This window comes from Oncorhynchus kisutch, linkage group LG22 (assembly GCF_002021735.2).
Source record: "Oncorhynchus kisutch isolate 150728-3 linkage group LG22, Okis_V2, whole genome shotgun sequence".
In the NCBI taxonomy this organism is placed as follows: Eukaryota; Metazoa; Chordata; class Actinopteri; order Salmoniformes; family Salmonidae; genus Oncorhynchus; species Oncorhynchus kisutch.
In genome coordinates this window covers 48,107,654-48,168,972 of record NC_034195.2, presented here as the reverse complement: position 1 = coordinate 48,168,972, position 61,319 = coordinate 48,107,654, and the positions used below count along the sequence as shown (strand labels likewise).

General features: G+C 43.6%; 1 protein-coding gene across 1 annotated transcript; it reads left to right on the top strand.

Annotated features, from left to right (window-relative positions):
- Positions 1 to 825: 825 nt before the first annotated feature.
- On the top strand, positions 826 to 42,595 carry LOC109867038 (PDZ domain-containing RING finger protein 4-like). Its single transcript, XM_031801449.1, has 8 exons — positions 826 to 846; positions 8,565 to 8,824; positions 12,357 to 12,456; positions 24,898 to 24,996; positions 34,576 to 34,638; positions 37,300 to 37,401; positions 39,984 to 40,097; positions 40,356 to 42,595. Exons 1-8 carry the CDS (start codon positions 826 to 828, stop codon positions 41,931 to 41,933), a joined length of 2,337 nt encoding a protein of 778 aa, XP_031657309.1. The 3' UTR covers positions 41,934 to 42,595.
- Positions 42,596 to 61,319: the final 18,724 nt, after the last annotated feature.

Here is a 61,319-nt window from a genome sequence, read left to right as displayed (position 1 = left end):
GCACTACTTTTGACCAGAATGGCACCCTATTCCCTATATAGTGCACTACTTTTGACCACGGCTGCTGGGCCCTGGTCAAAAATAGTACTCATAGGCAATAGGGTAGCACTTGGGAGGCAGCCAAGAGCCCAGGCAGGACAGACTTTACCAAAGACCAGAGGGAGATCGTGTTGGTTGGTAATATGATCATATCTTTCCAGGGCTGTCATACGCCATCGGCAGCCATCTTTATCTGGTCCCAGTCCTTTGTTTCCTTTCTGCAGGCAGAACAGAGCCTCTGTTTTGTTCCAGGATTAGTTAGCTAGCCTCCTGTGAGTGAGTGAGTGAGTGAGTGAGTGAGTGAGTGAGTGAGTGAGTGAGTGAGTGAGTGAGCGACCGACCGACCGAGAGAGCGAGCTGGTTCAGACCAAAATGGGCTAGCCTAGTTATTCAGATAGTTCTAGATTTGCAGCACAATGCTGAGGTCTGTAGCAGTGTAAAGCAAGATGGAGGGAAGGAGAATGAGGAGAGAGGTAGACTCCTGTGGTCTTCTCCAGTTGCGGTTCTGCTCAACATGAGCTCTGCCGGTGTGTTGACACAGTTTGTCTCTCAGGTGATTAATGCAACATCACTTCACACGAAGGTCACTCCAGATACCAGAGAAACATAACGTTATATTAGTCGCCTAATGTTGTGCCTGGAAAGAAGGTGTGTGTTTATAGGCCATTCTTTGATTAGAAGACCTGCTAATGGATGGAATGTGGATGCTTCCTCAGATACACCTGTCCTTAGCGATGAGGAGCATGATGTACTGTGGTGCTGTGGGGCTCAGTTGATAAGGGCATGATGTACTGTGGTGCTCAGATGGTAAGAGCATGATGTACTGTGGTGCTCAGATGGTAAGAGCATGATGTACTGTGGGGCTCAGTTGGTAAGAGCATGATGTACTGTGGTGCTGTGGGGCTCAGTTGGTTGGAGCATGATGTACTATGGTGCTGTGGGGCTCAGTTGGTTGGAGCATGATGTACTATGGTGCTGTGGGGCTCAGTTGGTTGGAGCATGATGTACTGTGGAGCTGTGGTGCTCATTTGGTTGGAGCATGATGTACTGTGGTACTGTGGGGCTCAGTTGGTAAGAGCATGATGTACTGTGGTGCTGTGGGGCTCAGTTGGTAAGAGCATGATGTACTGTGGGGCTCAGTTGGTAAGAGCATGATGTACTGTGGTGCTGTGGGGCTCAGTTGGTTGGAGCATGATGTACGGTGGTGCTGTGGGGCTCAGTTGGTTGGAGCATGATGTACTATGGTGCTGTGGGGCTCAGTTGGTTGGAGCATGATGTACTGTGGAGCTGTGGTGCTCATTTGGTTGGAGCATGATGTACTGTGGAGCTGTGGGGCTCAGTTGGTAAGAGCATGATGTACTGTTGAGCTGTGGGGCTCAATTGGTAAGAGCATGATGTACTGTGGAGCTGTGGGGCTCAGTTGGTTGGAGCATGATGTACTGTGGAGCTGTGGGGCTCAGTTGGTAAGAGCATGATGTACTGTGGAGCTGTGGGGCTCAGTTGGTTGGAGCATGATGTACTGTGGAGCTGTGGGGCTCAGTTGGTTGGAGCATGATGTACTGTGGAGCTGTGGGGCTCAGTTGGTTGGAGCATGATGTACTGTGGAGCTGTGGGGCTCAGTTGGTAAGAGCATGATGTACTGTTGAGCTGTGGGGCTCAGTTGGTTGGAGCATGATGTACTGTGGAGCTGTGGGGCTCAGTTGGTTGGAGCATGATGTACTGTGGAGCTGTGGGGCTCAGTTGGTTGGAGCATGATGTACTGTGGAGCTGTGGGGCTCAGTTGGTAAGAGCATGATGTACTGTGGAGCTGTGGGGCTCAGTTGGTTGGAGCATGATGTACTGTTGAGCTGTGGGGCTCAGTTGGTTGGAGCATGATGTACTGTGGAGCTGTGGGGCTCAGTTGGTAAGAGCATGATGTACTGTTGAGCTGTGGGGCTCAGTTGGTAAGAGCATGATGTACTGTGGAGCTGTGGGGCTCAGTTGGTTGGAGCATGATGTACTGTTGAGCTGTGGGGCTCAGTTGGTAAGAGCATGATGTACTGTGGAGCTGTGGGGCTCAGTTGGTAAGAGCATGATGTACTGTGGAGCTGTGGGGCTCAGTTGGTTGGAGCATGATGTACTGTTGAGCTGTGGGGCTCAGTTGGTTGGAGCATGATGTACTGTGGAGCTGTGGGGCTCAGTTGGTTGGAGCATGATGTACTGTGGAGCTGTGGGGCTCAGTTGGTTGGAGCATGATGTACTGTTGAGCTGTGGGGCTCAGTTGGTTGGAGCATGATGTACTGTTGAGCTGTGGGGCTCAGTTGGTTGGAGCATGATGTACTGTTGAGCTGTGGGGCTCAGTTGGTTGGAGCATGATGTACTGTGGAGCTGTGGGGCTCAGTTGGTTGGAGCATGATGTACTGTTGAGCTGTGGGGCTCAGTTGGTAAGAGCATGATGTACTGTTGAGCTGTGGGGCTCAGTTGGTTGGAGCATGATGTACTGTTGAGCTGTGGGGCTCAGTTGGTTGGAGCATGATGTACTGTTGAGCTGTGGGGCTCAGTTGGTTGGAGCATGATGTACTGTTGAGCTGTGGGGCTCAGTTGGTTGGAGCATGATGTACTGTGGAGCTGTGGGGCTCAGTTGGTTGGAGCATGATGTACTGTGGAGCTGTGGGGCTCAGTTGGTTGGAGCATGATGTACTGTGGAGCTGTGGGGCTCAGTTGGTTGGAGCATGATGTACTGTTGAGCTGTGGGGCTCAGTTGGTTGGAGCATGATGTACTGTTGAGCTGTGGGGCTCAGTTGGTTGGAGCATGATGTACTGTGGAGCTGTGGGGCTCAGTTGGTTGGAGCATGATGTACTGTGGAGCTGTGGGGCTCAGTTGGTTGGAGCATGATGTACTGTGGAGCTGTGGGGCTCAGTTGGTTGGAGCATGATGTACTGTTGAGCTGTGGGGCTCAGTTGGTTGGAGCATGATGTACTGTGGAGCTGTGGGGCTCAGTTGGTTGGAGCATGATGTACTGTGGAGCTGTGGGGCTCAGTTGGTTGGAGCATGATGTACTGTGGAGCTGTGGGGCTCAGTTGGTTGGAGCATGATGTACTGTTGAGCTGTGGGGCTCAGTTGGTTGGAGCATGATGTACTGTTGAGCTGTGGGGCTCAGTTGGTTGGAGCATGATGTACTGTTGAGCTGTGGGGCTCAGTTGGTTGGAGCATGATGTACTGTTGAGCTGTGGGGCTCAGTTGGTTGGAGCATGATGTACTGTTGAGCTGTGGGGCTCAGTTGGTTGGAGCATGATGTACTGTTGAGCTGTGGGGCTCAGTTGGTTGGAGCATGATGTACTGTGGAGCTGTGGGGCTCAGTTGGTTGGAGCATGATGTACTGTTGAGCTGTGGGGCTCAGTTGGTTGGAGCATGATGTACTGTGGAGCTGTGGGGCTCAGTTGGTTGGAGCATGATGTACTGTTGAGCTGTGGGGCTCAGTTGGTTGGAGCATGATGTACTGTGGAGCTGTGGGGCTCAGTTGGTTGGAGCATGATGTACTGTTGAGCTGTGGGGCTCAGTTGGTTGGAGCATGATGTACTGTTGAGCTGTGGGGCTCAGTTGGTTGGAGCATGATGTACTGTGGAGCTGTGGGGCTCAGTTGGTTGGAGCATGATGTACTGTTGAGCTGTGGGGCTCAGTTGGTTGGAGCATGATGTACTGTGGAGCTGTGGGGCTCAGTTGGTAAGAGCATGATGTACTGTGGAGCTGTGGGGCTCAGTTGGTTGGAGCATGATGTACTGTTGAGCTGTGGGGCTCAGTTGGTTGGAGCATGATGTACTGTGGTACTGTGGGGCTCAGTTGGTTGGAGCATGATGTACTGTGGTACTGTGGGGCTCAGTTGGTTGGAGCATGATGTACTGTTGAGCTGTGGGGCTCAGTTGGTAAGAGCATGATGTACTGTTGAGCTGTGGGGCTCAGTTGGTTGGAGCATGATGTACTGTGGAGCTGTGGGGCTCAGTTGGTTGGAGCATGATGTACTGTGGAGCTGTGGGGCTCAGTTGGTAAGAGCATGATGTACTGTTGAGCTGTGGGGCTCAGTTGGTTGGAGCATGATGTACTGTGGAGCTGTGGGGCTCAGTTGGTTGGAGCATGATGTACTGTGGAGCTGTGGGGCTCAGTTGGTAAGAGCATGATGTACTGTTGAGCTGTGGGGCTCAGTTGGTTGGAGCATGATGTACTGTGGAGCTGTGGGGCTCAGTTGGTTGGAGCATGATGTACTGTGGAGCTGTGGGGCTCAGTTGGTTGGAGCATGATGTACTGTGGAGCTGTGGGGCTCAGTTGGTTGGAGCATGATGTACTGTGGAGCTGTGGGGCTCAGTTGGTTGGAGCATGATGTACTGTGGAGCTGTGGGGCTCAGTTGGTAAGAGCATGATGTACTGTGGAGCTGTGGGGCTCAGTTGGTTGGAGCATGATGTACTGTGGAGCTGTGGGGCTCAGTTGGTTGGAGCATGATGTACTGTGGAGCTGTGGGGCTCAGTTGGTTGGAGCATGATGTACTGTGGAGCTGTGGGGCTCAGTTGGTAAGAGCATGATGTACTGTTGAGCTGTGGGGCTCAGTTGGTTGGAGCATGATGTACTGTTGAGCTGTGGGGCTCAGTTGGTTGGAGCATGATGTACTGTGGAGCTGTGGGGCTCAGTTGGTAAGAGCATGATGTACTGTTGAGCTGTGGGGCTCAGTTGGTTGGAGCATGATGTACTGTTGAGCTGTGGGGCTCAGTTGGTTGGAGCATGATGTACTGTTGAGCTGTGGGGCTCAGTTGGTTGGAGCATGATGTACTGTTGAGCTGTGGGGCTCAGTTGGTTGGAGCATGATGTACTGTTGAGCTGTGGGGCTCAGTTGGTTGGAGCATGATGTACTGTGGAGCTGTGGGGCTCAGTTGGTTGGAGCATGATGTACTGTTGAGCTGTGGGGCTCAGTTGGTTGGAGCATGATGTACTGTTGAGCTGTGGGGCTCAGTTGGTTGGAGCATGATGTACTGTTGAGCTGTGGGGCTCAGTTGGTTGGAGCATGATGTACTGTGGAGCTGTGGGGCTCAGTTGGTTGGAGCATGATGTACTGTGGAGCTGTGGGGCTCAGTTGGTTGGAGCATGATGTACTGTTGAGCTGTGGGGCTCAGTTGGTTGGAGCATGATGTACTGTGGAGCTGTGGGGCTCAGTTGGTTGGAGCATGATGTACTGTGGAGCTGTGGGGCTCAGTTGGTTGGAGCATGATGTACTGTGGAGCTGTGGGGCTCAGTTGGTTGGAGCATGATGTACTGTTGAGCTGTGGGGCTCAGTTGGTTGGAGCATGATGTACTGTTGAGCTGTGGGGCTCAGTTGGTTGGAGCATGATGTACTGTTGAGCTGTGGGGCTCAGTTGGTTGGAGCATGATGTACTGTGGAGCTGTGGGGCTCAGTTGGTTGGAGCATGATGTACTGTGGAGCTGTGGGGCTCAGTTGGTTGGAGCATGATGTACTGTGGAGCTGTGGGGCTCAGTTGGTTGGAGCATGATGTACTGTTGAGCTGTGGGGCTCAGTTGGTTGGAGCATGATGTACTGTGGAGCTGTGGGGCTCAGTTGGTTGGAGCATGATGTACTGTTGAGCTGTGGGGCTCAGTTGGTAAGAGCATGATGTACTGTGGAGCTGTGGGGCTCAGTTGGTTGGAGCATGATGTACTGTGGAGCTGTGGGGCTCAGTTGGTAAGAGCATGATGTACTGTGGAGCTGTGGGGCTCAGTTGGTAAGAGCATGATGTACTGTGGAGCTGTGGGGCTCAGTTGGTTGGAGCATGATGTACTGTTGAGCTGTGGGGCTCAGTTGGTAAGAGCATGATGTACTGTGGAGCTGTGGGGCTCAGTTGGTTGGAGCATGATGTACTGTTGAGCTGTGGGGCTCAGTTGGTAAGAGCATGATGTACTGTTGAGCTGTGGGGCTCAGTTGGTTGGAGCATGATGTACTGTGGAGCTGTGGGGCTCAGTTGGTTGGAGCATGATGTACTGTGGAGCTGTGGGGCTCAGTTGGTAAGAGCATGATGTACTGTGGAGCTGTGGGGCTCAGTTGGTAAGAGCATGATGTACTGTGGAGCTGTGGGGCTCAGTTGGTAAGAGCATGATGTACTGTGGAGCTGTGGGGCTCAGTTGGTTGGAGCATGATGTACTGTGGGGCTCAGTTGGTAAGAGCATGATGTACTGTGGGGCTCAGTTGGTAAGAGCATGATGTACTGTGGGGCTCAGTTGGTAAGAGCATGATGTACTGTGGAGCTGTGGGGCTCAGTTGGTTGGAGCATGATGTACTGTGGGGCTCAGTTGGTTGGAGCATGATGTACTGTGGAGCTGTGGGGCTCAGTTGGTAAGAGCATGATGTACTGTGGAGCTGTGGGGCTCAGTTGGTTGGAGCATGATGTACTGTGGGGCTCAGTTGGTTGGAGCATGATGTACTGTGGAGCTGTGGGGCTCAGTTGGTAAGAGCATGATGTACTGTGGAGCTGTGGGGCTCAGTTGGTTGGAGCATGATGTACTGTGGTACTGTGGGGCTCAGTTGGTTGGAGCATGATGTACTGTGGAGCTGTGGGGCTCAGTTGGTAAGAGCATGATGTACTGTGGAGCTGTGGGGCTCAGTTGGTTGGAGCATGATGTACTGTTGAGCTGTGGGGCTCAGTTGGTAAGAGCATGATGTACTGTGGAGCTGTGGGGCTCAGTTGGTAAGAGCATGATGTACTGTGGAGCTGTGGGGCTCAGTTGGTTGGAGCATGATGTACTGTGGAGCTGTGGGGCTCAGTTGGTAAGAGCATGATGTACTGTGGAGCTGTGGGGCTCAGTTGGTTGGAGCATGATGTACTGTGGAGCTGTGGGGCTCAGTTGGTTGGAGCATGACGCTTTATAATGCAAATGTTGTGGGTTTAATTATCCGCAGCGGTTGTAGTCACTTTTGATTAAAGTGTCTGCTATTAAAGTGGCATACATACACTATCAAGATAAACCATACACTATCAAGATAAACCATACATTATCAAGATAAACCATACCTAAACTATCAAGATAAACCATACCTAAACTATCAAGATAAACCATACCTAAACTATCAAGATAAACCATACCTAAACTATCAAGATAAACCATACATTATCAAGATAAACCATACATACACTATCAAGATAAACCATACACTATCAAGATAAACCATACCTAAACTATCAAGGTAAACCATACACTATCAAGATAAACCATTCATACACTATCAAGATAAACCATACATTATCAAGATAAACCATACACTATCAAGATAAACCATACATTATCAAGATAAACCATACACTATCAAGATACACCATACATACACTATCAAGATAAACCAATAGTAGCGAGCCTGGTGGGTGTTCTTGTGTTTTCTACTGACTTTCAATGCAAAGATAATAAAGTTTCTACTTTGTACTTTTCCACTTCATCCTTTCATTCCAACTTATTCCATGAACAGTTGTGCACCGCAAGCAAAACACTAAAAACTGAAAGCTGTCATTTGAATACAACTGCAAGAGAATTGTGCTGCGTTTACCTTTTTCTGAGAGACTATCTAAATTACAATCTCTGTTTTCAGCATTATACCAAGCACATTCTCTGAGGTATTTCAAACCCACTGTTACTTTTTCCAGTCCAATGAATGGACTAAATGAAGCAATGATTTTCCCTCTGATAGAAAACTGTTCTGTGTGTTCAGTACTGTCTGACTCTTATGATGATGCATAGAGTCAGTGATGTAGAACTGCATCGCTGTGTAGAACCGAGGATTTTACTTAAACACTTGTTTCTCAAAGTGTTTTCTTGACTGATGTCATCTGTTTATCATATTGTTTTAGTTGATCAAGAATCATCCAGATGTCTGTAGGTGTGGTGATTAGCTTATTAGTCATATCTAAAATGGTCTCCACAACGTTCCGGAGTAAAGTTTTTCCTAGGGACATATCTAGGATCAGCTTCCCCTCCCCCAATCCTAACGTTAACCACTAGTGAGGGAAATGCGAAACTGACCCAAGAACAGCGTCTTGGGGCAACTTCACCCTACACCTCAGCACCACAGGAATATTATATTATCTATCGTATATCTAGGAACATGACATCATACATTTTCGGTGACTCGGGAAGTGGTCATGGGGTACCCAGGTGCGACCAGAACATACTTACAAAACCCCCAATTCCCAACAACTCCCAAAAGAACTCCCAACTCCCAACAACTCCCAAAAGAACCCCCAACTCCCAACAACTCCCAAAAGAACCCCCAACTCCCAACAACTCCCAAAAGATCCCCCAACTCCCAACAACTCCCAAAAGAACCCCCAACTCCCAACAACTCCCAAAAGAATCCCCAACTCCCAAAAGAACCCCCAACGATTATCGTCAATTTCCAGCAACTCAGTTTCGAGACCTTACATAGTCTAGGTAGGCAGTCCATTAAAGCACTATATCAATAGCTGTATCTTTACAGTAAGTGTAGTTATAACTGTAATCTCTCCCCTCTCCACATTACAGGTGAATGGGAAGGACCTCTCCAAGGCCAGTCATGACGAGGCAGTGGAGGCGATCCGCTCTGCTAAGGACCCTATTGTGGTGCAGGTGCTCAGGAGGAACCCTGTTAGCCGCGGAGGACATGTTGGCTCCACTCAGGAAGTGCACGTGGTGGACGTTTGCACGCAGACAGACATCACCTTCGAACACATCATGGCCCTGGCCAAGCTCCGAGCCACCACCCCTCCCGTGCCTGACATCTGCCCTTTCCTGCTGTCTGACAGGTAAGATCTGATTTGGGCCCGTATTAAAAAAGCCGCTCAAAGTAAGAATTCTGATCTAGGATCAGGTCCCACATGTCCATGTGATTGTATTCATTGTGATCTGAAGGCAAAACTGATATCTGGTATATGTCCCTTCCTGTTGTCTGACGAGTAGGCTCTGATCTGAGTTATTCAAACACACACCACTGTCTGGGATGTCAGGGACAGTTTTCCCAAAGCCTTGAAAGCTAAAGTAGTACATTATTTGCCTTGCCAACCCAGAATCAAACCACTCAAAGAACAGCAAAGTACAGTACTCCCTCTCGCTGGATTGTGGAGAGAAATAATGTACTGCTTTAGCTATGAAAACATTGACTGAATACTTTAGCTATGAAGATCTGAGAATGAGTTGGATTGTTTATGCGCACAATACAATACCATTTCAAGGCTTGAAACGTGAATGCAATGCCAAAAGGACCCATCTCTTATGGTGTGTCAAATAAATCAAGGCGTACAACATCTGAGATTCTTGAGGTAGACCCTTATAATTTAGACTGGGGTTTCCTCGAAGACAACACAAGAAAACGTGTTCATTATTTTCTCTTTCGGTTCGTTTTTTGTTCATATTGTATTAATCTCTAAGGGGAAGCATACTGTGAAGAAGATAACGTCTGGCGTGAGAATATCTGGGTTCTCCTCTATGGAGTGAAAGATTAGCTGTGCCGGGGGCTTCTCTCTACACAAGGGGTATATTAAGTTGATCATTCATTCCAGCAACATCCCATGGATGATTGTCTTAGATTCTTCAAGTATCCAATATCAGTTAGTTACATTAAATAAATCAAGTATCCAATATCAGTTAGTTACATTAAATAAATCAAGTATCCAATATCAGTTAGTTACATTAAATAAATCAAGTATCCAATATCAGTTAGTTACATTAAATAAATCAAGTATCCAATATCAGTTAGTTACATTAAATAAATCAAGTATCCAATATCAGTTAGTTACATTAAATAAATCAAGTATCCAATATCAGTTAGTTACATTAAATAAATCAAGTATTGAGTTGGAGTCACATTCAGCGCCAAGTCTTGTCATTTCATTCAGAGATCAGATTTGTTTTATACAGTAAGTCTGTTATAATACTGTCACAGAAGAAAAAACGACCTGTGTCAAATTGAGACTAACCATGTTAAGCTATGACCAACCTTCACGTGTCACCCACACCCAACCCCTTTAATCCTGACCAACCTTCACGTGTCACCCACACCCAACCCCTTTAATCCTGACCAATCTTCACGTGTCACCCACACCCAACCCCTTTAATCCTGACCAACCTTCACGTGTCACCCACACCCAACCCCTTTAATCCTGACCAACCTTCACGTGTCACCCACACCCAACCCCTTTAATCCTGACCAACCTTCACGTGTCACCCACACCCAACCCCTTTAATCCTGACCAACCTTCACGTGTCACCCACACCCAACCCCTTTAATCCTGACCAACCTTCACGTGTCACCCACACCCAACCCCTTTTTATTTTATATTACCTTTATTTAACCAGGCAAGTCAGTTAAGAACAAATTCTTATTTTCAATGACGGCCTAGGAACAGTGGGTTAACTGCCTGTTCAGGGGCAGAAGGACAGATTTGTACCTTGTCAGCTCGAGGATTTGAACTTGCAACCTTTCGGTTACTAGTCCAACACTCTAACCACTAGGCTACCCTGCCGCCCTTTAATCCTGACCAGACCCTTTAAACCTGACCAGACCCTTTAAACCTGACCAGACCCTTTAAACCTGACCAGACCCTTTAAACCTGACCAGACCCTTTAAACCTGACCAGACCCTTTAAACCTGACTAGGCCCTTTAAACCTGACCAGACCTTTTAAACCTGACCAGACCCTTTAAACCTGACCAGACCCTTTAAACCTGACCAGACCCTTTAAACCTGACCAGACCCTTTAAACCTGACCAGACCCTTTAAACCTGACTAGGCCCTTTAAACCTGACCAGACCCTTTAAACCTGACCAGACCCTTTAAACCTGACCAGACCCTTTAAACCTGACCAGACCCTTTAAACCTGACCAGACCCTTTAAACCTGACCAGACCCTTTAAACCTGACCAGACCCATTAAACCTGACCAGACCCTTTAAACCTGACCAGACCCTTTAAACCTGACCAGACCTTTTTAAACCTGACCAGACCTTTTTAAACCTGACCAGACCCTTTAAACCTGACCAGACCTTTTTAAACCTGACCAGACCCTTTAAACCTGACCAACCCCTTTAAACCTGACCAGACCCTTTAAACCTGACCAGACCTTTTTAAACTTGACCAGACCCAACCCTTTGTTAGGTCATAATATAAGATCTTTCCACCAGTATATCACCACTACCCACACGGCCTGCTTGTAATAATTGGTGCTGTTTGGCATAGCCATTTGGTTTCATGGAAGGTTTACAAGGTGATTAAAGCGAATGGGATAATTAAAACCTTGAAACAGTGCAACATTCATTCACAGCCCAGTTGCAGCCCCGGGCTGGGCTCTTAAATGTAATCAATTTGATCAATAAAAAGTAAATATACTCCTCTTCATCTGCGATCAGGTGCACAGACCAAGGTTGTGGTAGATTTTATAGACACAACAAATGTTTGTTTCCCCCCCGTGTTTCAACTTGGCAGTAAAGCTGTGAAATTGTGTTACAGACACACGCACGCACGCACACACACACACACACACACACACGCGCACGCACGCACGCACGCACGCATGCACGCACGCACGCACGGGCACACACACACACACACACGTAGGCAAAGACACACACTCGGCCAACAATGTTACGATGTGCTGCAATGTTGTGGGAGCGCCAGAGGATATAACATTCTGACATTTACCATCCCAATCTTGTCACCAGAAGATTGTTTTGGGACAGAATAACACGTGGTAGTGTATACTTGCAGATACTATGCATTTCTGATGGGAATAAAGATACATTGCTCAATATGTTCAACAGTTTGCCGGAGTGAATATTGCAAGCCAAGAATAATATGTGTGACATTTGTTTCAACACTTTTTTTTGTTGCTGAAATTGCACCATAAACCATAAACAAAGCTCTGTAAAATTTGCTTTCTGAAGACAATGTGTAAAAATCATGGGACTTTGTCCAAAATCTACTCAAGGACAGGGATAGTGGGAGATAAGAGATTAAGTATGTGTGGAGTAATTTAATTGAACTCTCCTGGTATGCAGTGATTAATGAGAGGCAATGCTTTTATCCCCCAGCATGCAACATCATCCTAGACAGCACTGACACATCCTTTCTTCCTCTCCTTGTAGCTGTCCCATGCAGGGAAAATACAAAGAGAAGTCTGTCACTTACAGTCAGTGTATGTAAGAGAGAGATTATGTGAAATATAAACTCCCTCTAAATGTCCTTCTCTGTCTCTCTCTCTACTTCCCTCTCCTTCTCTCATCTCCCTTTCCCTCTGCATTTTCTCTCTCTACCTCCGTCCCTCCCTCCCCCATCTCTCCTGACAGTTGTCACTCTCTCCACACTATGGAACAGGAGTTCTATGAGGGGACAGACTACCTCTCCACCCTCCCAGACCAACAGAGGACAGAGGAGTTTGAGTACGAGGTAAGACTTGATTATGCCTCCCTACCGGCAAGGTTGTTAATAACGTTTGACAAACACAAACACACACACAGACACACTATATCTCATAATGGGGCTTTACCAATAAAGATTGTTTAGTTATAATTGACTCCACAGGCCTGTCCCTGGGGGGGATGTGGTAACAAATAGATTATAGGTCACATTATATCCAAACCACAGACAGCTCAGGATATCCACAGGACCTTTATAAATCAAATTGTATTTGTCACATGCTTCGTAAACAACAGGTTTAAACTAACAGTGAAATTCTTCCCAACATTGTAGAGAGAAAAATGGAAAAATGTATAGAAAAAACATACACGAGGAAAAAATAAATACACAATGAGTAACAATAACTTAGCTATATACACAGGTACCAGTACTGAGTCCATATGCGTTGATACTAGGTAATTGAGGTATATATAGGATGTACATATAGGTGATATGACTAGGTACAGTTAGTGCAAAAAGGGTCAATGCAGATAGTCCGGGTAGTTATTTGGTTAACTATTTAGCAATCTTTTGGCTTGGCTTGGTAGAATCTGTTCAGGGTCGTGTTGGTTCCAGACTTGGTGCATCAGTACTGCTTGCCGTGCGGTAGTAGAGTGAACAGTCTATGACTTGGGGACTGTAGTCTTTGACAATTTTTAGGGCCTCCCTCTGACACCTCCTGGTATCTGGATGGCAGGAATCTCGGTGCCAGTGATATAATGGGCCGTATGCACTACCCTCTGTAGTGCCTTGCGGTCAGATGCCGAGCCGTTGCCATACCAAGGAGTGATGCAGCCAGCTTTCAATGGTGCAGCCGTAGACCTTTTGAGGATCTGAGGGCCCATGCTAAATATTTTCAGCCTCCTGAGCAAGAAGAGGCTTTGTCGTGCCTTTTTCACAACTTTGGTGGTGTGTCGACCAGGTTAATTCCTTAGTGATTTGGACACAGAGGAACTTGAAGCTCTCCACCCGCTTCTCTACGGCCCTGTTGATGTGGATTGGGGCGTGCTCGGCCCTCCGTTTCCTGTCATCGACGATCAGCTCCTTTGTCTTGCTGATGTTGAGGGATAGGTTGTTGTCCTGGCACCAGAAGGGGAGTAAGCACTCACCCCTGAGGGGCCCCCGTGTTGAGGGTCAGCATGGTGGCCCATCAGGAAGTCTAGGATCCAGTTACAGAAGGAAGTGTTCAGTTCCAGGGTCCTGAGCTTAGTGATGAGCTTGGAGGGCACTATGGTGTTGAATGCTTAGCTGTAGTTAATGAACAGCATTCTCACATAGGTGTTCATCTAAGGCAGTGTGGAGTGCAATAACGAGATATGTTGGGGTGGTAGGCAAATTGGAATGGGTCCAGGGTGTCTGGGATGAGTTTGTTAATGATGACCAGCATTTCAAAGTATTTCATGGCAACAGATGTGAGTGCTACAGGGCAATAGTCCTTTAGACAAGTTACCTTGGTGTTCTTGTGCACAGGGGCTATGGTGGTCTGCTTGAAACATGTAGGTATTACAGACTGGGTCAGGGAGAGTTTGAAAATGCCAGTGAAGACACTTGCCAGCTGGTCAGAACATGCACTGAGCACTCGTTCTGGTAATCCGTGAATGTCAACCTGTTTAAAGGTCTTACTCACATCGGCTCCAGAGAGTGTGATCACACAGTCATCCGGGAACAGCTGGTTCTCTCATGCATGTTCAGTGTTGCTTGCCGAGAAATTAGCATAGAAGGCATTTCGCTCGTCTGGTAGGCTCGCGTCACTGGGAAGTTCATGGCTGGGTTTCCCTTTGTAATCCATGATATTTTGCAAGCTCTGTCAAATTCGATGCATAGATTTTAGTCTTGTATTGGCGCGTTGCCTGTTTAATGGCTCATCGAAGTTTGTAGCGGGATTTCTTATAAGCATCTTATTAGTGTCCCGCAGCTCTAGCCTTTAGCCCAGTGTGTTTGTTGCCTGTAATCCATTGCTTCTGGTTGAGATACTGTATGTACGTACGGTCAATGTGTGGACGACGTCGTTGATGCACTTATTAATGAAGTTGGTGACTGATGTAGTAAGCTCCTAAATGTTATTGGATGAACATATTCCAGGAAAATGGATTTCCGTTTCCTTGTATTAAAATCACCACGAGAAGCGCCGCCTCTGGAAGTGTATTTTCTTGTTTGCTTTTGGCCCTATACAGCTCGTTGAGTGTGGTCTTAGTGCCAGCATCGGTTGGTAAGTACAGCTACGAAAAATATAGATAAAAACTCTCTTGGGAAATAGTATGGTCTACAGCTTATAATGAGGTATTCTAACTCAGGCAAGCAAAAACACGAGACTTAATATTGTTAACAAAGAGACACACCCCTCCCCCTTCATCTACCCTGGCTACCGTCCGGTCTAAACGATGCAAGATGTACACTCACCGGACAGTTTATTAGGTACATCCACGTATTACGCCCAACAGCCTGAATTCTTCGGGGCATAGATTCTACAAGTCGGAAATGTTCCACAGGGATGTTGGTCCATGCTGACCCGATGGCATCACACAGTTGCTGCAGATTCGACGGCAGTACACCACCGGTACCAGCCTGTACCTTTGACAGCAGGAAGGATGGGTCCATATGGACTCATGCTGCTTACGCAAAATCCTGACTCTGCCATCAATATGACATAACAGGAACCAGGATTCGTCGGACCAGGCAATGTTTTTCCACTCCTCAAATGTCCAGTGTTGGTGATCGCGTGCCCACTGGAGCCGATTCTTCTTGTTTTTAGCTGATGGGATTGGAACCCGGTGTTGATCGGTGTGGTCGTCTGCTGCAATAACCCATCTGTGACAAGGATCGGCGGAGACAAAAGTTAAGATCAGCATTATACACCACAGCTACTGCCAATAGTGATGTTGTTCATGTACTTAATACTATGAGACCTTCATGAGGGAATATTCGTACATTGGTAATAACTCATTTGAAGTGAAGCAACCTCACACCCTTAAGTCCTGTCTTATTTGACCTGTCTGAGAAGGTGCGTGGTAAAGAAAAGGTGTCTGTTCTGCAAGTAACAAACAAGTATCAGGTGTTCCTTCCATAAATATGGTGTCTGTTCTGGTGTCTGTGTCTGGTGTCTGGTTCTGGTTCTGGTTCTGGTTCTGGTGTCTGGTGTCTGGTGTCTGTTCTGCAAGTAACAAACAAGTATCAGGTGTTCCTTCCATAAATATAAACCGTGTCCCCAAGTCAAACCATTTCTCTGCTTCCATCTGGATCTTCTACTTGATGTAAATGCAGATTAGACAGGAGGGGATGATATCCTGGCCTCATGTCGACACTTGGCTGTCTCAATCCAAAGCACTCCTCCTTTCATCATTCTGGACCACAGGGGGCTGCTGAGGGAAGGATGGCTCATCATAATGTCTGGAATGGAGTCAAATGAATGGTATGAAACACCTGGGAACCGAGAGGTTGATGTATTCGATACCATTCCATGAATTCCATTCCGGTCATTAGTATGAGCCCGTCCCCAGTGAAGGTAGCACTGTCCACCTGTGTCCTGGACTAATGTTCTTTTCACATGGTTGAGGACCAGACAAACTGTGCAACCAGCCTGGCTTTACTTTGAGTGATGTATGATGATTACATTTCCCCTCTTTTGTTTCATTTGAATTTGTTTGAATGCCTCGCTCCTTCCAGCCACTGAGCTTGAGTTATTCCACACCGTTCTTCTCTAAAGAGATTTGCTTATCCACTTCGTCGCCTCTGCCTCGGCATTAGAGTCAACGCAAATATAATATATTAAGCCTTTCTTCTTTATGCCTCATTTCTATTATCAAATCCTATTAGGAATGTGTGTTTGCAGCCTGCCTGCTTCTGTTTTTATTACATGCTTGGTAACGTATCGTATATTCCTTCACTTACCGTATGTCAATAGAATGTGTTCTAAGAAGAAGACAGTTTGGTGCTGAATGCCTCTATTTCAGAATGAGGTTTTGTTCATTCATTCATCTCAGCGAGAGGTTTCTGATATGACCTCAGTCTGAGAAATCACAATATGGGGTGTTGGATGGAGACATGTTGGGCTGGGGGGGAATGGGATAGGGTGCTCTTTTTGGGGAAAAAAGCAAATAAAAACATAATGAAAAAAATAAAAAAATAAATCACAATGTGAGCATCCTGCCATTACATCATAGAAGTCTAAAATAGGCCAAATGTTTCAATCAGCAAAGACCATTGAGGATTTCCTTTCACCTCACTGGCTTCAACAAATGTATGACCATCTGGTTCCTTTAGCCTCAATGCATATGTTTCTATTTCTGTAAACCGCATGCCCAGCAACCCAAGATGAGCATGACATTACGTCCAGTTATTGGGTCTATAACCGCCCAAAGACTGGACTAGACCTTCTGGATTAGTCTGGGGAACCGGTGATGTAGCCTTGTTGTTAGACATTTCATTATGGAGAAGATCATTCCTAGATGACCTGTACCTTAACAGAGACACTCTAGAGAGGAACATTAGATATCTCTTTCTCCCCGAGGAGAGGAGCCCCTTCCCTCTCTTTCTCCCTGAGGAGAGGAGCCCCTTCCCTCTCTTTCTCCCCGAGGAGAGGAGCCCCTTCCCTCTCTTTCTCCCCGAGGAGAGGAGCCCCTTCCCTCTCTTTCTCCCCGAGGAGAGGAGCCCCTTCCCTCTCTTTCTCCCCGAGGAGAGGAGCCCCTTCCCTCTCTTTCTCCCCGAGGAGAGGAGCCCCTTCCCTCTCTTTCTCCCCGAGGAGAGGAGCCCCTTCCCTCTGGCAGCCATCCACAGACACGTTTGTGACTGCTTTTTCAATTACTGGTAATCAAAGGCAGCGAATATTATGACAGCATCCAACACAGCCTGGCTGTGGGCGGCAGCCCCCTACCCCCACCCCCCAATCACGCCATCATAGTCATTAATTTACTGTCAGCCTGCCGCCACCATCCCCGCTCTGCCTCGCCGCCACACCGCAATCTCCCGGCTGAGAGCTCGCCCCGGGAAAATGAAGTAGAGGAAAAGGGAAGAGAGAAAGGGACCTCCGAGAGGGTGTGTGTGTGTGTGATGGATCAAGAGAAGGGGCCCGTTGCCTTATCAAGGATTTAGACACCAGTGTGTGTGTGGGAGGAGGGGGGGGAGGGATGTGTGTGTGTGTGGATGCATGTTTGTGTGTCTGGAATTGGAAGAGGTTGTCTGTGTGCACACACTGGCGTTTCATCCAACTTGTACTAATCACATCTATCTGTTTTGCCTGCTAATTTTGCCACAGGTAATCTCTACTTTACCACCACATAGTCATTAATTAGGCACTAACTTCAGGTCTTTTCCACTCAAGGAGATGGGGAAGACATTACACTTCACACACTTTCACTCGCCTTCGGGATCATTTGTTAATTAGCGAGATCATTCCCACAGTTATGGCACGTTCATTGACGTCATCTACATTCACACCACACACTTTCATGGTATCGGTGGCTAAGTTGTGTGCTACATTTTTGGCTAGATGTCTTCGAGACATTCCCATCTAACATTTACAGATATTTTAAACATTCCTATTGCATGTGTACTCCCGTAATCTACATCGACACCACCTACTGCTTCCTGTCTTTCGTATTGCATCATGAATCCATCAGTAGTTATAATATCTCTGGTTGGATGACGACAAAACAATACCCCATTAGTAGTAGTTATAATATCTCTGGTTGGATGATGACGACAATACCCCATTAGTAGTAGTTATAATATCTCTGGTTGGATGATGACAACAATACCCCATTAGTAGTAGTTATAATATCTCTGGTTGGATGATGACAACAATACCCCATTAGTAGTAGTTATAATATCTCTGGTTGGATGATGACAACAATACCCCATTAGTAGTAGTTATAATATCTCTGGTTGGATTATGTTTTTATTTGCCTTATTTGATATCTATTCAGCCGTAAATCCTTTCATCCCATTTTCTTTCATATCCCCTTTCATATCAGTGAGGGGGAAGGTGTTATAGCTCTGAATTACCTATATAGTTCTCTATGTTTGAGGGTGTCATATCTCTCTATTCCCTATATAGTTCTCTATGTTTGAGGGTGTCATATCTCTCTATTCCCTATATAGTTCTCTATGTTTGAGGGTGTCATATCTCTCTATTCCCTATATAGTTCTCTATGTTTGAGGGTGTCATATCTCTCTATTCCCTATATAGTTCTCTATGTTTGAGGGTGTCATATCTCTCTATTCCCTATATAGTTCTCTATGTTTGAGGGTGTCATAGCTCTTAATTCCCTATATAGTTCTCTATGTTTGAGGGTGTCATAGCTCTCTATTCCCTATATATTTATCTACGTTTGAGGGTGTCATAGCTCTCTATTCCCTATATAGTTCTCTATGTTTGAGGGTGTCATATCTCTCTATTCCCTATATATTTATCTACGTTTGAGGGTGTCATATCTCTCTATTCCCTATATATTTATCTACGTTTGAGGGTGTCATAGCTCTCTATTCCCTATATAGTTCTCTATGTTTGAGGGTGTCATATCTCTCTATTCCCTATATATTTATCTACGTTTGAGGGTGTCATAGCTCTCTATTCCCTATATAGTTCTCTATGTTTGAGGGTGTCATATCTCTCTATTCCCTATATAGTTCTCTATGTTTGAGGGTGTCATATCTCTCTATTCCCTATATATTTATCTACTTTTGATAGTGTCATAGCTCTCTATTCCCTATATAGTCCTCTATGTTTGAGGGTGTCATATCTCTCTATTCCCTATATAGTCCTCTATGTTTGAGGGTGCCATTTGGGGTACATTCCTAGTTTCAGAGACAGTGGATTTAAAGATCTGAGGTGTTGTCTGGTGGTGTCTTCCAGCCTTTGGTCTGTGATCCCCCTCTTGCCCCTTCCTTCCAAAGCGGGTGATATGACTGACAGGTGGAACCAGCCAACCCACAGATATCACAGAGGGAATGAAACCTTTATTTCTTCTCCCCTCCCACCCGCTATCCTCCACCCTGCAGACCCTTCTTATCCATACACACACACACATATATACACATACACACAAACACATTTACACACATACACACACACACACACACACACACACACATATATACACATACACACAAACACATTTGCACACACACACACACACACACACACACACACACACACACACACACACACACACACACACACACACACATATATACACATACACACAAACACACATACACACACACACACACACACACAAACATATATACACATACACATATACACACAAACACTTTTACACACATACACACACACACACACACACAAACACATTTACACACATACACACACACACACACAAACATATATACACATACACACAAACACATTTACACACATACACACACACACACACACAAACATATATACACATGCACATATACACACAAACACATTTACACACACACACACAAACATATATACACATGCACATATACACACAAACACATTTACACACACACACACACACAAACATATATACACATACACACAGCCACACAAACATATATACACATACACATATACACACAAACACATTTACACACATACACACACACACAAACATTTACACACACACACACAAACATATATACACATACACACAAACACATTTACACACATACACACACACACACACACACAAACATATATACACACACACACAAACAAACATATATACACATACACACACATACACACAAAAACATTTACGGACATACACTGTCGTGTCTTTAGCGGATTAAGTGATATGACATGCTATTCTATAATTTCTCCGTAATTAATATCACCTGATTGAGCTAATCATGTAAATGTAATTAACTAGAGAGTCGGGGCACCACGAAATAATATTTATAGTGTCACGTTCTGACCATAGTTCTTGTGTGTTTTCCCTTGTTTTAGTGTTGGTCAGGACGTGAGCTGGGTGTGCATTCTATGTTGTATGTCTAGTTTGTCTATTTCTATGTTTGGCCTGATATGGTTCTCAATCAGAGGCAGGTGTTAGTCATTGATTGGGAACCATATTTAGGCAGCCGGTTTTTGTGTTGGTTTTTGTGGGTGGTTGTTTCCTGTCTTTGTGTTCTCTGCACCAGATAGGACTGTTTCGGTTTTGCCACATTTGTTATTTTGTATTTGTGTTCATGTTTAGTTTTTCTTATTAAAAAACCATGAACTCTAACCACGCAGCATTTTGGTCCTCCTCTCCTTCGACGGAAGAAAGCCGTTACATATAGAGCTGTTATCTTCCGAATAAACTCTTAAAGACCTAGTAATATTTTACATCAATAGCAGTCAATATCAATCGTCATCTTAATTCAGTCTCATCTGAAAGTTTTAAATTCTTGGTTATCTGCAATAACCCTGGCTAACAATTTGAATCAGCAATACAAAATTGGGTTTAATTATTTATTTACTAAATATCTAACTAATCAGACCGAATTACACATACACATAATTAAATCATAACTTGATTACAAATTACGTCATAAAGGAAAATTTCCCTGGCGGGCGGGAACAGATATGACAGCTTGTTACACAAAGGAAAAGGGCTGGGTTTGAGTGAAAGAGTGGGAAGACTGAGGGACACAGGGAGAAGCTGTGCTATCGTAAATACAGTATCTGATGCATTCTAAATTACCGCCCATTTGGAAAAGGAAAATGCAATAAATATTTACTCTGAGCTGCGCTTCGGTAGGTTGGTGGTAGATGGAAGGCCGTGTTGCCCAACGAGTCCTTTGAAGAATGTCTCTGGTTATCAATTGGATACATTGTAGTAACGTTGTTGTGTGCTAGACGGGATACTCTGTCTGTTCCTTCCTAACCCTCGTTTGCAGCTGCTGTTGCTAACTCAACAGCTAGGAGGTATCACTTCTGTAGTGAATAAGAGTTCACAGTTCATACCATTCGCCACCAAAGCTCACGCTGATGTTGGCTTCGTTCTGTAGTTATTATCTGAACCATTCTGACATAGAACCGTCGTCCTACATCCTCGGAACAGGAAGTTATATTGTCGTCAAGGGCTTATATAGGAAGGGGAGAGGAGGGCGTGTTTGAAAAGTTTTCGCAGGGGCGGGCCACTGATTGAGCAGCCCTATCTTATGAAAATCCAAATCTCTCATTTTAGAAGCTAAAATCACATTTCATCCCATCACAAATAATTTCATATTCAAACATTTAAATTGAACAACAATTCCATGTGAAACCGATAACTCTGATGTGTAGACTTTCCACTGTAGAGTTTATCATCTTATCATTGATGAGAATGTCTCAGATGACAACCGAACTGACATCATATTCTTTAAGTACCACCGCATATGTTCAATTGGTCGGATTACCAGAATATAGTTCATTTCCCCCCACCTTCTAATGTTCCCCGAATCTCAATGTTAACCAAGGGTTTTGAAAATGACACCTCAGTAGGGTAGAGAGAGGAAAAAGGGGGGAAGAGGTATTTATGGCTGTCATAAACCTACCCCCCAGGCCAACGTCATGACAACACATACACACAAACACACACACACACACATATATACACACACACACACAAACACATATATACACACAAACACATACACACATACGCTCACACACATACGCACACACACATACACATATACAATCACACACACACAGGAGGGGTCTGTGGTTGTAACTGCTCTAATAAAGGCCTTATGGAGAGGTCATTTCACACTTGGTTCCCCTCAACACCCCTGACGTGTTTTATCATTGGTTCCCCTTAACACCCCTGACGTGTTTTATCATTGGCTCCCCTTAACACCCCTGACGTGTTTCATCATTGGTTCCCCTCAACACCCCTGCCGTGTTTTATCATTGGTTCCCCTCAACACCCCTGACGTGTTTTATCATTGGTTCCCCTTAACACCCCTGATGTGTTTTATCATTGGTTCCCCTCAACACCCCTGACGTGTTTTATCATTGGTTCCCCTTAACACCCCTGACGTGTTTTATCATTGGTTCCCCTTAACACCCCTGATGTGTTTTATCATTGGTTCCCCTTAACACCCCTGACGTGTTTTATCATTGGTTCCCCTCAACACCCCTGATGTGTTTTATCATTGGTTCCCCTCAACACCCCTGACGTGTTTTATCATTGGTTCCCCTCAACACCCCTGACGGTTTGGTAAAAACAAGGCTAACTGGTATATTTGGTGTGTTCCTACAGTACTGCTCCATGTTGTCTGTACTGTAGCCTTCCGTATTGCATGGGGTGTAATGCATTTTTTAAAGTGATGGTCGAGATGTCATATCCTTCTATTTTCAGTGATCTACAGAGAGTTTAAATGTACGTTACATTAGTGCAAGCTGCAGAACATGATAGTAATCAAAAACAGAGGCCAATTGTGTCTGACAGACAGACAGACAGACAGACAGACAGACAGACAGACGGACGGACGGACGGACGGACGGACGGACGGACGGACGGACGGACGGACGGACGGTCGGACGGACGGACGTGTAACGGTTTTCTATGGTCAGGGTGTGACAGTAGGGTTAATCTCCATTTGAATTGAAGGCAGTCAATTCAGGAAGTAAACTAAAAATGTATACAATAAAAAAATGTAAAGGCATTTATTTTCAATTACTTCTCAATAAACTGAAAACTAGAAGTTATATATTTTAAAATAATTTTAAATTAATATCACTTCCTGAATAGTCTGGCCCTATCCATGAGACCTCAGAAGATAGGACTACTTCAGTGCAGGTGCCACAACTCTGAATATATCCACCAATATTAGCATAATTACATGAGTTTATTTACCAACTAATAGTCTTATATTAGGCTGTATGTAACTGCTCAGTAAAAACACTCGATAGCTTCTGGTAGTGATCAAAGTGGCCACTGATCAGAGAACGTCTTTCAACATGAAACTCTTAACAGTTAAGATGAGCTCTTTCCCAACCAAAGTCAATATGTGTTTTGATAACAAGTAGGGTATGATGTGTGGCTACAGCTTCAATAACTGACTTGTTTATACATTGACAGACTTGTCACAACTACAATAACATTTTAATGTGGTCGCTTTGGTATCACAATATGCTAATGAATGTAAAGGATTGCATTCATGTAGAGCTTTTCATTAGGTCTCATGGTACTTTATATTGCTACTGCATCTCTCAATGTAAATCTCTATCTGCTTTTGAAATCAAGGTCATCCTTTCAAAAGCAATGTTAATGTAATCTGAAAGTAGCCTAACATCTCCAGGACATCTGACTTCTCATACTCAAATGTGTGTCCTCTGCATTCACGCAGGTCATTTCCACAGTGTCAACTGTGACACCATACTGGTTACTGTTATAGTCTGGTTATAGGCTGGTTACTGTTATAGTCTGGTTATAGTCTAGTTAGTGTTATAGTCTGGTTAGTGTTATAGGCTGGTTATAGTCTAGTTAGTGTTATAGTCTGGTTAGTGTTATAGGCTGGTTATAGTCTAGTTAGTCTTATAGTCTGGTTGGTGTTATAGTCTGGTTAGTGTTATAGTCTGGTTAGTGTTATAGTCTGGTTGCTGTTATAGTCTGGTTGGTGTTATAGTCTGGTTAGTGTTATAGTCTGGTTAGTGTTATAGTCTGGTTAGTGTTATAGTCTGGTTAGTGTTATAGTCTGGTTAGTTTTATAGTCTGGTTGGTGTTATAGTCTGGTTAGTTTTATAGTCTGGTTAGTGTTATAGTCTGGTTAGTTTTATAGTCTGGTTAGTTTTATAGTCTGGTTGGTGTTATAGTCTGGTTGGTGTTATAGTCTGGTTGGTGTTATAGTCTGGTTAGTGTTATAGTCTGGTTAGTGTTATAGTCTGGTTAGTGTTATAGTCTGGTTAGTTTTATAGTCTGGTTGGTGTTATAGTCTGGTTAGTTTTATAGTCTGGTTAGTGTTATAGTCTGGTTAGTTTTATAGTCTGGTTAGTTTTATAGTTTGGTTGGTGTTATAGTCTGGTTAGTGTTATAGTCTGGTTAGTTTTATAGTCTGGTTAGTTTTATAGTCTGGTTAGTTTTATAGTCTGGTTAGTGTTATAGTCTGGTTAGTTTTATAGTCTGGTTGGTGTTATAGTCTGGTTAGTTTTATAGTCTGGTTGGTGTTATAGTCTGGTTAGTGTAATAGTCTGGTTAGTGTTATAGTCTGGTTAGTTTTATAGTCTGGTTGGTGTTATAGTCTGGTTAGTGTTATAGTCTGGTTAGTGTTATAGTCTGGTTAGTTTTATAGTCTGGTTAGTGTTATAGTCTGGTTAGTTTTATAGTCTGGTTGGTGAGTGTCTCTGTGCTCTCTGCCCTGTCTCTCTCTCTGTAGTAGGTAGAGAACTATGTCGACAGCCAGCAAAACGTATTAGTGTTGTTGTCCTTGTGTGGTTGGTCTGGTTGTTGACCTCTGTTCTCTGTCTCTCTTTAGGAGGTGGAGCTGTGTCGACTCAACAGCCAGGAGAAGCTGGGCCTGACGTTGTGCTACAGGACAGATGAGGAGGAGGACATGACCATCTACGTCAGCGAGGTGAGACCAGGGCAGAACTGGGACTAAGCATGGTGGTGGTGGTGGTGCTGGTCCTTCTTCTTCTTCTTCTGGAAGATTAGCTGACGTTATGGCATTAAGTAATGTGGGACCCTTCTACACCACTTCAGTCACTGTGTGGCTAAAAGTAAACATAGTGATATACCTTGGAACTAATAGACAATAATAGACCTTCATTAGTTGTGACTGTTATGACTTCTATAAATGGTGCGGTGGAGGAGTCAAACGCAGAGATAATAAGGTAATATCATATGTAAATCTATTTATTCCAACGACAGCAGAGACATGGACATGCCAACACTAGGGTGTATGAAACAACCTGTCCAAAATACACAGGACTAAAACTGTCCGGAGAAGAATGAGAATACACTTCTACACCAACACCAAAATAACAGAGAACAAGCCCGCACAAATACCCAGCGGGCCTAGTGCCCTTAAATAGCCTACCAACAACACTAACTCAAAACAGGTGTACCCAATTAAACCCAATAAACAGAAACAAAAGGAAAGGGAATCGATGGCAGCTAATAGGCCGGCGACGACGACCGCCGAGCGCCGCCCGAACAGGAAGAGGCACCATCTTCGGCGGGATTCGTGACAGTGACATCTAATAGCTTACTTTAATATTCATGCATGGAACATAACTGCATGGCTGCTTTTGGTGCAATCACCTCAAGATAATGAAAATATAGAATATTTGGAGAATCGATCAATTAATATGATTACACTGACTAAAAAGACATCAATCGCTCTGTGGCACTTAATCACTTCTCATAGCAATAATGTAGATGAAAAGTATTCATCTTTCTTTGAGTGTACTTGTTTGTTCTTCAAATAGAACTGACATGTTTTGTGAGCTGAGGCTACACTTTTTGTGCCCCCAGAAGTTCTTTTTCCTCTCTCTTTGCCCACTTGTTGGCAGAACGTACAAAGCACTATCCTCCTCTCCTCCATTCTGCCGAACTCTCTCTCCCTCCGTCTCTCTCTTTCTCTCTCTCTCCGTCTCTCTCCATCTCTCTCTCTCTCTTTCTCTGTCGCTGTCATTCGTTTTAAGTTATCTCAGACCCGCAGGTATTTGCTCCGGAACGTAAGCTGAATACAGATCGCAGTAGTCTGTGTTGTTACGGGCTGCTTTCCTCTTGTGTGTTCAGTCTATAAAAAGTGAAGCCAAGGAGAACGTGCTTCATTTAGATGAGTCCCTACTGAATGTCACTACTTATTGAAGCTGGGTTTGAGACAGTGGATGGTGTGCCCTGTGTGACGTCACCGTTGTGATCATCACACCCTGATCTCACATTTAATATAAACTCAGCAAAAAAAGAAACGTCCCATTTTCAGGACCCTGTCTTTCAAATATCATTTGTAAAAATCCAAATAACTTCACAGATCTTCACTGTGAAAGGTTTAAACACTGTTTCCCATGCTTGTTCAATGAACCATAAACAATTAATGAACATGCACCTGTGGAACGGTCGTTAAGACACTAACAGCTTACAGACAGTAGTCAATTAAGGTCACAGTTATGAAAACTTAGAACACTAAAGGGGCCTTACTACTGACTCTGAAATACACCAAAAGAAAGATGCCCAGGGTCCCTGCTCACCTGCGTGAACGTGCCTTAGGCATGCTGCAAGAAGGCATGAGGACTGCAGATGTGGCCAGGGCAATAAATTGTGTGGGACCTGTTGGATCGGAGGGTGAGGGCTAGGGCCATTCCCCCCAGAAATTTCAGGGAACTTGCAGGTGCCTTGGTGAAAGAGTGGGGTAACATCTCACAGCAAGACCTGGCAAATCTGGTGCAGTCCATGAGAAGGAGATACACTGCAGTACTTAATGCAGCTGGTGGCCACCCCAGATACCGACTGTTACTTTGATTTTGACCCCCCCCCCCCCCCTTTGTTCAGGGACACATTATTCCATTTATGTTAGTCACATGTCTGTGGAACTTGTTCAGTTTATGTCTCAGTTGTTGAATCTTGTTATGTCCATGCAAATATTTACACATGTTAAGTTTCCTGAAAATAAACGCAGTTGACAGTGAGAGGACATTTCTTTTTTTGCTGAGTTTAGATAAACTATTCAATCTCATGCAACTATTTTGCAAGTCACCAGACGCACTAAGGACATCGAATGTCATCCTTTGTGTAGTATGACTTAGCTTAGTATATTATTTGAGAAGCATATATGCAGTGTTTATGAAGCCTTTATACCTGTTTTTATACTTTATTTATTTTAATTTTATTTCACCTTTATTTAACCAGGTAGGCTAGTTGAGAACAAGTTCTCATTTGCAACTGCGACCTGGCCGAGATAAAGCAATTGTATCACAATTCCAGTTGGTCAGAAGTTTAAGCCAGAAAATGATGTCATGGCTTTAGAAGCTTCAGATAGGCTAACTGACATCATTCGAGACAATTGGAGGTGTACTTGTTGAAGTGTTTCAAGGCCTACCTTCAAACTCAGTGCCTCTTTGCTTGACATCATGGGAAAATCAAAAGAAATCAGCAGACCTCAGAAAAAGAATTGTAGACCTCCACAAATCTGGTTCATCCTTGGGAGCAATTTCTAAACGCCTGAAGGTACAACGTGCATCTGTACAAACAATGGTATGCAAGTAAGTTCAGGAAGGAGACACGTTCTGTCTCCTAGAGATCAACGTACTTTGGTGCGAAAAGTGCAAATCAATCCCAGAACAACAGCAAAGGACCTTGTGAAGATGCTGGAGGAAACAGGTACAAAAGTATCTATATCCACAGTAAAACGAGTCCTATATCGACATAACCTGAAAGGCCGCTCAGCAAGGAAGAAGCCACTGCTCCAAAACCACTGCTCCAAGAAAGTCAAGGTATTGGAGTGGCCATCACAAAGCCCTGACCTCAATCCTATAGAACATTTGAGGGCAGAAGTGAAAAAGTGTGTGAGAGCAAGGAGGCCTACAAATCTGACTCAGTTACACCAGCTCTGTCAGGAGGAATGGGCCAAAATTCACCCAACTTTTTGTGGGAAGCTTGTGGAAGGCTACCCAAAACGTTTGACCCAAGTTAAACAATTTAAAAGCAATGCTACCAAATACTAATTGAGTGTATGTAAACTTCTGACCCACTGGGAATGTGATGAAAGAATTTAAAGCTGAAATAAATAACTCTCTCTACTATCATTCTGACATTTCACATTCTTAAAGTGGTGATCCTAACTGACCTAAAACAGGGAATTTTTACTTGGATTAAATGTCAGGAATTGTGAAAAACTGAGTTTAAAATGTATTTGGCTAAGGTGTATGTAAACTTCCGACTTCAACTGTATATCTTAGTCCGTTCCGCTCTGACATCGCTCGTCCATATATGTCTATAGTCTTCATTCATTCCTACTTGGATATACAGTGCCTTGCGAAAGTATTCGACCCCCTTGAACTTTGCGACCTTTTGCCACATTTCAGGCTTCAAACATAAAGATATAAAACTGTATTTTTTTGTGAAGAATCAACAACAAGTGGAACGACATTTGTTGGATATTTCAAACTTTTTTCACAAATCAAAAACTGAAAAATTGGGCGTGCAAAATTATTCAGCCCCCTTAAGTTAATACTTTGTAGCACCACCTTTTGCTGCGATTACAGCTGTAAGTCGCTTGGGGTATGTCTCTATCAGTTTTGCACATCGAGAGACTGAACATTTTTCCCATTCCTCCTTGCAAAACAGCTCGAGCTCAGTGAGGTTGGATGGAGAGCATTTGTGAACAGCAGTTTTCAGTTCTTTCCACAGATTCTCGATTGGATTCAGGTCTGGACTTTGACTTGGCCATTCTAACACCTGGATATGTTTATTTTTGAACCATTCCATTGTAGATTTTGCTTTATGTTTTGGATCATTGTCTTGTTGGAAGACAAATCTCCGTCCCAGTCTCAGGTCTTTTGCAGACTCCATCAGGTTTTCTTCCAGAATGGTCCTGTATTTGGCTCCATCCATCTTCCCATCAATTTTAACCATCTTCCCTGTCCCTGCTGAAGAAAAGCAGGCCCAAACCATGATGCTGCCACCACCATGTTTGACAGTGGGGATGGTGTGTTCAGGGTGATGAGCTGTGTTGCTTTTACGCCAAACATAATGTTTTGCATTGTTGCCAAAAAGTTCAATTTTGGTTTCATCTGACCAGAGCACCTTCTTCCACATGTTTGGTGTGTCTCCCAGGTGGCTTGTGGCAAACGTTAAACGACACTTTTTATGGATATCTTTAAGAAATGGCTTTCTTCTTGCCACTCTTCCATAAAGGCCAGATTTGTGCAATATACGACTGATTGTTGTCCTATGGACAGTCTCCCACCTCAGCTGTAGATCTCTGCAGTTCATCCAGAGTGATCATGGGCCTCTTGGCTGCATCTCTGATCAGTCTTCTCCTTGTATGAGCTGAAAGTTTAGAGGGACGGCCAGGTCTTGGTAGATTTGCAGTGGTCTGATACTCCTTCCATTTCAATATTATCGCTTGCACAGTGCTCCTTGGGATGTTTAAAGCTTGGGAAATCTTTTTGTATCCAAATCCGGCTTTAAACTTCTTCACAACAATATCTTGGACCTGCCTGGTGTGTTCCTTGTTCTTCATGATGCTCTCTGCGCTTTTAACGGACCTCTGAGACTATCACAGTGCAGGTGCATTTATACGGAGACTTGATTACACACAGGAGGATTGTATTTATCATCATTAGTCATTTAGGTCAACATTGGATCATTCAGAGATCCTCACTGAACTTCTGGAGAGAGTTTGCTGCACTGAAAGTAAAGGGGCTGAATAATTTTGCACGCCCAATTTTTCAGTTTTTGATTTGTTAAAAAAGTTTGAAATATCCAATAAATGTCATTCCACTTCATGATTGTGTCCCACTTGTTGTTGATTCTTCACAAAAAAATACAGTTTTATATCTTTATGTTTGAAGCCTGAAATGTGGCAAAAGTTCAAGGGGGGCGAATACTTTCGCAAGGCACTGTAAGTGTACCTATGATAAAAATTACAGACCTCTACATGCTTTGTAAGTAGGAAAACCTGCAAAATCGGCAGTGTATCAAATACTTGTTCACCCCACTGTATTTAAAAATTGTTGCAAGCCACAGCCAATCAAAACAAATACTTTTGTCACATGATCCATTCAAAGGTTCGGGAATTCCGACCCAGTTATCATGTCAACACAGCTGGCACACTCAGTGCTGTGCAACCCATGATCAAGGTTGACAGAAGAGACTTTAGCATAACGGTAAATGTATACACATTATTGGCATCATGGCTAGTCATGGTTTATGTACATGGTTTGGCAGTCAATAAATACAATTTTCAAAGTAAAGCTTTCCCTGACCTGTTTCAACTGAAATTGTCCACCATGAGCTGTGCTAAGTAGTTTAATTTGTTGCTAGATTTGTTATTGCGTTGCTAGCTAGCTAGTTGTGTTGGTGTTTGCAATGTCATTTTGGCTAGCTAACTAAAGTGTACAGGCCACATTTAGTCTATATCTATGCTGTTACAATAACCAAGTGGCTGGATTAACACAACTAGTGAAACCACGATGTAAAGCAGCAGATGACATGGGTGAGTTTGGAATTCTCTAACAATATCACTGAAGCAGCTTCAATTTGATTGGCTGTTGTGTGAAAATTTGATTGGCTGTTGTGTGAAAGTTGTTTCGTGTTACTCCAGCCACTGCTGGTGTTCTGACAGTGGATGAATCTCCAAAGTATTTTCCTTGAATCCTCAAATCCGCTCTCCTCACCCTCCTTCTAAAAATGTCAGTAGCTACGCGAGGAATCGAGGAATATACTTTTGAGATTCACTCTGTGTGTCAGGGAATTGCCAGAGCTGAGAGCAGAGTCCCTCTTCAGCCCTTTGACCTCAGAGTAGCACTTCTAATGAGCGGTCCTTTGTGACTGACCAGACATGCGAGCACTCACACACCAGGCGCACCATGAAAATGGAACACTCAGGCTGGCCCAGCTATCTCAGGAGATCTCGCCTGATTGGACAGAGTGAAACAAATGGCTCCAGAAGGCAGAGTTGAAGGAGTGGCCTGCCCCTTCGTTCAGTATAATTAGAACACAGACTCATGGGAAGGAGGAATCATGGGAAGAAAGAGGCATGGATGGGCTGTGTAGAGAAGGCTGAGTCATGAATGGGCTATGTAGAGAAGGCTGAGTCATGAATGGGCTGTGTAGAGAAGGCTGAGTTGTGAATGGGCTGTGCAGAGAAGGCTGAGTCATGAATGGGCTGTGTAGAGAAGGCTGAGTCATGAATGGGCTGTGTAGAGAAGGCTGAGTAATGAATGGGCTATGTAGGGAAGGCTGAGTCATGAATGGGCTATGTAGAGAAGGCTGAGTCATGAATGGGCTATGTAGAGAAGGCTGAGTCATGAATGGGCTGTGTAGAGAAGGCTGAGTCATGAATGGGCTGTGTAGAGAAGGCTGAGTCATGAATGGGCTGTGTAGAGAAGGCTGAGTCATGAATGGGCTGTGTAGAGAAGGCTGAGTCATGAATGGGCTGTGTAGAGAAGGCTGAGTCATGAATGGGCTGTGTAGAGAAGGCTGAGTCATGAATGGGCTGTGTAGAGAAGGCTGAGTCATGAATGGGCTGTGTAGAGAAGGCTGAGTCATGAATGGGCTGTGTAGAGAAGGCTGAGTCATGAATGGGCTGTGTAGAGAAGGCTGAGTCATGAATGGGCTATGTAGGGAAGGCTGAGTCATGAATGGGCTATGTAGAGAAGGCTGAGTCATGAATGGGCTATGTAGAGAAGGCTGAGTCATGAATGGGCTATGTAGAGAAGGCTGAGTCATGAATGGGCTGTGTAGAGAAGGCTGAGTCATGAATGGGCTGTGTAGAGAAGGCTGAGTCATGAATGGGCTGTGTAGAGCAGGCTGAGTCATGAATGGGCTGTGTAGAGAAGGCTGAGTCATGAATGGGCTGTGCAGAGAAGGCTGAGTCATGAATGGGCTGTGTAGAGAAGGCTGAGTCATGAATGGGCTATGTAGGGAAGGCTGAGTCATGAATGGGCTATGTAGAGAAGGCTGAGTCATGAATGGGCTATGTAGAGAAGGCTGAGTCATGAATGGGCTGTGTAGAGAAGGCTGAGTCATGAATGGGCTGTGTAGAGAAGGCTGAGTCATGAATGGGCTGTGTAGAGAAGGCTGAGTCATGAATGGGCTGTGTAGAGAAGGCTGAGTCATGAATGGGCTGTGTAGAGAAGGCTGAGTCATGAATGGGCTGTGTAGGGAAGGCTGAGTCATGAATGGGCTGTGTAGAGAAGGCTGAGTCATGAATGGGCTGTGTAGAGAAGGCTGAGTCATGAATGGGCTGTGTAGAGAAGGCTGAGTCATGAATAGGCTGTGATACATACTACATATTTTCTTTGTGTCTGGAGTGTTACCTCGATGGAAGGTAGAGTTTACCCCAGCAGGGAAACCAACTGATAAAGAAACAGAGTACACACATGAACCAACCAATGAACACACACACACACACACACACACTGTGTAGTCCCTGATTGTAATAGTCTATTCAACCATCCCCAGGCGTACACATGTCCTGACAGGTTTTATAACTCTGTTCATTTAGCTGCTGCAGAAGTAAAGTGGCCTTGATAGCTGGGCTGGACAGATGCTATAACACATTCTAACATCGAAGGTATTTCTTTGGCAGCATTGGCTTCACTCAATCAACATTTGGTGTTGAAAGAGGTTCCTTTGTCTGGACGTACTGTATAAGACTAGATTGTACTACCTACTGAGGTGTTCTATAATTATATTGGGGACTAAATGAATCTTGGACATCATAAGACCTTTAATGCTGTTATAAGTTAGTATTCTCTGTAAAGGTGTATTTGTGAATGGGATGCTGTTATAAGTTAGTATTCTCTGTAAAGGTGTATTTGTGAATGGGATGCTGTTATAAGTTAGTATTCTCTGTAAAGGTATATTTGTGAATGGGATGCTGTTATAAGTTAGTATTCTCTGTAAAGGTGTATTTGTGAATGGGATGCTGTTATAAGTTAGTATTCTCTGTAAAGGTGTATGTGTATTTGTGAATGGGATGCTGTTATAAGTTAGTATTCTCTGTAAAGGTGTATGTGTGAATGGGATGCTGTTATAAGTTAGTATTCTCTGTAAAGGTATATTTGTGAATGGGATGCTGTTATAAGTTAGTATTCTCTGTAAAGGTGTATTTGTGAATGGGATGCTGTTATAAGTTATTCTTCTCTGTAAAGGTGTATGTGTATTTGTGAATGGGATGCTGTTATAAGTTAGTATTCTCTGTAAAGGTGTATGTGTATTGTGAATGGGATGCTGTTATAAGTTAGTATTCTCTGTAAAGGTGTATGTGTATTTGTGAATGGGATGCTGTTATAAGTTAGTATTCTCTGTAAAGGTGTATGTGTATTTGTGAATGGGATGCTGTTATAAGTTAGTATTCTCTGTAAAGGTGTATGTGTATTTGTGAATGGGATGCTGTTATAAGTTAGTATTCTCTGTAAAGGTGTATGTGTATTTGTGAATGGGATGCTGTTATAAGTTAGTATTCTCTGTAAAGGTGTATTTGTGAATGGGATGCTGTTATATGTTAGTATTCTCTGTAAAGGTGTATGTGTATTTGTGAATGGGATGCTGTTATAAGTTAGTATTCTCTGTAAAGGTGTATGTGTATTTGTGAATGGGATGCTGTTATAAGTTAGTATTCTCTGTAAAGGTGTATTTGTGAATGGGATGCTGTTATATGTTAGTATTCTCTGTAAAGGTGTATGTGTATTTGTGAATGGGATGCTGTTATAAGTTAGTATTCTCTGTAAAGGTGTATGTGTATTTGTGAATGGGATGCTGTTATAAGTTAGTATTCTCTGTAAAGGTGTATGTGTATTTGTGAATGGGATGCTGTTATAAGTTAGTATTCTCTGTAAAGGTGTATGTGTATTTGTGAATGGGATGCTGTTATAAGTTAGTATTCTCTGTAAAGGTGTATGTGTATTTGTGAATGGGATGCTGTTATAAGTTAGTATTCTCTGTAAAGGTGTATGTGTATTTGTGAATGGGATGCTGTTATAAGTTAGTATTCTCTGTAAAGGTGTATTTGTGAATGGGATGCTGTTATAAGTTAGTATTCTCTGTAAAGGTGTATGTGTATTTGTGAATGGCATGCTGTTATAAGTTAGTATTCTCTGTAAAGGTGTATTTGTGAATGGGATGCTGTTATAAGTTAGTATTCTCTGTAAAGGTGTATGTGTATTTGTGAATGGGATGCTGTTATAAGTTAGTATTCTCTGTAAAGGTGTATGTGTATTTGTGAATGGGATGCTGTTATAAGTTAGTATTCTCTGTAAAGGTGTATGTGTATTTGTGAATGGGATGCTGTTATATGTTAGTATTCTCTGTAAAGGTGTATGTGTATTTGTGAATGGGATGCTGTTGTAAGTTAGTATTCTCTGTAAAGGTGTATGTGTATTTGTGAATGGGATGCTGTGTTAAGGCATTTTGGCAAAACTCCAAAAGGCAATTTTGTGTTTCCCTCTAAGCATTGGATCTAACAAGCTCTCCCCAACAGGTTGGGCCAAACAGCATCGCTGCAAGGGATGGACGCATCAGAGAAGGAGACCACATTTTACAGGTAGGAAACCATTTAATTCTGTATGTTTCTCTCTCACTCATCACTCTCGCTCTCTCTCATTTCTCTCTCGCCTTCTCTCCTCCCTCATCAGAGGTGACATAAACCTATTTTTATTTCACCTCCCTCTGCCATTGACTCCCAACACAAGAACCCATTCATTTTTAATGGCGTCACAGTAAAAGAGAAACTCACCCCCTCTGTGACGGTTAGCGATGAGGAAATGCCCCCCTGGCTGTTTTAGTTACCGACTCAGCATTCCACTGAGCTTTCTAAGCGCTGTAAGAGCAGCTTAGGGATGCACCTAGTCTGGAAATATCCCCCACCCATCTCTGGATAACACGCCCATGCACACACACATTCAGGCACGCATGTGTACACACACACATTCAGGCACACATGTGTACACACACACAGTCAGGCACGCGTGTGTACTCACACACATTCAGGCACGCGTGTGTACACACACACATTCAGGCACGCGTGTGTACACACACACAGTCAGGCACGCGTGTGTACACACACACAGTCAGGCACGCGTGTGTACACACACACATTCAGGCACGCATGTGTACACACACACATTCAGGCACGCATGTGTACACACACACACCCCTAGGGGTGACTGAGAGTTCCCTCCTTCATATTACCCATAGCTCCATCCCTGGGCCAGGGAGAGTCGGGGAACCCTGGAGTAGGCTGGACACATAAAATTGTTAACGATGCTTTAAAAAATAAAACAAACTAGTTCAAAGCATACGCCATGGAGCCCAGTTTCATAATATTACAATGTCCTAGCTGTTTGCCATAGTTTTGAAGTTAGGGCATTTTTCACCCTGCCAGCTCCAATTAGTTCTATTGAGCACCGTGACACCAACTCACCTTCCGAACGTTCTATTCCCAGCCCATTGTTCTACTTCACAATGCCTGCTTCACTATTGTTGGCAATGAGACCAGCCCACGTTGAAACGTAAACAACAAAAAATCCTATAGGGGAAATATAGGTTTGTCTGTCTATTTCGCCAAATATCTCGCAATTTATATATTTAGATTCTTTTCAAGTCAGACACCATTTTAATCAGGATAATCTCCTCTTTCTAATTACATTAGATTGGGCAGCATATACTCTGCTGTCATTGATCACTAGACAAAATAGTCCGAAGTTTTCCTTTTTTTCCTACTTCCTCGTTACGCAGACATAAGCACATTTGGCACCATCGAGGTGCGGATGTTTACTTTCTACACAAGGTGGTATTTTTCAGTTTCGTCCTAAGAACAGATTGTAGTGGTAAAATAAAAAAGATACGTATTTTTGTGCCATTTAGGCGAAATTGAATTCTGAGCATCACTCCAGTCAGAAGAGGCTCTGCGAACGTTCGATTCCATTCATTATGTATGGGCTCGCGCTAGTGTTCCAACTTAGCCAATGTTCTTTTGCCATTTTTCAGCCTTGGGTGAATTTTGACTCGTTCTATTGTCCAGCCTACCTGGAGGCTACTAGTACCCTCCTAGGAGAGTCTTCCAGTGGGCTGGTGTAATATACAGAATTCAGGATCCTACTGAGGTTGGTGTTTTGGGAGGTAGGAATAGAATTAGGTCATATATTTGGAGGGATTATTATATATTTGGATAAACAGCTCTTCATAGAGAGAGTTGTGGTAATGGGAAGTAGATAAAAACAGTGTGCTTTAGACAGAACAGTAATGGTTTTGGGGGGCAGAAGTGTGCTACAGTAAAGTGAGTGAGAATGCTATAGAGAGAGGAGAAATGCTTTTGGAGTTAAGGACAGAGGTAGACAATAATGTTTTTCAGAGAGTGGTCTGTTTTCAGTCGAGTGTGTTCTCTGAACAACAGAGTGATGTGTTACTGAATAGGGGTTATTGAGTGGGAGAGGGGAGTGAGACAGAGACAGACAGACAGACAGACAGACAGACAGACAGACAGACAGACAGACAGACAGACAGACAGACAGACAGCGAGACAGACAGCGAGACAGACAGCGAGACAGACAGCGAGACAGACAATGAGATAGAGGTGGGTACACAGTGCTGTAATTATAGGAAGAGGATGGAGGAAGGGTAAGCACTGTTTGGTGAGACATACGGCCGGCGCTTGCTGCTTCCCAAATTTTCTGTGTGTCTTCTGTGCAGTGCAGTACATGTGTTGTGTGACTGGTTTGAGCTGCGAGGCAAAGCGAGGGGTTTGGGTTAGTGGTTGTGATCCAGGCCACCACCCCATCCCTCCACTATTATCCCCCGCTGACAGGGCCATTACTCTGGGCAGAGGAAAGCGGACCCCCCCCCGTCACAGCCCAGTTAATTGTGTGGGGCGTCTGGATGTATAAATGTGCGTTGCTTCCGGATGCCGGATGCTTTCAGGAGCAGGGCCGTTCTAGTGCAAACGGTCGGTTCATGGACTACTGTTCCATTCATAATCAATCAAAGCTTGGTCCTGCCTGCCTGGCTGGCCTGCTATGGAATGCGGAGTAGACACAGACTGCAGATGCACAGGAAGGACTGTCTTATTGTAGAGTACCTTTTGCTTTATGCCGACTTGGCTGGCTCTTTCTACGGTGTTTGAGTGAGATTAAAGAGGGAAAGTGGCCCTTCCCTTAGTGTGTGTGTGTGTCTGTGTGAATAACAGTGTGTGTTGTGTTTTCCCCAGATCAATGGTCAGGATGTGCAGGACAGAAAGGAGGCTGTAGCGGTGCTCTCTAGTGAAGATACTAGGAAATTCGTACTGCTGGTTGCCAGGCCCGAGATACAGGTGAGCTCACGCACACACACACACACACACACACACACACACACACACACACACACACACACACACACACACACACACACACACACACACACACACACACACAGACTACAGTACAGTACAGTACAGTACAGTACAGTACAGTACAGTACAGTACAGTACAGTACAGTACAGTACAGTACAGTACAGTAGGAACATTGTGTTACTGGTCACCAGACCAGAAATACAGGTGAGTTTACAACCTAGAAAGAAGAAATAAATGTTCTTACCTCAGTAAAAGTTTTTTAAACTCTCCCTTTAACACACCCGTACGGTAAACACAGATAGGCCTATACTGAAGGTCCATAGGACCAATAGATCAGTCATTAGAGTTATTTTTATTCATGAGTTATACACAACAGCCAAAACATAAATATACCACTTGTGTTTCTTAGATGAAACACTGCAGGGCTGTTACATGCTCCTGTATAGACCATGGACAACACCTCACATCGTGTTTTATTTCATCGACTTCCAACGGTATGCCATAAAAACTAATGGCAGGCTAATATGCAGTGAGTTCAGGCCCAAGGCCATGGCGAATGGTGTGTGTATGTGTGTGTGTTAGGGGTGTGAACGCTTTAAATTCAACTGGTAGTTAAGAAAAATCCCTCACCGAAAAACAATGTTCTTTTTTTCATCGTTTTTTTTTTTACGTAGATGCAGAAAGTAAACTGTAGGTCAGTTTCCTCAACAACTAAGAGTCTTAAAGCGAGAGGCTCAACTCCTCCGCTGTTTTTGGTGCCCTGGCTACCACGCTGTGAACGGCTTGAAGCGAACCCGTTCACATGCACAGATACTGTGTGTGATTGTGTGAGAGCGAAGGTGTTACATCTCACTCATTTCAATATCCTAGCCCAATGGTCACAGGCCTTTTCTAAGTCGAGATCACTTTCTGAGTCGAGATCACTTTCTGAGTCGAAATGCAAGTCCAGATCTACCACTCAGATGTTTTCTAAATAGGACTTAAAAAACCTATGCCTGTGCTACATTAACCAATTAAAAACAGTTCTGTAGCAATGAAGTTTGTACAGTAAGCTATAGGACCAATACATTATCACTGCATATTGGCTATGCTTGAATTGTCCTGTCATTGTTGTTCTTCTCAGACCATTTTGAAATTATATTTAACAATGGTAGGTATATGATCACACTGGTAATAGATCATTTGTTGTATTACTTGTGAGGCACAGCGGAGTGAGCATAATAATGAGCTTTTTTCATTTTACTGGACTGATGGCCTGCATCTGATGGTCAGTCTGAGGGGAGGGAGGGAGCAGAGGTGAGGCTGCCTGTCACCAGACTCACCGTCTCTCCCTCCCTCCCTCCCTCCCTCCCTCCCTCCCTCCCTCCCTCCCTCCCTCCCTCCCTCCCTCCCTCCCTCCCTCCCTCCCTCCCTCCCTCCCTCCCTCCCTCCCTCACTCCCTCCCTCCCTCCCTCCCTCCCTCCCTCCCTCCCTCACTCCCTCCCTCCCTCCCTCCCTCACTCCCTCACTCACTCACTCACTCACTCACTCACTCACTCACTCACTCACTCACTCACTCACTCCCTCCCTCCCTCCCTCCCTCACTCCCTCCCTCACTCCCTCCCTCACTCCCTCCCGCCACTGTATTCATTGAGTCTCTCTAGTCATGTTTTTTATGATGTGAGCTATCTGATTGGCCAGTGGTAGGCCAATAGGTGCACTTGATTTGCTCTCTGGGCCTACCGGGTAGGCAGAGTTCTACCTTCCGACACATGAACTGGTTAAAAATGGGAACACTTTGCCTTCCCTGCGCTAGGCCTGCTGAATCAAGTGCACCTACAGCCAACAAGGCGAAAGGAAAACTAAAATAAGAACGCAAGGCTTTACCTTTGGGTTTTTTACATCCATCTTTGGTAATCGACTAGGAATACCCTCGTGATCGACTGGTTGGTGACCACTGTCCTAGCCTATTCATTGGTTTACTGCTTTACTGAAGTTGCAAGATACAGCCCTTTGCGAGATACAGCTTTTGATTGCCGATAGATATGCCTAGTGCCTGATGGCCAACCTACCTATACTGTGCCCCTACCCTCGCTCTCTGTCCCACGCTAGCTTGCTATGAAATGCTCTCCTCCATTCCAAAAATACTGAATCTTCGGAGTCGATTTCTAGCGGAATTGAATCTTGACACTCAGAAATGGGAGTTGACGTCTGAAGTCGACGTGCAAGGAGTCGAGGAATCAATTATTTTGGAGTCAACTCTCCACCACTATGCCATCGTCGTGTAAAAATGTCAGAGAAAGGTAAGCGACAGCAGCGAAGTCCTGTATGTCAATTCTTTGAGAAGTTAAATGAGAAGGAAATCCAACATTTGTAAGGTGGAATTGAAGTTCAGTAATGGCCACTCTGTGTATGTATTGACTCTATCAACAGAATATTAATGTCTTGTTGTGGCTCTTGAATGGCCAGCTAAATGGTGTAAGGGTTTCTCATGTTCTGGTTTAAATGGTTCTCTGTCTCTCTGTCTCTCTGTCTCTCTCTATCTATCTATCTATCTATCTATCTATCTATCTATATATAGCTGGAGGAAGCGTGGTTGGATGATGAACACAGTGAATTCCTGGAGCAACTGAAGATGGAAATGTTGGAAGAGCAACAGAGAGAAGAGATGGAGCTAGAGGCACTTCAGGAGAAGGTGAGATCATACTGCCGCAGGGACAGGCCAAAGACATTCGAAATGTCAGAAACTACACTGGGGGGAGTGCTGTAATAATACTACAGCCCTTTGTGGGGAAAACCTCATTCTGATTGTCTTGGCATGGCTACCCAATGGTTGCATGTTGTGTTTATATTTTTGTTCAGTATAGTTATGAATCTTATTCAAGATTTTTACCTATTTCTTTACATTGGGGCTAATTTCAGTACTAGTTATATCATTTTCTCTTTATTACAGACCAAAGGAGAAGAGGATGACATCACTGCCACCTGTTCCTCCAGAACTCAGGACAGTGGGCTGGGGATGTCGTTAAGGAACAGCATCGACGCCCCCGACCACAACGCCCTCCTATCCCACATCCAACGGAGACTCTCCCAGTGTCTGAGGGACAGACAGGACTGTCCCACGCGTCTGGACGAAGAAGAGGAGGAGGAGGAAGAGGAAGATGTTGCAGAGGATGGAGATCGTTTCCAGCAGCTCCTGGAGCTGAAGTGTCAGATCCGTAACAGCGGCGAGTATGACCTGATCTATAGCAGACGCAGCACTATAGAGTGTAGGCTGGGAGAGCCGGCCGGTGGAGTGCAGCGTGAGCTCCGCATGCTCAATGACGAGCTCCGTAGCATCGAGCTAGAGTGCCAGAACATCATGCAGGCACACAAGCTCGGCAAGGGGCCGGTGGGGTCCCAGTGGAACCAGGGGCAGCAAGTGTTTCCACAAATTGTCTGCCCCACACCTAAGGACCAAAGCTCCCACCTGGGGTGCAATGACTCACCTAGAAGAAGCAAGCTGGTGGACATCAACGAATGTCCGGAGAAGCCGGAGAAGTCAGACAAGGACAGCTCGAGTGCCTACAACACTGCAGAGAGCTCTCGCAGCACGCCGCTGGCAATGGACCGCTCTCCTGAGCACTCCCTTCAGAGGAGGATGGTGACCATCACCAACCAGAGGAACCTCCGCAGCAGCATGGCCAGCCTCCACACTACAGCCAGCCCCAGCCCCAAACACCGGCCTCTCCACTGGGCCCCCATCCCAGGCAAGGCCAGCAGCCCAGACCACAGCCTTTACCCCTCCGAGTCAGACAAGGTGGCCCCTGCAGACAACGAAAGGAGTGGGTTGGGGAACTGGAAGGTGAAGCCTCAGCCTCCTCCCAGGGCCTCCCAGATTCCTTACCTATCCCCATCCCATGACTCCCAGCACCGCCAGCCCAACGGCAACATCCCAGCCCACGCTCGCCACTACCAGAGCTACATGCAGCTTATTCAGCAGCGCTCGGCTGCGGAGTACGCCCAGAGCCAGCTGAGCCTGCTCAGTGGGGTCAAGGAGCCCCAGCTGAGCCCCGCCATCGAGCCTAAGATGGAATGGAAGGTGAAGATCCGTTCGGACGGCACGCGCTACATCACCAAGAGACCAATCAGGGACAAGATCCTGCGGGAACGCGCCCTGAAGATCAAAGAGGAGCGTAGCGGAGGGATGACCACGGACGACGACGCTATGTCCGAGATGAAGATGGGGCGGTACTGGAGTAAAGAGGAGAGGAAGCAGCATCTGGTCAGGGCTAAAGAACAGCGAAGGAGACGAGAGTTCATGCAGCGCAGCCGACTGGAGAGCCTGAGGGAGAGTCCTCAGAGCAGCAGCGAAGGACGCAAGGAGGTCAGCATCATCGAACTGAGCCACAGGAAGATGATGAAGAAGCGCAACAAGAAGATCCTGGATAACTGGATGACCATTCAGGAACTGATGACTCACGGCGCCAAGGCCCCTGATGACCCCAGGGCCAAAGTACATAAGGCCTTCCTGTCGGTCACCACTGTATAATATACAACTAACACATAACATTCTATAGCAGTGTTTCTCAACCGTATTCATACCAGGAACCAGCAAGCTATGGCCCTACCCCGGTGAGCAACATCCCAGGGACCGGTGCTGGTCTCCGGACTGGAATTTGAGAAACACTGATCTACAGTACCCCATGTGGTATTATATACTTGCCTCGTTCAATGTGGCGTTTTTATGAGGGCGATAGGAATATTTTTCACAACTTTGTTACCCGAAAAATAGCATTTTCTAAAGAATTTTAACCAATGGTTTCCATGGCATTAAAAAAATCTGTTTTTCATTATTTCTCTCTGTTCCAGAAACACTTTTGTATGAGATTACTGAGCAATTATTTTTCTTAGTTCATCCTGTAAATGTAATTACCTGCATAGTGTTCAATTATTTTCATATTTCTGTTCTGTTATGCAGTGATTCCAACCCACACAGGTCAGAATATTTGTATGTACTCCCTCAGGGGGAGAGGCGTTCAACTGAATGTACAGTACAGAAATCTTACTTCTTGCAGGTCTAGATTTGATAAACCAGCTGTCCTTTAAAGGGACACTTCGGGATTTTGGTATGAAGGAAGTTAGAGGTAGGTTTCCGAGCCAATGCTAACTAGCGTTAGCGCAATGACTGTAAGTCTATGGGTATCAGCTAGCATGCTAGCAGATTGGGCTCCTGAGTGGCGCAGCGGTCTAAGGCACTGCATCTCAGTGCTAGAGGCATCACTACATACCCTGGTTCGATTCCAGGCTGTATGACACCTGGTCGTGATAGGGAGTCCCATAGGGCGGAGAACAATTGGCCCAGTGTCATCCGGTTTAGGGTTTGGCCTGGGTAGGCCATCATTGTAAATAAGAATTTGTTCTTAACTGACTTGCCTGGTTAAATATAAAAATGACAAGTAAAAGATTCCCACAGACTTAGTCATTGCGCTATTTACAACTTCCTTCAAACTGCACGCAGAGACATGAAAATTGTATTCACAAGTTCATCTGACTCTGGGGAAGTAGATAAAGTGCCTCTGCCAAAATCCGAAGTATCCCTTTAAAGGTCAAGAACAGTCAAAATAATGTTTTTCATGAAATTGGATAATATTTGGATGAAACTAGATCAAGGCTCTTCTACATTGACAAAGTTTGATCATAGAGTCACTGCCCCCCCCCCCCCCCCCCCCATGTCAAAAACTTGGATTCAGGAGGTGGGATTATTAAGGGGATAGGATGACATCACTCTGACTCTCTCATTTTAATACACCAATGGTAACATGATATTCTCTTACCTAATTTAAATAAGTACCGCCTTGTAACCAACATTGGAGAAGGTGTGTTTGCAGAAGGGCATGGTTTTTAATAGTTAGATAGCTACTCTACTAGTGACAACATATCAGTGGGTTGGGTGTCAGGAAATACAATTAAACGTTTACCCTATTCATCTATAATGGCAAAGATACTTAGTTGAAGTCAGAAGTTTACATACACCTTAGGCAAATACATTTAAACTTAGTTTTTCACAATTCCTGACATGTAATCCTAGTAAAAATTCCCTATCTTAGGTCTGTTAGGATGACCACTTTATTTTAAGAATAATAGTAGAGAAAATTATTTATTTCATCTTTTATTTATTTCATCACATTCCCAGTGGGTAAGAGGTTTACATACACTAAATTCATTTTTGGTAGCATTGCCTTTAAATTGTTTAACTTGGGTCAAACATTTTGGGAAGTCTTCCACAAGCTTCCCACAATAAATTGGGTGAATTTTGGCCCATTCCTCCAGATAGAGCTGGTGTGACCAAGTCAGGTTTGTAGGCCTCCTTGCTCGCACACGCTTTTTCAATTCTGCCCACAGATTTTCTATGGGATTGAGGCCAGGGCTTTGTGATGGCCAGTCAGGAAGCTAAAGCTTGGTCACAAATGGGTCTTCCAAATGGACAATGACCCTAAACATATTTCCAAAGTTGTGGCAAAATGGCTTAAAGACAACAAAGGTGTCCTTAAGTACCTTGACTTTACTGTCCTTCAGCCATTTTGCTACAACTTTGTAAGTATGCTTAGGGTCATTGTCCATTTGGAAGACCAATTTGCAACCAAGCTTTAACTTCCTGACTTATATCTTGAGATGTTGCTTCAATATATCCACATAATTTTTTATTCTTCATGATGCCGTCTATTTTGTGAAGTGCACCAGTCCCTCCTGCAGCAAAGCACCCTCACAACATGATGCTGCCACCCCTGTGCTTCACGGTTGGGATAGTGTTATTTGGCTTGCAAGCCTCCCCCTTTTTCCTCCAAACATAACAATGGTCATTATGGCCAAACAGTTCTCATTTTTTGTTCCTGGATTGATTTGCACTTTTCGCACCAAAGTACGTTCCTCTCTAAGAGACAGAATGCATCTCCTTCCTGAGCGGTATGACGGCTGCGTGGTCCCATGGTGTTTATACTTGCGTACTATTGTTTGTACAGATGAACGTGGTACCTTCGGGCGTTTGGTTCATACTTTGGATCAATTTCCAGACTTGTACAACAACAAAAAATTCTGCAGTCTTGGCTGATTTCTTTTGATTTTCCCATGATGTCAAGCAAAGAGGTACTGAGTATGAAGGTAGGCCTTGAAATACATCCACAGGTACACCGCCATTTGACTCAAATGATGTCAATTAGCCTATCAGAAGCTTCTAAAGCCATGACAGAGGCACAGTCAACTTAGTGTATGTAAATTTATGACCCACTGGAATTGTGATACAGTGAATTATAAGTTAAATAATCTGTCTGTAAACAGTTGTTGGAAAAATTACTTGTCATGCACAAAGTAGATGTCCTAACTCACTTGCCAAAACTATAGTTTGTTAACAAGAAATTTGTGGAGTGTTTGAAAAACTAGTTTTAATGACTCCAACATAAGTGTATGTAAACCTCCGACTTCAACTGTATATGTCTAGGTTTTCAGCCAGCATGGGGGGGGGGGGGCGGGGGTCGTTCGAAACACTGATGCAGTTGTCATATCAACACATCCCTCAGTACTGCTGTGAACCGCATCACAAGAGACAAACAGGATTTATTTTATTTTTAAAGATTGACATTATTGATGCAATTTCAATGTTGTTTGAGTTGCTTTGTGAATAACCAAATTTGCTTGAGATGATTTTACTGTAAAACTGCTCACTGCATCCAAATTGCTTGACATTTCAAAGAGATGCCAGTCAAGGTGAGCTCATGAATATCAGCTTCCCGCCTTCTCAGCCTGTTCTTTTAATACTTTCTGGTAGTTTGCCGTGAGAGAAAAAGTTCCTCAAATTCCGAGCATTTCTATCCAAAACAGATATTATGGATGATATTTTAGTCTTTCAAAAAGCTATTTTAGATGTGAATCAGAATGACTCTTCAAGACCTTTAAGATGTGAACACTTATTTGAAAATCCAAATCCCTAATGTTTAAGTTTTAATGTCAAGGACTTTCTGCTGATTCCACACACTCATACAACTAAAAGTACCACCATTGATTTCCCAAATAATGACACATTTCTTCAAAACAAGATAGTAAAGAGAGAACTTGGATTGAATGCTTACATTTTCTACATGCATAAAAGGGACCAATGTTGAGATGATACTTTTATAGTATCACAAAAAAACTGTGGACTATTTGCATTCCCCTTTGCAACCATTTGAATTGCAAAGGGTTATTTTATTTCAAGAGGCTTTGAAGATGATCTGTGATATGTTACCCCTCTGGTATTATATTACATTACTGCAATGCAATGTAGTACTGGTACACCATCTCTTCATACGATTTAGCATATTTATGTTCACATTATCCTTTATTTGTACATATTGTACAATGTTAAAGTTTCTCAACATAACCTAAACAGTTTCCAATTCAATTCAAAACATTTGTATCGTTCTCTGGTGCTGCTCAAAGTTGAGCTCAAGCTTCATCTTAAAATAAGTTAAGAGTACTATTTTTTAACAATGGCGGATCGTTGAGTAGCACACGCACACTCTGTACCCTTGTACTTGCTAGTTATGGATTGGATGACTGCCGGTGTGCAGGACTCATAACTTGGCAGTACATTTCCCAATTGTGAAATCAGGTTTCCATACACAATTCCAGTCTGGTTCAGTGTACTGCATAAAACGTACTTGTTGAAAACGCCTAATTTTCAGTTAAAATATTGTAAATTTGAACTTTGAAACCAACTCCTGTATTTGTTTTATGTCAATGGTCTTATATCGAGTGATATGTAGTTAGCACACTTGTAGCCGGGTAAGCGTGTGGTATAATTGTGATCATTGCAAAATGAAATGAGAATAAATGATTGTTTTGTTTTTCTTTAGGAAACCCCTGCAGCACTGTGTTGACTCTGTCCTTCAGTCTAGTTTTCTATTCACAAGACACCATATTGCTTGTAACCCAATTATGTGTAAAATGCCTGTCAAAGGGCTGCCCCTTTACCTTTGTGGCAAATTTGCTGCAAACTAAATAGTAATCGTATGACACAAAAATGTTGCCAAAAGTTTGCAAACGTTTTCCAGAGGTTTTTTTGATGACCAATCAGGGGGATTAGAAATATCTTTTGGAAAATTAAAACCAAGCTGTCTAGCTAGTTACCTACCAAAGTTGTCCGGTGAGTGTTAACTTATTAATTCAACTTTCTAAGAAACTTTTAAATTTTATTAGCTAAATGAATCCTAGTTAGCAATGTCATGTTTTATGGGATAGAGTGAAACACATTTTGTTGATACCAGTTTTAATCCGTCAGTACCACTGACTGACTGGCTAGTGCGTAACTAGATATCGTTAGCTATCATATTTTTTGCACAATTCATGTGATATGTAGCTAGATAGATAACTAATGATTAGCATTTTAATACCAATATGCATGTTGACTACTTGTCTCTTTCCAGTGATCCTGCCGACCAAGGATGGGTCTGATGAACTATTTGGCGTCACAGCTAGCCTAATGTTAACCTAGCAGGGTTTCCTTGAATGCAGCCCGCGACGCGGTTAGCCATTGTGGCTGGTACCGCGGATTTCCCCGGGTTTGTGGCTGTCTAGATCCCTGCTGTTTGTTGTTTGCCATCTTCCCTGTGACCTGCCCTGTCTGGAACTGCGAGGAGTAACAGCGTAGCGTACTTTGCTAGCTACCATGTTGCTAGCTACCATGACGAAGACCAAAGCTGGCGGGAGTACCGTTGAGGACAGTGTTGTCTCTCTATCAGACGTGAAGAATCTTTTAAACAAACAAAAAGAGGCCTACAACAAGAAAATAACTTCAAGTATTTTGTCCAAATACTTGTGGATTCTACTAATAAAAGAATGGACGACCTGGCCAGAGAGGTCCAGGACTTGAAGAACATTTTGCAGTTCTCCCAGGGTCAGCTCAATGAGTTGAAACAGGAGAACGGCAAGAAGACAGCAATCTCTAAGTCATTGAGAGAGGACGTCAGTTCTGTGTGTGAATCCATGATAACAATGACCAATAAATCAGGTACACTTCAACTGTGAAATCTAAAACAAAAATCCAGAAAATCACATTGTATGATTTTTAAATAATTAATTTGCATTTTATTGCATGACATAAGTATTTGATCACCTACCAACCAGTAAGAATTCCGGCTCTCACAACCTGTTAGTTTTTCTTTAAGAAGCCCTCCTGTTCTCCACTCATTACCTGTATTAACTGCACCTGTTTGAACTCGTTACCTGTATAAAAGACACCTGTCCACACACTCAATCAAACAGACTCCAACCTCTCCACAATGGCCAAGACCACAGAGCTGTGTAAGGACATCAGGGATAAAATTGTAGACCTGCACAAGGCTGGGATGGGCTACAGGACAATAGGCAAGCAGCTTGGTGAGAAGGCAACAACTGTTGGCGCAATTATTAGAAAATGGAAGAAGTTCAAGATGACAGTCAATCACCCTCGGTCTGGGGCTCCATGCAAGATCTCACCTCGTGGGGCATCAATGATCATGAGGAAGGTGAGGGATCAGCCCAGAACTACACGGCAGGACCTGGTCAATGACCTGAAGAGAGCTGGGACCACAGTCTCAAAGAAATCCATTAGTAACACACTACGCCGTCATGGATGAAAATCCTGCAGCGCACGCAAGGTCCCCCTGCTCAAGCCAGCGCATGTCCAGGCCCTTCTGAAGTTTGCCAATGACCATCTGGATGATCCAGAGGAGGAATGGGAGAAGGTCATCTGGTCTGATGAGACAAAATAGAGATTTTTGGTCTAAACTCCACTCGCCATATTTGGAGGAAGAAGAAGGATGAGTACAACCCCAAGAACACCATCCCAACCGTGAAGCATGGAGGTGGAAACATCATTCTTTGGGGATGCTTTTCTGCAAAGGGGACAGGACGACTGCACCGAATTGAGGGGAGGATGGATGGGGCCATGTATCATGAGATCTTGGCCAACAACCTCCTTCCCTCAGTAAGAACATTGAAGATGGGTCGTGGCTGGGTCTTCCAGCATGACAACGACCCGAAACACACAGCCAGGGCAACTAAGGAGTGGCTCCGTAAGAAGCATCTCAAGGTCCTGGAGTGGCCTAGCCAGTCTCCAGACCTGAACCCAATAGAAAACCTTTGGAGGGAGCTGAAAGTCGTGTAGCTAGCTATGTAGCCGATCTGTGTATGGACCGTTTAAAATGTTTTGTATTAATATTAGTTCAGAACAGTGGCTTTAATGGCTTCCACCAATCCCCAGGAAATTGCAGAAAATGACTGTTACACACATGACTGTTACATGTAAATATTATAATGTTAATAGTAGCTAGCTATGAACCTCAGCTATCATAGCCGGTTGTATTGACTTCAAGTCACTCGGAATGGCATCAATGAAGACTATGGATTGAGTAGAATATAATATAACTTTATTGTGCCAAGGATGCAAGTCGTATATACATTATTACCAAGCATGAGTTTCCCACATTGCAGCCTGTACATTGAATATATTCACTGATCATGTACTCTACCTTGGCAAATAACGGTACGGTTCAGGTATGAATGTCAGTGAGACATTCTTTTCCAGTCCTATCCAATACCAGGAGTATCAAAGTCCAGTCTTTGAATGATGCTGTGTCTGCATGTATGTATTACAATTCTTAACAAATCCTGGTCCTGGGACATCAATGGTTACACATTGTAACTCTGTGTTAGACTAGAAGACATGATTTACCTAGTTAATAGCTGATTTGTAATTCATATATACAGGACCAGAATGTAAAAAAGGCAGTACACTTCCTTTGCGTCATGGAATCCATCTACATAATCTGAGGACAGAAGATTGGTGTAGTATTTCATCAACTTTTAATTTGATTGATTTAACCTTTATTTAACTAGGCAAGTCAGTTAAAAACAGTTAAAAACTAATTCTTACTTACAATGACGGCCTACACCGCCCAAACCCGGACGACACTGGGCCAATTGTGAACCATCCTATGGGACTCCCAATCACGGCCGGTTTTGATACAGCCTGGATTTAAACCAGGGTGTCTGCAGTGCCTTCGGCCGCTGAGCCACTTGGGAGCCTAACCAAATGAGAGACTTAATTTCAACCAGCAGAGAATGTGAAAAGCTTTATTTAAAGTTCATTATCCAAGTGTCATAATTACATAATACATGCATTATAAATATTATAAATATTAAAATTGTAAGTTCAATCTGTACTTCAATGCACATCTGGTATGCATTATAAAAACAGAGAGGAAGAAAGAGAAGGTAGGGAGAGAGGCATGAGTGTCAAAGACAGAAAGGGAAAGAGATACGAACAGAAGAGCAGGGAAGACAGCGTTTAATTCATTAATTACAGTGCTACTAAACGTCCTATTCTCTCAGGTCATCACAGTTACATAATAGTGACTCTAGTGGTGTCTCCTATCCAGCCCTGGGCTCCCAGTCGGCCTAAAGGTTATCTTCATAGCGGGTGAGGTGGAGATGACGGGACTGGGGGTTGGCATCCTCTCTCACATCAAAACATACCTGCAGACGAGAGAGATGGAGAGAGAAAGATGGCATGATTAAGCCTTGTGTCTTTTCAATTCTTACACTTTGTCAGTCATAATGATCAGGTGGTGAAATACAAAACTGACCTTGGATCATTAACTCTGGTACTACTACATCTCTATCTGTATTTCAATGTAAAGCATCTCTTTAATAATACTTCCTGCTGACCCGACCAAGTGACCTTTCACCTCTGATCATGCTGTGCTCTCTGTTTCAGGTAGTTCAGAACCTAGAGGATTTAGAGATGAAGTGAGGGAGGGAGACTTATTGAGAAAATACGGTAGTTAAAGAGACAGTGTTCAAAAATAACCTCCGTGGGCTTGTGCGTAGTGTAGTCAATTGCACAAGGTGTTGCCAAGGAACAGCACCCTCTTCAAAGAAGTAGGAGGTGAAGATCACCCACACTAGGATTGCCTCCTGTGCTGCGTTGTTGGACCCCACCTGTGCAACATCCTGCAGAGCAGTAGACCTCTCCTCTGGCACACGGCTGAGAGCTGCAGGTCCCCTCCTGGTCCTCGTGAGCACTGATTCTCATTGACCCAGGATCTACATCTTCCACATTGCCATCGATAATCAATAGTACAACCTTAATGGAATCTTGAAAGACTTAACTTTTAAACATTTACATTTTAATCATTTAGCAGAAGCTCTTATCCAGGTCGGCTGGCAGTAGTGAGTGCGTACGTGTTCATACTGGTTCCCCCGTGGAAATTGAACCCACAGCTTTGGCATTGCAAGCGCCATGCTCTACCAACTGATCTACACCGGACTAGAGCCAGAGCCTCTTAGTGAAGAGGCATCTCCGGGATGCTGGCCTTCTAGGCAGATTTCCTCTGTCCAGTGTCTGTGTTCTTTTGCCCATCTTAATATTTTATTTTTATTGGCCAGTCTGAGATATGGCTTTTTCTTTGCAACTCTGCCTAGAAGGCCAGTATCCCGGAGTCGCCTCTTCACTGTTGACGTTGAGTGGTGTTTTGTGGGTACTTGTGAGGTGTCTGTGTCTCAAACTAGACACTCTAATGTACTTGTCCTCTTGCTCAGTTGTGCACCGGGACTCCCAACTCCTCTTTCTATTCTGGTTAGAGCTAGTTTGCGCTGTTCTGTGAAGAGAGTAGTACACAGCATTGTACGATATCTTCAGTTTCTTGGCAATTTCTCACATGGAATAGCCTTCATTTCTCAGAAGAAGAATAGACTGATGGGTTTCAGAAGAAAGTTTATTGTTTCTGGCCATTTTGAGCCTGTAATCAAACCCACAAATGCTGATGCTCCATATTCAACTAGTCTAAAGATGGCCAGTTTTATTGCTTCTTTAATCAGGACAACAGTTTTCAGCGGTGCTAACATAATTGCAAAATGGTTTTCTAATGATCAATTAGCCTTTTAAAATGATAAACTTGGATTAGCTAACACAATGTGCCATAATGGGCCTCTGTACGCCTATGTAGATATTCCATTAACAATCTGCTGTTTCCAGCTACAATAGTCATTTACAACATTAACAATGTCTACTTTTGTATTTATGATAAATGTTATGTTATTTTAATGGACAAAAAAAAGATTTTCTTTCAAAAACAAGGACATTTCTAAGTGACCCAAACTTTTGAATGGTAGTGTACAGTACATGCATAGCTACCATAGACAGTCTTGCCATTTTACCATACTTGCTTTATTGGTAATTTGCATAAATATTCTGTCACAGTGACCAACCTGACACAACACACATATCACAGGCTGAGTGCAGCTCATGGGCACTTAGGGGTAAAGTGCCTTGCTCAAGGGCAAAACAGCAGTAGGTGGTATAAAGAGATATTGTAGATGGTAACCTTCTGGCTGACTGATCACTCCCTGCAGATTTCCCAGCAGGCAGCTCAGGGATTTGAATATTAGCCTGCCTTTCTAACCTCAAAGCTACTGCCATCCCTATTCATTCTGCTCTTTCCTCACTCCCTTGCCTTTGTTCAGCCATTTGACCTGGTTTATCAACCCTTCCCTCAAAGTATGTCATTTAGAGATATGGTTGAAACTATCCCTTAATCTCCCCCCTAGCGGTTAAGCCTAGCGGTTAAGAGCAGTGGGCCAGTAACTGATAGGTCGCTGGTTCAAATCTGCCGCCCTGCCCTTGAGCAAAGGCAACAACTGCTCCCTGGGCGCTGTGGATGTCGATTAAGGCAGCTCCCCGCACCCCTCTGATTCAGAGAAATGCAGAAGACACATGCTGGTTTAATGCATTCAGTTGCGCAACTGATTAGGTACCCCCTTTTACCTCTCACCCTCTCTTTCGCAGTGGAAGAGATGGACCAGGATACGCTCTTGCTTTAGGATGACTCAACTATAGCCTGACGTTAAAGAATATAAAACCCTTACACGCAGTATTCTATAAACACCATATTTTTTTCTAAACGTGTGGAGGTCCTCTGGACACACACATGAATACATAGGACTGTGGACACACCAAGCGACACACCAAGCTGGAGCAGTGGTCAGATCTTGCCAGGGACTTGTCGAAAGATTTGTTGTGTATTTTGAAAACTGATTGTTAAAAGAAATGTATAATTCATTGAATACTTTGAGCTCGCAACAGAGTGAGCACAAAGAAGGGGGTGGCGCTAAGGGGCTGTGTGGCTGTGGGTGTATGAGTGAGAAAGACACAGAGGAGAGCCAACCAGTAAAAACAGCCCCCTTTATTATCGACATGGTGAAAGACACTGAAGTCAGGACAACTTCAAGAGTTAGGTGTTAGCCAGACAAGTGACTAACTGCAATGGAACATAAAATGTTTGTCTGGCTACAACATAACACAATTTGAAGTCATATGAGTCTAACGAGCATTAGAAACAGCATTGGGTGTGGTTACAGTGGGAACAATCATACATTTTTGTGGATATGTATATAAATGTTAAGTTGTTTTTGTCAATGTATGTTTTTGTTTGTAAAAAAAAAAAAAAAAAAGGTTAAATGAAATATGACTAAAAAAGTACACTCACCCGTAGCACGCGCTCCAGCAGGTGTATCTCACTGATCATCCCTAAAGCCAACACCTCATTTGGCCGCCTTTCCTTCCAGTTCTCTGCTGCCTGTGACTGGAACGAATTGCAAAAATAATCCATCCTCACTATCTTCAAACATCTGCTATCTGAGCAGCTAACCGATCGCTGCAGCTGTACATAGTCTATCGGGAAATAGCCCACCCAATTTACCTACCTCATCCCCATACTGTTTATATTTATTTACTTTTCTGCTCTTTTGCACACCAGTATCTCTACCTGTACAGTATATTTACTACATTTAGTATGTAGATGTTCTTTCTCTGAAGTAAGTTCATTTAAAGGTATGTGATTTAGTCTTGTAGAGGCATTTCAATGTTTACCACACAGTAACCAAAAACCTGATCTAATTTGCAAATTTATACTGAGTTTGCAGCAAGCAGAACGTTCGCTACAAATTTCCCAGAATTGTTTGACACAACATTCATTTGCATGTGAAAATATGAGCTTACCGAACATTTGCGGTAAACAGTAGAATGTTCGTCACAAATTTCCCAGAATTGTTTGACACAACATTCATTTGCATGTGAAAATATGAGCTTACCGAACATTTGCGGTAAACAGTAGAATGTTCGTCACAAATTTCCCAGAATTGTTTGACACAACATTCATTTGCATGTGAAAATATGAGCTTACCGAACATTTGCGGTAAACAGTAGAATGTTCGTCACAAGTTTCCCAGAATTGCTTGCCAGAAGTTCACAAGTTGCTGAAAGTTTTCTGCAACAGTTTGACACAAAACTAATTTGCATGTGAAGATATGAGCTTTCTGCAAATTTGCAGCAAATTGGCCAAATGTTTGCTACAACTGTTTGCCAGAAGCCTGCTTTTTTTGGGGCTGGATGGGTTTCAAACAGCAAAATGAACTCTAACAGGCAGAAAATCCAGACTTTGGTCTGTAAAACTGATTTGAGCTTTCTTGGAGAACTCAAACCAAGAGCTTACGTCACGTTTATCACGTAAGTTGAGAATCTTCCAGCATCATTATCTTGTGCAGTTTTACTGAGATATTCACAGTTTATAAAGAAAATCTTAAAATCTTCATACATATTGCATTTCTTGGGAAGTCATTGTCAAGAGATTATTTCACATTATAAAAAGGGTAGTTCGAGCCCTGAATGCTGATTGGCTGACCGCCAATAACAAAACATGTATTTTTACTGCTCTAATTACGTTGGTAAGCAGTTTATAATAGCAATAAGGCACCTTGGGGATTTGTGATATATGGCCGCCTTGCATCGTGCTTAAGAACAGTCGATAGCCGTAGTGTATTGGCCATATACCATACCCCCTCATGCCTTATTGCTTAATGAGAATAGTCTGACTAAGAAAAGAGAAAGAAGATAACAGGCTTGTTCATGGACTCATTTACACCTCAAATTCTTCCCCTGAAATATACATATCTCTCCTTTTGTTTCACCTGCTGTTATCATGAACTTATTAAACAGAAGGAGATTTCAATTATAATCACCTTCCACATGGGTGGCTCTCAGTTCATTAAAACGTAATGTATCAACCACTAAATCGTTTCAATGGCCTGTCATGAAGTGTGAGGGGAACCATTGGGACACTCCGACATTCCTTATATTATCTTTCGTTATAAATTTACGTACATGTTTGACATTGGAGTGTCACGCCTAAAGACTTTTTATTTTATATATTTATTTATTTAACTAGGCAAGTCAGTCAGTTTCTTATTTACAATGACTGCCTACCCCGGCCAAACCCGGACGACACTTGGCAATTGTGCGCTGCCCTATGGGACTCCCAATCACGGCCGGTTATGATACAGCCTGGAATCGAACCAGGGTCTATAGTGACGCCTCTAGCACTGAGATGCAGTGACCTAGACCGCTGCATGGCGCAATGAAAAATTATATAATTTTTTGAGACTATTGAGCTATCTATAGTGGTACAACTGAGAAGGTATGATTCTTCCCTGATGTTAAATGATTGTCTAGACTCTAGTGGAAAGGAGTTTAATTTACTCACAGAGATATGTGTCTAAACTCCTTATTTCACTATGGACATTCATACTACCATCACGTTCGCATCTCACCCTCACGTTCACATCAATTCACACCATCACATTCACATCACACCATCACATTCATATCACACCATTGTCATGACGTTGGCCTGGGGGAAGGTTTATGACAGTCATAAATACCTCTTCCCCCCTTTTTCCTCTCTCTACCCTACTGATGTTACATTTACAAACACCTTGGTTAACATAAAGATTTTGGGAACATCAGAAGGTGGGGGGAAATTAATGATATTCTGGTAATCCGACCAATTGAACATATGCGTGGTACTTAATGAATATGATGTCAGTTCGGTTGTCATCTGAGACATTCTCATCAATGATAAGATGACATAAACTCTACAGTGGAAAGTCTACACATCAGAGTTATCGGTTTCACATGGAACTGTTGTTCAATTTAAATGTTTGAATATGAAATTATTCCTGATGGGATGAAATGCGATTTTAGCTTCTAAAATGTGAGAATTGGGTTTTTATAAGTTTAGGGCTCTGCTCAATCCCTGTGAAGGTACATGGGCTGTAAACCTTTTCAAACACGACCTCCTCTCCCTTCCTATATAAAGCCTTGATGACAATATAACCATCTGTTCCGAGGATGTGAGGACGACGGTCCGATGTCAGAATGGTTCAGATAATAACTACAGAACGAAGCCAACATCAGCGTGAGCTTTGGTTGCGAACGGTATGAACTTTGAACTCTTATTCACTACAGAAGTGATACCTCCTAGCTGTTGAGTTAGCAACAGCAGCTGCAAACGAGGGTTAGGAAGGAACAGACAGAGTATCCCGTCTATCACACAACGACGTTACTATAACGTATTAAATTGACCACCAGAGACATTCTTCAAAGGACTCGGTTGGGCAACACGGCCTTCCATCTACCACCAACCTACCGAAGCGCAGCTCAGAGTAAATATTTATTGCATTTTCGTTTTCCAAAGGGCGGTAATTTAGAATGCATAAATTACTGTATTTATGCTAGCACAGCTTCTTCCTTTGGTTCTCAGTCTTCCCGCTCTTTCACTCAAACCCAGCCCCTTTTCTTTTGTGTAACAAGCTGTCATATCTGTTCCGCCCGCTAGGGACGCTTTCCTTTATGACGTAATTTGTAATCAAGTTATGATTAATTATGTGTATGTGTAATTCTGTGTGATTAGTTAGGTATTTAGTAAATAAATAATTAAACCCAATTTTGTATTGCTGATTCAACTTGTTAGCCAGGGTTTGTGAAGATAACCAAGAATTTACAACTTTCAAATGAGACTGAATTAATATTAAAATATTACTAGGTCTTTAAGAGTTTATTCGGAAGATAACAGCTCTATAAATATTATTTTGTGGTGCCCCGACTCTCTAGTTAATTATATTTAGCTCAATCAGGTAATATTAATTACAGAGAAATTATTTTATAGAATAGCATGTCATATCACTTAATCGGGCATAGCCAAAGACACGACGCCATCATACATCATACCATCACATTTACATCATCACATCACTCTCTCTTTGCCAAGAGTTGAGGAGAGACTGACTGCATCACTTCTTATTTTTATAAGAAATATTAACGTGTTGAAAATCCCAAATTGTTTGCATAGTCAACTTACACACAGCTCTGACACATACACTTATTCCACCAGACATGCCACCAGGGGTCTTTTCACAGTCCCCAAATCCAGAACAAATTCAAGAAAGCGTACAGTATTATACAGAGACCTTATTGCATGGAACTTCCTTCCATCTCATATTACTCAAATAAGCAACAAACCTGGTTTCAAAAAACAGATAAAGCAACATCTTTCAGCACAACACCTCCTCCCGTTTGACCTAGATAGTTTGTGTCTATACACTGATATGTAGGCTACATGTATGTATTTCTGTCCTTGAGCTGTTCTTGTCTATTGATGTTCTGTGTTATTTCATTCTGTATTATGTTTAATGTTTTGTGTTGGACCCCAGGAAGAGTAGCTGCTGCTTTTGCAACAGCTAATGGGGATCCTAATAAAATTCCAAAATCACGTTCACACCATCACATTCACATCACACCATCACACATACAGTTTGCCATTTAGCAGACGCTATTATCCAAAGCAACTTACAGTTGTGTGAATACATTTTACATATGAGTGGTGCCGGGAATCGAGACATGCTCTACCAACTGAGCCATACATCAAACCATCACATTCACACCATCACATCAAACCTTCACATCAAACCATCACATTCACACCATGACATCAAACCATCACATTCACACCATCACATCAAACCTTAACATCAAACCATCACATTCACACCATCACATCAAACCATCACATTCACACCATCACATCAAACCATCACATTCACACCATCACACAAAACCATCACATTCACACCATTACATCAAACCATCACATTCACACCATCACATCAAACCATCACATTCACACCATGACATCAAACCATCACATGCACACCATCACATCAAACCTTCACATCAAACCATCACATTCACACCATGACATCAAACCATCACATTCACACCATGACATCAAACCATCACATTCACACCATCACATCAAACCATCACATTCACACCATCACATCAAACCATCACATTCACACCATCACACAAAACCATCACATTCACACCATGACATCAAACCATCACATTCACACCATCACATCAAACCATCACATTCACACCATGACATCAAACCATCACATTCACACCATCACATCAAACCTTCACATCAAACCATCACATTCACACCATCACATCAAACCATAACATTCACACCATCACATCAAACCATCACATTCACACCATCACATCAAACCATCACATCACACCATCACACAAAACCATCACATTCACACCATTACATCAAACCATCACATTCACACCATCACATCAAACCATCACATTCACACCATCACATCAAACCATCACATTCACACCATCACATCAAACCATGACATTCACACCATCACATCAAACCATGACATTCACACCATCACATCAAACCATCATATTCTCACCATCACATCAAACCATCACATTCAGGGTGACTTTCAGATATAGTCTGTCCTCCTCCTCCGTCATAATGAATAAAAGTAATGCACTATGTAGGGAATAGGGACCAGAGCCCTGGTCAAAAGTAATGCACTATAAAGGGAATAGGGACCAGAGCCCTGGTCAAAACTGGTGAACTATATAGGGAATAGGGACCAGAGCCCTGGTCAAAAGTAATGCACTATATAGGGAATAGGGACCAGAGCCCTGGTCAAAAGTAATGCACTATAAAGGGAATAGGGTGCCATTTGGAATGCACCCCATTCAGGTGTAATTAAGTCTATTGACAGCGCTGGCATTTGTCATCCAGCAGTTTAAATACCAGGCCTGACAAAAATGTCAAACAGATAGCAACGCTGACGCGTCCCCACTGCCACCTCCTCAGCTATAACTTACACACACACACACACACTGCCTCCTATTATGAATGTTTGGTGATAACCTTTAGGATTCCCTGAACAGAAAAAACGACAAATTCCCTCTCATTATCCGGCAGAGAAAGGCTTGGATTTATAGATGTGATGCTGATCCTTTAGACTCACGAGACAGTAGTGTGGACAATCTATAGTCTATTGTGTTTCCCCGGCAGACCTGGGTTCAAATACTACTTGAAATCATTTCAAATCATTCATCTGTGATGATTGACCATGGCTGGCTTAATGGACCAATAGAAAAGTCCCAAAACTGCAAACCACGTGCACCTGGCACTCCAGGCAGGGAAGAGCAAACGCTCAAAGTATCCGTAAGATTTCAAATAGTACTTGAACCCGTGTCTGCATCGCCGGGTAAGGCTATCTTGGGATGAATGAGGCATGTAACCAAGGTAATTGCAGCCGATGATGTGCCTCCTGATGTCACTTTGGGAAATTGATGACCGGTTAGATCTTTGATTTCGCAGCTATAGTATCATGGTAATGAGCTCCTACTCTGCCAGATGTACCGTGGTAGTGGAGCCTATAGAAGCTGCATGTGGACATGGGTGCTAAAGAGTCATCTTGCTGAGCCAGCTGCTCTGAATAGCAGTCTTAATCAAGCAACCGGCACACCATTGTGTGTCGATCGGTCGATAGAGGATTTGTAATGATGTGTGTTGTATGATAATAAAGCGGTTTAATTGCATTGTGTTCAAAGCACAGCAGTAGCAGGATGTTATGAATCACTGCAGCAACATAAAGTAAATCCCATCTTGTACTGGTATAATGGTAGTCTTTCGTGATCTCTTGGTGGTGGAGGCAGAGAAGGGTACAGCCAGAGATCATGAACTAGACTGTTCCAGTTGATGTTGGACAACAAACAGCAAAACCCACCTCCCTTAAGATGACCTCGTTAACACATGTATAGAATGTTTTCCCATGCCCTATAGTAGCCCCTTTTGTTTACCTCGTGTACACATCCTCTGTACACCCGCTGTAACAGCTGTTCGGGCCACTCGCCACTCGCCATTCTGCTGCATGAAGGTCATTCAAGAAGCTCAGTTACAGTTCTCTGGGCATTGGTTCAGTTGGTTTGCGTTGTGGTGATCTGTGATCCCACCAAGAAGACTACCACAACTTTTTAAATACTAACTTTTCTGAGTGGCTCGTATATTTCAGTCATTCGTTTGCTGGTCTGAAATAATTCTACTGCAGGATTAATACGCACTCCTCTGGATCAGCGGCTCGGGAAACGTGCTCCAACAACTGTCTGCCGTACTGTAAATGCTTGCAGAAAGATAAATCATGCTGCAGGCAGCATAGAGAAGAAAAAGGTTTGTGGAGCCACACAGCAAGACCCTGCTCAACACTCAAATTCCAGAACTAATCATTTGGGTGGCTGATGCAGTTCGTGATCGATAGCCTATTGGGCAAATCTCTTTCGTGCCAGTCAAACATTTGCATTCCGTTCACAATCTAGTCTGGGTTGCAGCCACAACTAGACTTCGTTTCAAAGGTATCAATAAATCATCTTATTTGTGTGCCTATCAATCAAAAATTACATTGTTCGAAGCACAGTTTTCTAAGTTTCAGTCACTGATGACAGCAAATAAACCCTTATGGTGAACGACAGTCTTGTGGAATCAAGATTCTATTGGAGTTTTTAGATCAATGTTCGCCGGTAGGGGGTGCTGAGTGCTCCGGGCATTACCGACTCAAATTAACGGAATGAGTCGAAAGAGTCGTTCTTTTGACTTAACAAGATCTGAGTCAGTAAAAAGAATGGAACCTCCCATCATTAATGCTTGGTCGCCAAGTGTGTCTATAGCTTCTTGTTAAACACAAACAAGCCACTCAACAACTACATCACATTAGTTATCTAACAGACTTCCATCCAGAGCGACACACAGAAGCAACCAGGGTCAACGCCCTGCTCAGGGGCACGTCAACAGATCAGCCACAAGGTCAAAATGGGGACCTGAACCAGCGACTAATAAAGCCACCGGCCCAAGCTTCCAACCGCCCGGCCACCAGCCCTCCAAGACCCCCCCCCCCCCCCCCCCCAGTTCCCCAAACATGCTTCTTTCCCCTCTCCGCATTAGTCTCCTCTATTCACTTCTGTAACCTACATTTTTAGAAGAAGTAGTTCACTACTTTTGATCAGAGCTCTATGGGCCCCAGTCAGAACTAGTGCACTACTTTTGATCAGAGCTCTATGGGCCCCAGTCAGAAGTAGTGCACTACTTTTGATCAGAGCTCTATGGGCCCCAGTCAGAACTAGTGCACTACTTTTGATCAGAGCTCTATGGGCCCCAGTCAGAAGTAGTGCACTACTTTTGATCAGAGCTCTATGGGCCCCAGTCAGAAGTAGTGCACTACTTTTGATCAGAGCTCTATGGGCCCCAGTCAGAAGTAGTGCGCTACTTTTGATCAGAGCTCTATGGGCCCCAGTCAGAAGTAGTGCACTACTTTTGATCAGAGCACAATGGGCCCCAGTCAGAAGAAGTGCAATATGAAGACAATAGGGTGCCATTTTGGGACGTATCCTTAGGTTCCCGTATTAATTACTATGTCACACTGGATTCAGACTAATAATTGTCTCTTGTTGGCATGCTTCCTAATGAAATATACCAAGAGTGTAGTGTGTTAAGGGTAAGACCAGCATAATAGCCATTTTGTCTACATAAAATATGTTTTTTTCTCCACCTGTTACAATAATTTGCGATTACTGCAGAGACGGAAGCTGTGCAAATGAGAACTTGGTTCAAATAATTGTATGTCAACCTGTAGTCTGGAGGTGGTC

Bases quoted from the DNA above. Each gene is read 5' to 3' on its own strand.
- LOC109867038 (XM_031801449.1), top strand. From the start codon at position 826: ATGTACTGTGGTGCTCAGATG. The intron at 8,825-12,356 runs GTAAGATCTGAT...CTCTCCTGACAG, and splicing joins CCTTTCCTGCTGTCTGACAG to TTGTCACTCTCTCCACACTA. The intron at 40,098-40,355 runs GTGAGATCATAC...TCTTTATTACAG, and splicing joins TAGAGGCACTTCAGGAGAAG to ACCAAAGGAGAAGAGGATGA.